Consider the following 54,350-nt stretch of genomic DNA (forward strand, 5'->3'; position numbering starts at 1 on the left):
CCCAACGGAGGACACCGGCCAGCCGAGCGCTGCCGGTACCGCCAGAACGGTCCACCCTATGCCCCGCTCCGCGCTACAAGCATTGTACGGTCGATGAAAGGCATATTCACACGGATATGTTGCACTGTGCTGGCCATGCCGGCGGGGGCGACACCTCGGTGCGATCCGACCGCCTGAGAGTCGACACGGCCGCACTCTGACGGTAATACAAACATGGTCCATACCGGGCCCGAGGGTTGTACAAAACACTCAATCGTTGTATGGATAAATGCTACCAAAATGAACGCCTCTGGGCGCCGGCTCAATGAAGTACACGGGGTGGCGGTGTGACTGCACTGTGCAGCGCTCGCAGGCCGCGAACAAGCTCAAAATCGAACACCCTGATGGCACACTCATAATGCGGAACACTTTATAAGACGAGTCACGACACCTAATGAGAAAATGATGATCTAAACTCCGACATTAAACCCCAACCCACGCAAAAATCACACCGCTTCTATCAGCAGCGGAAGTAGTATCAGCCATGCGAATTACAAATAGTAAAGTAGCTGATCACGTGGCCAAGCCTTAGGTGATTATAGAGAAACATTCAAAAACGGTACACTGATCCATAGAAAGTCCCGAGGCCAGTCATGAATAACAGCAGGGCCCGAGTTCGCCTGGTCACTCCAAGTCACCGCCTGAGCACGGGGCACGGTGGGTAGGTGGTGGGAGCGAACAGCCCACGTGCAGAGGTGAACACTGGTCGGCGGCCGACCGCGAGTATCAGAGAAGCAGCCTAAAATCTCCAGAGTTGCTCTCTGCCGGCATTCATAGCAGTATCGTGAGAGCTGAGTAGACCTGCATTCTTCCTAAAAAGCCCAAAGGCCGCACCGGTGAGCGAGTCGCTTTCAGAGCAGCAGCGATCGTGCGATGGATCGCATCACACCGACCAATCACCAGCGGCCCGGCGTCCTCACCGACCAATCAGCGCCGCGGCCACCACCAGGAGCGCCAATCACCGTCGCTGGTGCTCCAGTTCGGTCGAGCCTCGCTCGTCCACCGTGCCCAGGGCATCCATATGCTCGCGGAAGTGGTCGTCGGCGGCGCGTATCCGCTCGAAGCGCTCCTGCAGCAGCTGGCGCGCGTACTCGTACAGCTCGAGGTCGAGCGCGTTCCTGCGTCGCACCTCCTCCAGCTGCCCAGGCCGCAGGGCGCGCAGCGCGCTCTCCGCGTGCGTGCGGTTGTAGGCGGCAAACGCCGTCTGGAAGCGCAGCCCGAACAGCTGCTCGAACATGTACTGGCTGCGCGGCTGGTCCTCGGTCAGCCCGAAGAAGGCCATCTGGCGCAGGTTGGTCTTGGCGCTGGCCAACATGACCCTGTCGCGCTCGTCCGCCGACATGCCGGTGCCCGTGTAGCAGTTGACCAGGTGCAGGTCGGCCAGCATGCGTGTCTGCCGGTTGGCGGCCAGGTTCGAGTCGCAGCGCAGGAACTCGTTGAGCGAGACGCCGTACCAGTCCTCGCCGTCGTAGCAGTGTGGCAGCTCCGCCTGGGACCGGAGGGGGCACAGACGGTCAGACAAATCACTGTCAGTACTCAGCAAACAGTGCGGCAGCTCCAACTGAGACCGGAGGTGGAATTTCAGACGGTCAGACAAACAGAACGTATGTATATCGTTCCTTCTCAATAACCCAGGAAAGGAGGATATAAGGGAGCAGGCAAGACGAACAGAGTACTGTCCGTTTTTACACACAGACTACATATCTTCGTCATGTTTCGCCTCTGTCCATCACTAGTCTCGGTCCCGTTTCTATTCCTCAGTCCGTGCGTAGCCCGGACGGACGCCATGAGGCCATCTAATTTTCATCCTGTCCGGTCCCATATCTTTCCCAACCTACACCTGACTGACCTCTGTGGCGTCCCATCCCACCACTGACTTGGCGTCTCCCCACTACTGGCCACTCTTTACTAGCATCCCACCCAGTACACTGAACTTCATGGCGTTCCGTTCTCTCCCCACATCCACCACACTGACCTCTGTGGCGTCCCGTCCGCCGCACCAGTGCCGACTGGTGCTCCAGGTGGCGCCCCGCCGCACGTGCTTCCACTCGGACAGGTAGCGCTGCACCGGCTCCCGCAGCAGAGAGATGTAAAAATACCTGACACAAGACGGGGAATTGTAATTGTACGTCCACAAATCGGGATACGGACCGGACAAAGGCAGGCATATTGAAACATAATATTCCGTCACTATCCATTCTCAGAAAAGTCAAATGCTTCTCCTTCACGCCTCAAGCCCCCTGATCCGGCCTGGACGGCCGCATGTATCCCACATGGGTAGCTCCTCAGAAGCAGGCCCATCGCGAGGTGTGGCGACTGTTAGGGGGCTGGGCGGGCTGTCCATGTGACGGTATCAACCCCGGCAGCGCACCACGGTGGCCGGCCGCCGCCCATACCAATATCTGTCTGCCCTTAGAACCTATCATCCTTCCGGCTCTGCGAATAACAACTATTGAACAAATTGAATTAAAAAAAAATCACACAGAAGGCATTTACGAAAACAATGCGACTGAGGAATAATTGATATATGGATGTCGGAATTACCCATATAACCTGAATCAAAACGATTTTACATTTCGTCAAGCAGGTTAAATGAACCAGATCTGAATACCACTTTGTAAGATAATTGATTAGGCGTAATTAAAACCTCAATATGTAATTTAAGGTGGACAAAAAATTATATGAGCTCTTGGTATGAAAACAAACGTTTCAACCAACGTTTCAACACTACTCAGAAAAAACACATTCAAGGCCTGGCTACACTATGCGTTTTCTTCGTGCGTTTTTTGCGTGTTTGCGTGTTTTGCGTGATATCGTTCTAGAAAAAAGAACGATATTACGTTTTTGTGATGTTTTTCACCTTAAATTTTAGTTACATAAGAGTTATATTAGCTTTTGTACATAACCAAAGTAAAAATTATATTGTTTATAACTTTTTTCCTAGAACGATATTACGCAAAACACGCAAACACGCAAAAAACGCACGAAGAAAACGCATAGTGTAGCCAGGCCTCACTCATTTGTTTAACCATTGAACAAATGCCGAACGAGCCCAGGCTATTAGTGTTAATTAAAGTAGTAACATGAAATATCGCCTAGTTAATCTAGGCGATATTTCATGTTACTACTAGGCATCATCGATAGGTGGCGTGATTGTGGCCTAGCTGACAATTTTGTCACCTGACGCCGTAGTTATACGACTCGTGACTCCTTCAGATCCATAAGTGTTTTCATAGACGCAATTGTTCTCGTGCATTCCAATCGCACCCCGCCCCAAGTGCAAGGGATTCAACTTGTCACGGTTCGAGTGGCCTCATGCCGTATGGTGTGACAATGTGCGCACAACGTTAGCCTCGAACATTGGACTCAGCAAGCCATGCATACGACTTCACTAGTCGAGCATCTCATAAAGGGATCATAGACGTCAAACTATGAGATCTTCATCCGGACAGATGGGAGTGGGGAGACATTAAATGACAGCTAGCGTGAGTATCGATTACTATCCTGCCAACAACAGGCTCTTCACCGCTCAAGTGGCTTATCAGGAGCCACACCACCAGACTGATCCGAGGAGGTGCTGGCTTGGAATCTGTCTGTGTCCGACTGTCCTGGCCTTGTCCGGCAGAGGAGGGGCACGCCCCCAGGCTGGTATCGGGCACGGGTGTGTGAGAGCTCACGTGCCAGCACGGCCCAGTAACTGGTCCTATCGTACTCACCCCACATCACCTCAGACAGGTGACTGAGGGACGACCGACACTCACGGGCTAAAAATGGGCGGCATTGTTTGATCAAGTACTTAGCGACCGCGTAAAAGAAAACTGTCATCTCGTACGACAATAGCGCTAATGTGCGAGCTAATTGAACTCTTAAGTGGCAATAGTTGAAGGTAAGCAGTAAGCACTCATTGAAAGCAAATTGAAAGCAATAATCAAGGCGCTAGATACGGTGTCACGCAATCCAGCTTTATATCGTTTGATCTATGTTTCATTCTGTATGGAAAATATCACTTATTCCTTCTATCGACCAACAACAAAACACATATGAGCCGTTGACAACAAGAACACGTCGGAATAAAAACAATGAAGTCGTGGGCACCAACAGCTAAAATCGATAAGTTGGGAAATATTACTAGACTTGCCAGTGGAACAAAGAATAGAACGGCACATTGTCAGTCATTGGTCACCATGATATGACTTTAATTTTGAAAATCACCTCACGTTGATCCCTACGCCCTGTGTGGTCCTTTGAGCTACCCTGCTTTGAGCAGGTCGGAAGTGCTTTGTCATCATTACGTTTTTCGTTTGTTTCGTCATTTCAGTATTCTGAAATTTCACAGTTGTGCCTCCTCGATCTAAGCAAATGCTTTAATGCCTTCGACCATGAGCTTCTACTTCAAAAACTGGCTATGCAAGGGATCAAGACCTCCTGGTTTTCTGCCTTCTTTAGGGGACACACCCAGAGTACGTCGCTGTCCGATGGAGCCAGAGGCAGAGCGCTGTCGCAGCCGCTTCAAAATAACATCGGAGTGTTTCAAGGATCCATCCTGGGACTGTTCCTCTTTAAATTTTTTTTTTTCCAGCAACCTATCACTATCCACAGGGGACGCAACCGTTTTTCATTATGCGCACATTTTCACTCACGTTTTAGTGAGCGGCCGTACCGAAGACCTCAGCCCACTTACCCTCGCATAGAAGCTCTCGCATAGAAGCTTCACTCGCATCAATCAGTGATTGGTTTAGCCTTCACGCCCTCAAGCTGAACGCAAACAAAACACAGGTCATGGTATTTGGCAGTAGACAAAATTTACGGAAAGTACCTAACTTCAACATCTCCCTTCGTGAATCAGTTTTGCTGCAGCCAAGCGAGCAGATGAGGAATCAGGGTGTCGTCTTTGACAGCGCTCTGTCCTGGGAAGCACATGCGTCCGAGCTCAGCCGTCGGTGTACTGTCTTGTTGATTGGACTGTCTCATGCACGAAATTGTCTTCGGACCAGTGTGGCCAAATTGGTGATGTTGCGGGAAAAGTCACCCCCAATGAAAAGTATAATGACATCCTCAGAAATTTTAAAATAACATCATCACGACGTTTTTGTTGTGAAAGCATACCTAGTGTAGGAATACAGATTAAAAATGTTCCAATGTACGATTGGCACCGTCATACTCGTGCTGTCGCGCCTGCAATGTTGTTGTTTTTTTTTTTTTTACATCTTTAATGACAATATTTGGAGTTTCTTTTCTTTCCACCAGAGCTCGACGTCAGGCATAGTTTTCCACTTTACTTGTAAAAACTGCACCTAAAATGAGGCTGAAGACGATTTTTGTTTTGAAAATAGTGACATCCTCATACGACGTTTTTATACATCCCCCCCCCCCCTAACGCTAAACCAATTTGGCCACACTGCTTCGGACGGTGTCATTAACGTTCTCATAACAGCTCTTGTTGTGTCACGGATCAACTATTGTCTTACCGTGTACGGAAACGGGACTCAACTCAGAAAATTGCTATCGACTTCAGAAAATTCTGAACTTTGCCACTAGAGTGATTTTCGGGCGACGTAAATTTGACCACGTCTTGGACAAGCTCGACAAACTTGGTTGGCTGCCCCCAAAATCTGTGTCCGATTACTTGAAACTTACAATCGCCCACAAGGTCATGCATCACGGCGAGACAGAGGACCTCGCTGTCATGTTCGTTCCCAATCAACACTTTCGCGACAGCCCGGCAGGACTATATATCCTTCATCTACCACGACCGATACTTGAAACCGGTAAACGGCGTTTTGAGTACCGAGCTACGGCGCTTTTGAATACCCTCCGACATCAAATAGTGCATATGCCACCTGCCAGCTTCGCCCGGTCTGCCAGGGCTACGCTGAAGAATCACACCCTGTTACGCCGCTGACCAGCTGTACGAGTAGCCGATAGGTCTGTCAGTATGTCAGTTGTGCAGTTTGTTTTGTGCACATGCCTTATGTAGAGATAAGGCATGTGCACTTGCCTTATCTCTTGCAAGTGATAAGGCACTTGCAAGAGTGCACTTGCCATGTGCACTCTTATCCTTATGTAGAGATAAGAGATGTTGATAAGCTTTGTTGCGACCCCATGGATGACTGACGTTAGACGTATGGTGTTGAGTATGGTGTTGACTGTTGAGCGTTTTCCCCCACCTGAATGCTTGTTACCTATGACTCGGGTCTAAACCGTAATCGCTACGCTGTATGTGGAAGATTTGTGATGTCAATACAATTATACCATACAATTCTGCCCGGGACGCTGCCGTCGGGTGGCGGCGCGCACTGACCTGCGCTTGTGTCGGTCTCTCTCCAGCTGGTCCATAGCCTCATCCACACAGGCGGTCAGCTCTGTCCAGTCGGCGTGCAGGCCGCACCGCCAGCCAGTCGAGTAGCGGCTGAACAGCCACCGGCTGTCGCGGCCCGGCCGCAGACACTGGCATCTGGCGGTGACACGGAACACTAGCGTCACCACCGACCGCCGTCGGGCGCTCACCGCAACCACCAATCAGCGAACGGGCAATTGCTGGGACTCGTTAGGTACGTTAAATACTACATCCATTGTTTGTATTTGAACACTGGGAGGTGGATAAATGTTTCAAATAATATCCCTTCCGCTACCACACCTATTGGCACTTAAGTAACAGCACGTTATCATAAAACACGTAATTCAAAAACACGTAAACAACACCTCGAAAATATTTTGACCATTTTTTAAAGCCGAAAGTAATTGGATTTAATCTCGGAACAACGGCTAACTTTCAGTGGGCCACAAAAAAGTATTTTATAAAAGAAGTCTGCTGAATACTGTAAATGATTATACCTAGACCTTGGCAAAAACATTCACACCCCAAACCGTAATTAAAAACATTCGACCTGTCCCATTAGTGTGGAACTGGACATGACCCTCCAGCAAGCCTGACAGCGCCCCCGCTCCACCTCCTTACCGTTTCTTGCGGCGGTAGCAGACGCACGGCCGCTCCAGGTCCAGGTCGTGCACCAGGTGGCGGCCAAACTCAGTGCCACCCGTCTTCTGGATATGCAGGAACACCATGACGTCGTCCCCCGAGACGTCGAAGCGCACTCCCTCGCTGAGCAGCTGGTCGAAGCTGAGAGAGTCGGCAGCGGAGGGCAGCCGCGGACGGCCCTGCCGGTCGGCCAGCGGAGCGCCCGGCGGGCCGCCGGCGCCCAGACCGAGGCCGCCGCCGCCGCCGCCGCACGCGCCCGCCGGACACAGGTAGGCGAAGTAGACGATGGCCAGCGTACTGGCGGCGGCGGTCAGCAGGAGCAGCAGCCGCAGACAGCGCGTCCGCGACATGGGACGGCCCGCCTTCTCGGCGGCGGCGGTGGCGGCGGCGGCGGCGCGGTCGGCGGCGGGTGGCGGCAGCAGCGGCTCGGAATCGGTCTGGATGCCAACCTCAGTCATGCTCGGCGGTCCACGGCGGCTGCGGAGCACGGACAGCGGCCAGTGTCGGAGGGGGCGGAGGGGCGAGGCACAGAGCTGTGCCCGCGGCCAGTCTCGGCGGACGGCGGTCAGCGCGCGGGTCCGCTCCGCACGCTGGATGGTACTGACTCACAGGCTGGCAAGGCCACCGGACAGCTGACACTGCAAAACAAACGGTCTGTGTTTGTGTGTGGTGGAGTAGCCCACCCGACAGCCCGAGCCGACAGCCCTGAAAATTGACACGGAAGTGGCGCGTACTGTAGCCAGGGCGTGTTTAACCAACGCCGTGTTGGTGGTCTGTTTTCCGTGGAGTCCTGGGGGGGGGCACGTTTTTACAACCCCCCCCCCCCCTCCCGTCTAGGCCGGCTCCGGTAAGCGACATTAGAAAGTGTCGTAAAAAAGAGGAAGAAGGTACGTCGGGCATTTTTATGTCAGGTCAAAGGTCAGGTCAGCAGAGGTCATCAAAGGTCAAATTTCATCAAGTTTCGACATTTTCGACACAGTTGGGCATAAGTTAGGAATGAATAGAGATACAGTGCCGCGGAAAAAACGCAATCGATAGCGCTTTTAACGTTCCTTCTGTATTGCGCCCTCTGTTTTGACCTAAGATTAACGGTTTTGCATCCAGACTCCAGAGGGGAAAACAATATAAAAATTGACGCTTTATGGTGCATTTTTTTCTGTCATAGCATTTGACTGAAAAAATGACACGAAATTGAGTTTTTCGGCATCGTGTTCCTCTTGTCGAGACACGTCATATAAACTTTAATTCGAATTCGAAAGTTCGTTTTGAAAATTTGACCACAGGCCAAAGACATGAACTGACTGGAAAGGGGTATGGTGAATATCAGTCGATTCGTATTGTCAAGGTGAACACAAACAAGTTTTTCATCGCTCTTGTATGTCTCTATCAAAAGTTATCGTCAACAAACTGCTGGAGACCTTTCATGTCCTGGGATGACCTTAGGGGCTTATAGAGGGGTCATGGGTGGTAATATTCCGATTCAGTGTATCATGGTTAGGTCTTTCTTATTATTCCCTGAAAGTTTCAAAGCGAACGTTCAGTTAATGTAGTCATGGCGAGCATCGGAACATTTTTTGAGGTAAGATATGGGTCTGAAATTTTCACATGAGTAGAATAGATGCATGAAAAGATGTGCCAAAAATGGTGGCACAGAGGATATTGGCGAAAAATATGTGAAGCAAGAAAACACCCCTAGCATGGCGCAGATTAACCAGGTGAATGAGGACTGAAGGCTGATGCATAGTTTGATTCAAAAATGATCTTAATTTGGTGAAACGATGATCTATTGCAATTTCCATGATGAAAGAAAATAAGCAAATTTCTTTAGAACATTAACTTAATTCCAAAAAGCATCCTATAAGGTTGCTATCCAAATTACACAACTGCCAGTATCCCAAAAAGAATCGCAAGACATTTCATGCAATTATTTGCGGACGAAAATCAACATCACAGTAATATCGAACAATGCAGAGCACGGATATATCAATATAAAACAAAAGCAGGTTAACGTTAATCCGCACCCTATTCTAGGGGAGGGGGGAGAAAACCACCTCTGCCTGCTCTCGATAGCTACAGAAGTGACTAGTGGGTACCTAACGCAGATGTTGCGACCACTTTCCCTTCCCACAACCACTGTAAACATGATGACCAAAACAAATCAGTTCAGAGGTGATCAGAATTATTAAGATCAGCTGAAATCAATTCTGAAAATGAGTAGGTACGTAAAATCATTTTCCGGGATTCAAGGGCACAAAATGTTTTGCAGGAAGAAGTGATGCTTTTGCTAATAATTGTTCTTGGTGTGGAATTTCCATAAAGCACTAAGCAGTGTTGGTCAACTGCAGGCTCATATTGATATTGTGTTCAGTGTTGTATGGCCTTTCCCTGTGCTGGTGCAGGCTGCAGCATCGTCCAAACAAATTTATGCACTAGCCAGGGAAAAAATTACCATTTACTGCCAGTTTATGTTATCATATCACAAAAAAGGATGCTAAACTCTGTTAACAAAAACTCTAGGCCTTGTTCAGTGCTGGCTGGTACATATTTCCTGCCTGGGTGATGCAGGCCCCTAATGTGTTGCATCATCCTAAAAATGTGATCCTTTGCACTTTGCAGCTGAAGTTTTCTTGAAACAAATTAACAAAATTGAGAACAAAAAATCACTTTTATCACCCTGTAGGTCAACCTTCAAATCCAAATCTGCATAGGTATAAAAATACACGAGCTGTTGATCTGTTCAGTCACAGCGTTTTACAGAAAGGCAGGCTTAAGGCTGCCAGCTTGCTTTCTGCTTCTTATTTGGCAAATTCGTATTGTATGTGCAATTCAAGATCAACAATAAGATATCAGAACCACCAGCACTGCAGGCAGAAATGACCTGTCACTGGACACATTTTTAGCTGCAAAAATATGTGTTCATGATATTTTTTCGTAAAACTTCCACATTGGGTCAAACTAAGACTAGCAACTGTAAGGCTTGGCCAGGTTAGGTCAGGTCAGGTTATGCTATGTTGATTTCATTTTTTCAAGGCCCTATTTCATGGCATGATGCTACAACATGATACCCGTATCAGTGTATTGGGTTCTCATGGAAACATTGACATACTCGGACGCTTGCAGCACTGGAGCTACCAAGTTTGTAAATGCGAATTTGTCTAAAATCTGCACCAATGCCTACCATCATATAGCATAGTGCGATGCACTGAAGTGTCGCGCCAGGAAACATGGCCCTAGTTGAAAGCAGGGTAAAAGTATACATCAGGTCCGAGTGCCTGTTAAAAGATAAAGTTTTCACATTCTTACATTATTTGACATCCTGAATCCAAAAATGATACTTACATTTACTGGAAACGTGGAAAAAACACCAAATCACCAACCCATTTCACTACAATACCACCCGGCGGCATTAACACGCGACAAATGAAAAACGTGGGCGTTGTAGCGCTGCCATATGTGGATTGCTGCCAGTTCAGGGGAAATTTTAGGAACAGGGGTTTTGGGTGGGGAAAAGGAAAACGATACGAATGGTGTGATGAAAGTGACGTCATAATTACAAAAAAGGAACCTAACCTAACCTAACCTAACCTAACCTAACCTAACCTAGCCTAGCCTAGCCTAGCCTAACCTAACCTAACCTAACCTAACCTAACCTAACCTAACCTAACCTAACCTAACCTAACCTAACCTAACCTAACCTAACCTAACCTAACCTAACCTAACCTAACCTAACCTAACCTAACCTAACCTAACCTAACCTAACCTAACCTAACCTACTGATGTTTGCCTACCGGGGATAAGGAAAAAGTTACTTGCAGGAATAGATTGCAGGCAAGAGTAAATCAAATATTTTTAGGTTAAGTGGTCATGCATCAGGCTTCAGGCCTTCGGCCTGAAGCCAGATACATGACCACTTAACCTAAAAATATTTGATTTACTCTTGCCTGTAATCTCTCCTAAGGCATTGCCTTCGGCACTGCGCTGCTTCGCCGCGAGAAGTATTATGACGTCATTATTCACAGTTGAATAGCAACTGTTAGATATCATCCTTGATTTACTTGACCTTGGCCAGCTTTGCGCAAGTAATTGCCGCCCGGCACATTGCGATAGTGTGGAGCGTGTGGAGTTGGTGTGGAGTGCGGTAGCGATTTGCGGTAACTGTAAGTATTTCATAGGTGCTTTGATACTTGGTTCCAGAAGGAATAACTATCAGATATGAAATGAGGAGGTCAAAATACATCGTATAGTATGCTTTTCATAATCGGTTCGCCACTCGGACCTTATATATACTAATACCGAAAGCAGCCATAGCCCATAGCCCATACAGACTTGTCCGTTCAAAGATTTGTCCTGGAATGTCAAGGACCTTCTACTTATTACTTTATGAACCTGTGGTACCATGCTCATAGAAACAGATGCCGAACAGGAATACATTACACGAGTTGCAATGAAGCCTAACACCTCCACAATTATCATCATACCTATCTTGAAATCCCACAGCTATTTCAGCCTGGTAAAAAATAAATACGTCATACTTAGATAAAATCCTAATTTTGCCTTGGTGATGGGCGGCCAATGGCAAGACTTGAGACCACTGAACTCTATAATGCTTGAGACGCTGCTCCTAGCAGTTGATCTTCACCATGGAGCTCGCATTTTGCCAAGAGAAATTATAACCAGGCACCAACAAAAAAGCAAAAAAGAAATCGGTCCCACCCATGCCGCCCATGCCATACATACCTTTGAAATCTATTCAGGCATTTTTTGCATATAATTTATCAAAAAACAAAATAAAAAACAACAACTTGCAACAACCACAAATTTACGTGCATTATGTGGCGCACTTCCATATCAACCACCACGAAGCAGCTGCGCCGGATTGTTTTGTGACGCGTGCTGCAATATTGCTTCCATTTCCCCCTGTTTCAGAGGATCCCTTGCTTTTAGATTATTTTATGTCCGTTTTACACAGGCGCCTATGCATATGCATGCTGCATGCATATGCAGAACCATTCAAAGCCTCCAGAAACCTTGTGCAGCCCTTGGAAGCATGGGAATCTCAGACGCCGATGGGACAGTAGCGGCGGAACACCTTCAATTAATTAACCCGCGCCCCGTAGGGGGGGGGGGGGGGAGGCGAAACGCCCCCCCTGTCCTTTTCCGTCGATATCTCCTAAATGGCTAAAGATTTCGCCACCAAACTTTCAGGACCCCTCCGGGCATCAATTTTACATATTGTGACCAAACATTTTTCCAGAGGCTATGATAGGTTGGCCACAAATGACGTCAGAATGACGTCATGTTCTGCCATTTTCGACCGAAAAAAGATCTTCGCGAGAATTGAGCTGTCAGGCCTACAGCTTTGAAGATACAGAAAAATGATCAGACATCGAAGGTGAAGAATTGACAGGGCTACAAAACTGCTATCTCGGATTTTTGCCATTTTTGAGTTTTGACCCCCAAAAATCAAAAAAGCATTTTTTTTATATATTAGCCGAAAAATTCAAAAAGTTTTTTGATTTTTCGAAAAAGGAATATATGTGATAGTACCCACCGTGTTCTATCTACATACCAAATTTCAGATCGATATCTCGTTTTTTGGCCAAGTTATAGCGAAAAACCTGTTCAAAAATGATGACGTCAAATTTTTCAAACTCATTTTTTGGCAATTCTAGACCACGTATGGCAAAACAAAGACCACCATTAAACTCCCCGTGACGAGCTGCATCGAATCGATACCCATTTTATGCAAAAATATCGGCTTTGAAATTTGACTTAATTTGACCTGACCTTGACCTGACCTTAACCAAAACGTGACCTTAACTAGCCCCAAAGGCTGCCTGGCCCACATAATCGCATTTGTCACGTAAAATGGACCATAAAACATGCATCACACGACACTTTCGTATTGTGACCCCCCATGGTGACTTGACCTCTGGGGCATTCCACGATAGATCGTACCAGGCCCGTCACCCTCATCTCTCAGATTTTAATGAAAATCTGTCCTAGGGGTAATCATAGGCCCCAAAGACGCCTGGCAAAATATCAGACTTCTCAGATCAAAACTTTTTGAGTTATATAGCATTACATTTTTTTAACTTCGGTATGTAACGGTGAGTTTGATGGCCTTTAACTCAAGAACGGGTTAGGCAACCAACAAAAAGTAAACAACACTAAGCTTGCGATGAATCAAAAATTAATATTACTATTTAAATATTCCAAAGAAAAAATTTCATTGTTGAGCAAAAACCTTAATCTTTTTTCATTTGCCTCTAATGACTTTTGGGACCAAATTTTTTCACATTTTTATTTTTTCAAAATAATCTTCATGTCATTGCAAATCGACACGCAAAAAATTAGAAAGGTGTTCTTTCTATAAGTTCCTCATTTTCCCGCAAACAAAATGGGTTTCGGAGGGGTTGATAAGACCCCAGCACGCCGTTTCGCTTCTAATAGAGCTAGAGCCTCGCGGAAAAAACGAGCGTGTGTGCCGTTACAAGTCGCAGCGATTGGTACCCGATTTTAAGGTCTCAGGTTAACCGGTAGCGTCTGAGGTCAGGTCACGTGACTGAAGTTACGGGTTCGGTTTTTAGTAAATAACTTCGCAAAAAATGGCCGCAGAGCCGCGATTTTGGCATCATTGTGTTCGCCTAGCTCAGGTGCATCGAATGGTATACTTTTTGCTAGGGTGAGGTCAACTTAAGTAGTTGACCTCGGGTCAAGGTCAGGTCAGAGCCCCTCAGGTCACGAAGCTGGGCAAAGGGTATCATATGGCATATCATTCGATTCGGAAGGTCTTCCCGAGTCCATTGGTGGCTTTCCCGACTCTCTAGCTCAATTTGATCGGGAGTTATTGACGAAAAACTCGTACGACCCTAGTGACGTCATAAATGACGTCACGCAAGGTTAACAATGCAAAAGTAAAGCATTGGACTTTGCAAGGAGTGTATGAAATCAGGTTACCATGACGTTGGATAGTTTTAGATCATTCTCGGCGCCAAAATAACAGTATTTATATTTCCCCATTGATTAATAACAGTGATGTCACGTGACCGACCTGACCTCATGTAACCTTGAAAAATTCCCAGATATACAAGTTGTGAGACCTTTGGAGGACACCATGTATGCGTCCTGTAACTTTCATCTCGGACAGCTATGGTCATTGGCGTCCAAAACAATGTCAGAACCAAACAGCCTTTTTCACCCTCGCGCTTATAGGAAAGAGGGTTGAATGAACCCTCTTTTCACTTTTTTCAGATGACTCAGACTTAAATTGAAATTTCAGTAACCCGCGATGTCACTAGGCAGCTTTACCACGCCATTTGTAAGCTCCCCTCCCGAAATCACTATTCGAAACCGTTATCGTGACGTAAAATAAATACATTTATAGAAAGAACACCTTCCTAATTTTTTACATACTTCTTAACAATGAGCCAAATATTTTTTTGAAGAAATAAAAATTCAAAAAAATTTGGTCCCAAAGTCCAAAAAATACAAATGAAAGAAAACTCGATATGTCATATATCAAAAATAGCGTATTTTTCGAAATTTCAAAAATACATATTAATCTCTGTTTCATTGCAAGTTCAATGTTATATAACATTTGGCATTTGAATAATCCGTCTTAGAGTTACAGCCCGCCAAAACATAGCGCTGCAAAGCAAGATCCAAAAAATATTATACACCATAACTCAAAAAATACTTTGGTATCTGATAAGCCTGAAATTGTTACAGGTGGATTCAGAGCCCCTGATTACCCCTGAGACCAATTCTCGTCAAATTCCGAAAGATGAGGGTGTCAAATTGGAAAAAAGTGGTACGATCTATCGTGGAATGCCCCCTCTGTGACCTGACCTGGTATCAATGACCTCAGATAGCAATGTATGTGTTTGACAAACAATGTACCATACCATCGATGGTTTTCAATAACTTGCCAATTTACTCGATTTCACAACACATTTCTTGAAATGCCTGTGAACGGTGAAAATCCGATCTTTGACCTGACCTGTGACGTCATCGGTTTGACCTAGGTCAATGAAATTTAGTCAAAAGGTAGTTCCCCGGTGGGGCTATCGAACACCGTTTGAATTTTGAAAATCGGCCGGTAAATTTCCGAGATCTTAGGGGGGCGAAACAGCCCCCCCCCCTACGGGTGGTAGGGTCCGCCGATAGCCCTACGGGGCGCGGGTTAAGGGGGGGGGGGCACTGCCGACTTTTGGTCCCATTCTTTCCATGCAACGCTCATAGGGCTTATGTTAAAATGCCAAAATCAAAGGGGGGCACGGTGCCCCGGTGCCCTCCCCGTTCCGCCGCCTATGCTCAACATCACCGTTCTGGGGCCCTCAGAGTCGCCGGTGGGTGGTCGTCAGATGCGTTGATGTGGGGCCCTTAGAGCCTCGGAGGGGTTGGTGTAGGGCCCTCGTAGGGTTGGTGTAGTCCACCGGTGTATGTACGGCTCCTAGAGTTATCGGCGTAAAGCCCCAACAGGCCCTGGTGTCGGACTATGAGTGCACGCATGGGACCATCAGAGGCTGGTTAGTGGTATAGGACCTATTAGAGCTCAGCGAGACTTCTTTAAGAGCTTGTGTGGTGCCTACAGTAGCCTTGTGGAGGCTGGAGCAATTAGACACCAACATAGTCGCAGACGCCACTGAGACCCTCAGAGTCAACGGCGTGAGGCCCTCAGGCCCTCGGCGTGGGGCGTTAACCCTCATAGGCCGGCAGGGACCCTCAGAAGCCGACAAGAAGCCCTCTGAGGCCGGTCAAGGGCCTTCAGAACCCGGCGTGGGGCCCTTATGGAGATCAGCGTGGCTACTTAGGAGCCGATGAGGTCCCCCACGAGCCCTGGGGCCCTTTCGAGACGAAATGCAGCCAGCATGGACCCTCATCGGCCAATTGACGCCGCAGGGCTACGAGCCCGTGTACTCCCTGCACCTGATGGGGTAGCGTTACGTGCCCCTCGGTCCTACTGGCTACGCCACTGCATATTGTATGTATTTAATAAGCTCGATCAGTGGATAATCCACTGCAACAAAACATTACAGAAATGTCGAGTACCCACTCTTGCCGCGAACAGGCAGTCACACATAATGGTAAACCCGCGATTTTTGTTGTTTGAAGAGTCTGATAGAGGGTGATTAGTGGGCCTATCTGGGAAGTGGGAGGGGCGGAGCCTTCAGCCGCCAGGGTCGCGTACCGCCACAACAGCCACAGTTGTTGCTCGGGGAGCGAACGGCTCACTTCATCTCGCACACGAATTGTACGAACAGGTGAGGACCTACCTACAAGTCAACAGTCGCCGCGCTGCAGGCGGAGTCGGTCCGTCCCGTTTAGAATAATATCGGCACATCAACACTGCATTGGTTCATTCGAGGAATGTTATTAATGAAGTGTGAGGGATGTTATAAAAATACTTACATGAAAGTGTCTCTCTCAATTGCTCGGACGTTTCTGAAACATCTATTTACAATTACCTGGATAAACCTTATAACCTACCTCCCTATATACATGCACATTGCACACGCAACTTAGTTCCGAACATTGAAATATTTACCTTCGGATCACGATTCAGGGCTTTATAATAGAAACGTTCCACGGGCGTAGGAACGTCATGAAAAGTGGGTGGGCCACCCTGTCAAGGGGCCTCCTTTTCCAGGGGGCCTCCTATTTTTAGGGGCCTCCAACTTTTGCCTCATCCTGCTGCCTGCTTTCAAGTATGACCTCCAAATCTAGCTTCTGAGATCGGGCAGATGTACCCAGAGGCGTAACCGCTAAAGCGAACAGTGCGGAAAGTCCGCACCATTTTTAAAACTTCTTCCCCCTCCGATTTTTTTTTAGAATCTATTTGCCGCAAACGGCGCATGACCCCTGAAAACCCTTACACAAATGTCTTCCTCGTTTCCCAGGTGCCCCCATTAGCTTCATAGGCGCCCTCTTTGGCATATAAGCGCCCTATGTGCCTATAGTCATCAGAGACATCCCTATATGTCCCACAGTCGCCCCGTTGTCGCATACAATGTGCGCTTATCATAGGCGTCTCTTTTATGGACACTTGAAGGCGCCTCTCTTTGCCATGCCGGCGCCCCTGTTTCTTATGAATGCACCCCCATGGCATTGATCAATTGCAATTTGCAGACCTCTATTGCATGTGGACGCCCATATATGTAGGCTTCAGAGGCGCCCCTCTTTCGCATTGAGGCGCCCCTATGGGCTTCATAGGCGCCCCTCTATTGCACGTAGGTGCCCTACTGTCTCAGAACCGCTCCCCTTTGGCATGCAGACGCCCATCTTTCGTACGGAGGAGCCGCTGTGGTTCTTAGAGACGGCATGGTGCTCCCAGACGCAGATGGGGCTCTCGGAGTCAGTCGACAGTGTGGGACCTTCAGTCGCTGAGGGTGCCCGCCAGATGTGGACCTTCGGAGACGCCGGTATGGGGCCCTCAGAGATGCCGGTATGTGGCCCTTACATAGAGACACCGGTGTGGAACCCTCAGATACTTCAGTGTGAAGCCCTTACAATTGCTGGTGTGGAGCTATGAATGCGCTGGCTTAAATCCCTCCGAGGCCGGTACATGGACATTAGAGCTCAGTGAGAGTTTGTGTGGTGCCTTCAGTGGCCTTGTGGAGCCGTTAGACATCAACATGGTGCTCTCAGGAGCCGGTGAGTCCTCATAGTCACCGGTGTGGGGCCTTCAGAGCTCCGAGATACTGGTGTGGGGCCCTCAGAGGTGTCGGTGTGGGTCCTTCAGATGTACATATAGAGTCTTGAGATGCACAGGTGTGGTGGCCCACAGAGGCGCCGGTGTGGGGCCCCCAGAGCCACCGATATAGGGCCCTAAGAGACACTAGTATGACCCGAGGCGCCGCTGTGTGGCGCTCACTGGTGTGGAGCCATCACAGGCGGGTGGAGCCGTTAGAGGCCGGAAAGGGCCCTTAGATGCCTACAAGGAGCCTTCAGAAGCCGGCGTGGCACCCTTATGGGAATAAGCGTGTCTACTTAGGAGCCCTTGAGGTGCTCCCATGAGCTCTGTGGGGCCCTACCGAGCCGAAATATGGCCACGGCCAGTTGCTGCCGCATGGCTCTTCGGACTATCATTCTCAGGGGCCTCATCTGCCTAGTTTGAATAGAAGGGCCTCTCAGACCATCAGTCTCATGGGCCTCCTCTGGCTAGTATAAATAGAAGGGCCTGTTAGACCATCAATCCTAGGGGCCTCTTCTGGTTAGTATAAATAGAAGAGCCTCTCAGACCATTAATCTCAGGGGGCCCCTGTGGACACTATAAATAAAAGGGCCTCTCAGACCATCAGTCCCGGGGGCCTCCCTAGAAAAGTGTAAATGTGGATAGAGGGCCCCCTCAGATTCATTACAAGTGGACCTCTCTGACTATCAGTCTCAGGGGCCTCTTGTGGCCAATATGCATATAAGAGCCTCTCAGACCATCGGTCTCAGGGGTCTCTTCTGACTAGTGTGGATAGAGGGCCCTCCCAGACCACCGGTTTCAGGGGCCTCCAGTGGCCAGTTATATGAGCAGAAGGGCCTCACAGCCATCAGCCTCGGGGGCCTCTTCTGACTGGTGTGAATATGAGGGCCTCTCATACCATCAGTCTCAGGGGCCTCCTCTGCCTAGTGTGAATATAAGGGCTTCCCAGGCCATCAGTCTCAGGGGACTCTTCTGACTGGTGCCGGATTGAGGGACCTCCCAGACCGAAAGTTTTGGGGGTTTCATGTGGCCAGTATGAATAGAAGGGTCTCTCAGTCCATCAGTATCATGGGCCTCTTCTGCCTGGTGTGATTATAAGGGCCTCTCAGGTCATCAGTCTCAGGGGCCTCCTCTGACTACAGTGTAGGTAGATGGATAGGCCTCCCAGACCATCAGTCTCAGGGGCCTCTTCTGACTATTGAGGATAGAGGGGCCTCCTCTGACTAGTGAGGGTAGGGGGCCTCGGCTAAACCGCCAGTGTCAGGGGCCTATTCTGACTATAGTGTGGATGGAGGGGCCTCTCAGACCAGTGTGGATATTGGGGCCTCCTCAGATCCACTAGGGCCTCTCAGGCCATCAGTCTCAGGGGCTTCGACTGATAAGTATGAACAGAGGGCCTCCTTGGATCCATCACGGCCCCTTGGAGTCCGTGCGTGGGGATTCGTGGAACTTATTTTTACCGAGTTTGCTTATTCTGGAAGGTGACGACGTCCTCTCAAATCGAGACGAGGGGCCTCGAGTAAAAAGTGGGTGGGCCAAAACACATGGTTGGCCCCCCCACCTCGAAAAGTGGGTGGGCACTTGCCCACCTGGCCCCCCCTGTTCCTACGCCTATGAAACGTTCCAAGGACTAGAACTTAGGAGCTGGAGCCTATAATAGGTACCTTTATTTTAGAAAGAACGTTAGATGCGAAGTAATAAAAAATCAACTGTTTGGCTCGCTTCTCTTTATAATTAAAATAGGTACCTATCTATTAGGTACAAGTAATTGCACAATGCACGCACCTTATCACACAACCGATTGTTTCAGAGTGTTAACGATAGAGACTGGAATTCAAAAGTTTTATTTTTGTCTTTTCATCCCAGTTTTTGCTGTCATGCCCTTTTTGTATTAATAAAATCGAAAACTCTGAAAAATGTCGATTCATTCGACTGGTAGCTTGATTTCATTGAGGTAGGTATTAGGAAGTTCAAATAAAAATATGTAAAAAGTAAAACTAAAGTCTAAACTTGAAGTTCATCACATCAATTTCAATTCAACGGCTTCGGTAAGCTCCACTCCAACAAGCTCCACTGAGCCCACACTCCAGTAATTTTGCACGTATGAAGATAAAACATACGATATATCCTCCTAGCGATCCCTTCTGATTTATGAATTTAATTTAACGCATCATTCATTACCGTTCCATATATGTAAGGCCCGGGGCCGCCTTTCACTGTACTAGGCCGCGGCGTTCCTGTCGGATAGGCAACCCGCATCACTGGTATGTGCTGCGGTGCAGTCTAGCCAAGCAGGCAATTCCTAATGCGCGCCACTCCAACTCTCGCACATTACCAAAATCGGATGCCGGTTGAGGTCTAGCGGACGAAAATACACGTAGACGACCGTCGGCGTCACTCCAGCCTTCTATCAGTTCCGACCATGTGTCGATATTACTGTGCAATGTGCATGCCTTATCCCGATTCGTCGCATTTTCTGATGGTGTAGCCTGGGTGAATATCGCAATTATTGCCACTGAGTGCCGGGAGCCTGACGCGGTCTCCACCCGGCCTATCCACGCTTCCGGCAGGGAGCACGATGCGGTGCCACCTCTCTGTGCAGCTGGCAGTGGTCTGCCTGGCCGTGGCCTGGCCGGGGAGCGCCCTCCCTCGGCCCGCCGAGGCCGACTGGGACGAGGGGGTGCCGCACTACCGGCCCGAGGACCTGGTGCGGCCGCCGCGAGGAGTCACCCTGCCGCTGGCGCCGGCCGTCAACTTGACAGAGGGCACCGTCAACGGCCTGGTGTACACCATCGACCACGGGCGCACCTTCCTCGCCTACCAGGGCATCCCGTTCGGCGAGCCGCCCACCGGAGACAACCGGTTCAAGGTAGGAGACGCGCCGGAGATATAGTCGCCCACCGGAGACAACCGGTTCAAGGTAGGAGACGCACCGGAGATATAGGCGTCCACCGGAGACAACCGGTTCAAGGTAGGAGACGCGCCGGAGATATAGTCGCCCACCGGAGCCAGCCGGTTCAAGGTAGGAGACGCGCCGGAGATATAGCCGCCCACCGGAGACAACCGGTGGAGACGCGCCGGAGATATAGTCGCCCACCGGAGACAATCGGTTCAAGGTAGGAGACGCACCGGAGATATAGTCGCCTACCGGTTCAAGGTAGGAGACGCGCCGGAGATATAGTCGCCCACCGGCCACCGGAGACAATCGGTTCAAGGTAGGAGACGCGCCGAGCTACCGACCGATCGGGGAAGCGGGAGCCGCTCACTAGATAACTCTAGTTCAAGGTGGGAAAAACACCGGAGCTAACTATACATACATCTACAAACGTTCAGCGTAACACATACCAAATGCGCCAATCTGAATGAAGTTATCAGACATTGAGAGACCTTTACCTACTAATAAAAACATAACCCGTTGTGTTGTATTTTATTCCATTGGCTAAATTTAGGAATCACAGGAAAGGAATAAGAAATTAGGTACGAACTTATACAAATTACGAACACCTATCCAGGAAGGCTGGTAAAGCCGGACATTACCTGCTGGTATCCAGCCTATTACACGCTACGCCGTTTGCGATCGATACCTACCCGACGACATCAGTAGCGGCGGAACACCTTCAATAAAGGGGGGGGGGCACTGCTGACTTTTGGTCCCATTCTTTCCGTGCAACGCCCATAAGGCTAATGTTAAAATGCCAAAATCAAAGGGGGAGGCACGGTGCCCCGGTGCCCTCCCCGTTCCGCCGCCTATGGACGACACATGCACCCGTGATAACATGTCTCACTTGGTGACCGTCCTCCCTGCCCTGTTCGCCCCCAGGCGCCGGTGAAGAAGGGCTACTACGGCGACCTGAACGCCACCTACCCGTCGTACAACTGTCCCCAGTCGGGCATCCAGGGACCGGGCACCGAGGACTGCCTCTACCTCAACGTCTATACAACCAAGGTCAGTGGGTCAGACGGGCAGGGCTGCAGCCAGGAGTTCGATAAAGAATGTTTCACCGTGGGTCGATATATAGTACATCAACTACAGTCCGTATTGGTTATAAGGGAGACGGAGGTTGGACGGGTTCGGGAAACCGTTGTGGCTACTGACTGCACTGACCAGTGACCACTCTGTCGGTTTTAGCTCTAATCTATCCCGACAGCCCGCTGCTGCTACTCTGAGGTCCCCCACTGACCCCTCTGTACCCTCCCTCCCCAGCTGCCTGAGGACTTGGAGGGTCCGCTGCTGCCAGTCATGGTATTTATCTACGGCGGAGGGTTCACCACCGGCGGCTCCAGCCTCTACTACCCGGACCGGCTGCAGCGAAATAAGGACATCGTAGTGGTGACACCACACTACCGGCTCGGAGTCCTTGGTGAGTGCCCAGAGTGCTCGGTGACTGGCGAGTGCCCTCAGAGTTCAGACTGTCCTGTAAGCGTCCTCAGAGTGTTCAATGAGTGTCCTCAGAGTGCTCGGCGACTGGCAAGTGTCCTCACTATCCTGTAAATGTCATCAAGATGCTCGAAGACTGTTCTCATTGTCCACACTGATAAAACCAATGCTCGCCGGCCGCCGCCGGCGCTAAGCCATCCCGACCCGTGCCGCGCAGGATCGTTCACCACGCTGACGGACGAAGCGCCCGGGAATCTGGGCCTGCTGGACCAGGTGCTGGCTCTGCAGTGGGTGCAGGACAACATTGACGCGTTCGGCGGCGACCCAGACCGGGTGACCATCTTCGGCGAGTCGGCCGGCGGCGCCAGCGTCTCCCTGCTGCTCGTCTCGCCGCTCGCCAAAGGTGAGGCGTGTGAAGGAAAAAGAGCGGAGAGGGAGATGATACTCAGCGGAAAGATGTGGCATTGACGGTTGATTGCTGATTGGTAAGCCCTCAGCAGGACAGATATGAGTTCCACACCAGAGAGGGAAATTCGAGACATTTCAATCTTTCCATAAAACTCGAATAAAACTCAAACGATTTGCTACCCCATGTCGCTGCGTTCGCAACTCAGCGTCTGACGCCGTTCCAACTCCCGCAGGTCTGTTCCACGCGGCGATAGCTGAGTCCGGCTCGGCGGTGGCCGACTGGGCCTACAACAGCGACCCGCTGGTGACGGGCCGCGCGCTGGCCACCAAGGCCGGCTGCCCGCTCGAGCAACCCGCGCTGCTCCGGTGTCTGAGGGACATGACCGCCCAGCAGCTGGTCCGCCTCGGAGACGACTTCTCGGTGAGCGGGGGGGGGGGAGCTGAGCGAAGTGACAGAGTGAGCGGACGAGGAGTGATGAGCTGACATGGTGGGCTTCCAAGGTTCGAATATCTACCCCAACGAGTTGTTTCGATGAGTTGTCTAGATAAGCTGGCTCGGTGGACAATCGTGATGAGCCGCCTCTGTGAGCTTCATTGAGAAGTTATCTCAGTGAACTATCGTGACAAGCTACCGCCGCTGACGCGGCGAGACGCAAGACGATGTGTCTCGGTTCGGAGTGTGGTGAATGCCTCATCAGGTCACTGCGATGCTAATTTAACGTCCTCTCGGCTCTCTCCTAGGCCGAAGAGCGGAAAGCGGCTCGTAACGGATTTGACGGCCTGAACCCCATCATCCAGCCGGACACGATCAGCGAACAAAACCGATTCCTGCCCAAGGACCCTGTCGAACTCATCACGGAGGGGAACTTCAACAAGGTGCCCACCATCCACGGCACCAACAAAAATGAGGGCTCCTTCATTTTCGGACGTAAGTCGGATGTTACCTAGTTACTTGCTAACAACGTCAAGGTGGTCACACCCAAAATGAATAGTCGTCATGTTCAAGCTACCACCTCTTGCAAACCCATAAAGTAAATTTGGACGGTTAGTCAAACATCATTCACCATACAGTTTGAATAATATTTAAATCACAAACATCCATACAAATCATCACTACGTCCTGTTTCAGTGATGTACAATGACTATTTGAAAGAGAACAATCTCATCAACGATACCGACTTCTTGAAGAACGACTGCATCCAGAAAATGCTGTATACTTTTCGTGAGTAAATGAACTAGACACGATCATCCCAGCTGGAGCTGGGAGGGGGGAGGGGGGTCAGGGGGAGGAAGGACGCGCCATAGTTGATGGTCGGGTGGTCAATTCTTTTCATGCAGAACTGACATGAATGCAAAGTTAGCTCGGATTTTAAAAGGCGCACCAATGCGACACTGCAACAGCCTTATTGATCGCCATAAAAAATCATGATCTCTCATTCTCTCGTACAACCAACGTCAGCCAAGTTAGTCTATACAGTGTAGGTATAGTGGTCATGAAGGTGATGTTCGACAGCATCAACCCAGGACGCTCTCTTCTCGCCACAAGATGTTTCTAGTGTGTCAGACTCGCCCTCGTTGCAGACATCAACGACCCAACGGGAGGCGTGAGCCAGTCGATTGCCGACAACTACTTCTACTACGTGGACAGCTGGGACGTGAACACCATGTACCCCGGACTGGAGGACGTAAGGCACACGTGCCCGTCCGTGTGTGTAGGGCTGTGATTGTTTGTCATGTCACTTGTCACTTGTCAGTCTGGTCAGACGGACGGCACAGCGCACCACGCCGCCGTGTCAATTGATACTGATAGCTTGTTATAATCAACAATATTGGGTAGAAGATAGTACAAGCGAAAGCCAAACCAAACAACTTCAAAATGTCCATGAGTCTCTACCCACCAATGCATTCTAACCTAGCTATTCTAGCTCCGGTTAGTAATCCCCGTGACCGGAGAGACCTGCCGCCGCTCTGTCCGCAGCTGACGGGCCTGTTTGGGATGAAAGCTGGCGCCCAGACAATGGCCCAGCTGCTGGCCGAGGCCGGCGTGCCCTCCTGGATGTACTCATTCGAGTACCGCGGCAGAAAGAGGCTCTCCATGGCGCACTTCTTCTTCATGGGCAGGGACCGGCTGCCCTTCGACACTGGTCAGTTGGAGATAATTCCCCATCGGCCGCCATTTGACGCCAGTCAGTTTCATATATGCCTAAATAAACGGAATAACAAACTCTGCCATTCGACGCCGGTCAGTTTAGACACAAACATACCTGCAAACTTCCAAGTTCCAACCAACTGCCCTTCGACGCTGGTCAGCTTCAACTATAGACTAAAACTCTTCATAGGCTTTATCGATTGAAAGCAGTGCAGGAACGACGGATGCTGAAGGGAACGACGCTGCTCACCATACCGCTCACCGCAGCGGGCACATCCTCTTACCCTCCGCCCACCCCATCAGGTGTGACGCACGCCGACGAGCTCATCTACCTGTTCCCGTTCCCGCTGATGACCGGTCTCAACGAGGAGGAAACACAAGTCAGCCACACCATGACAGACATGTGGACCAACTTCGCCATCCACCAGTAGGTACCCCGGCGCTGCAGGGTGACGGGCTGAGCCGAACGCAGCTAAAGAACGACGTGAATCGAAGAATGAGGCGACCGACTAACAGGATAAAAATAATCCTCCAGTAAAAAACATTGAATCTGTATAGAACCACACGCTTTTGCATCCAGCATTCATGCAATTTTAGGGTTTTGTTTTGTGATATCACACAGCCATGTACCGCCTCGTCGATGCTAGTGCGGTGGATGCGCCAGTCCTGCGTCCCGTGACCGCCCTCCCGTCTCCCCAGCGACCCGACGCCGGCCGACTCCGGTCTGACGCGGTGGCCGCAGGTCTCCGAGGGCGGCGCCTACCTGCAGATCGCCGCCACCGTCGCCGTCAAACACGACTACAGCCAGACGTTCGACGTGGCCGTACAGGAACGCGTCAACGGCTCCGTCACCACGCCGGCGCCGACCAGCCCGTCGCCGCCGGCCTCCTCCTCCAGCGAGCCGAGCTGGCAGCACGAGATGGAGCGGCTGACGGACCAGCGGGACACCTACCGGGACACCACCATCGGGCTGGCCGTGCTGGCCGGCGTCGGCGCCGTGCTGCTCATCGTCACCGTCACCAGGCTGCGCCGTGGCTCAGGACGCTCTCCAAAGACCTTCCCGGTTAGCTAAATCCAGCGGGATAGATAGCATAGTTAATGAGGCTATGAGGAGTTTTTTTCTGTGGTTATCTGTTGAGCTGAGTTCAAAGTCATCGTCGTTTCCACGTCAGGTCAGTATGGACTGGATAGTACAATGTTCAAGTCATGACAATGAATCAACATCGAGGAAGAACCAAAGCCATACCGACGAGCACGACGACAGAGACGTCCCAATGCGAAGCCACGTCATTTGGGCGCGTGAATATGTGCAATGCGATTGTGCCAAATGTGTGTCGCGAGCTTTGTATATAACTATATGCATAATTAGTGTTTATTAATTGTATTGCTCGTGTCCTGTATGTACCCAAATACATTTGAAAGAAAGCAATTACAATGAACGTGAATTAACGAGCAGTTCGAAGCATCTGCTCCAAGGACCGTATCCGATTAAAAGTAGCCGGCCTAGCCGAAAAACAAGATTGGTGCCGAAATCTCAGATCCATTATCTCTTTTCAGACCTTCCCCCGATACTACTGTTGCCAAATCATGATCGCCGATATAGAGAAGCGAAATGATTTATTACCAACTAACCGAGACGCATCCCAAATCATCAAACGATTTCAAATCTCTCGGGTGTTGACAATGCTGCTGGAGCGAAATGGCGAAGCGAAGGAAAAAATCACCAGTTCACTCAGTCACGCGACATGTATTCACAATCTCTAGCGATGGGCGAGGTCACAATTCACGCTCTGGGTCTCCGCCGCCGAGCCAATGCCGTAACTGTGGTCAATCGACAGCCACTGAGGCTAGCAGCCGCCGAGTGTCGGGAGATGACCGCTCACCAGTGGACGGGATCAGCCGCGAGCGGTCCATCCACCCGCTGCGGACTGCAGGCCCGTACTGCGGCCAGGTATCCGGGGCGCTGAGTGCTCCTCATGACTTGTGGTATAGGTAGTTATGTGAGATGATCTCCCAATGCCCTGAGCAGCATCACTGCCACAACAGACTGAAAACAAAACAATATAATTTGATAGAGAAATGGTAAAATTGCAATTAACTTTGCGACTTCCGTCATTAAAAGCCAATACGTGTATTTGTAAACATCGCGAAAATATGTTAAAAAAGATGCTTATGATTATATTTTAAGAACAATATAATCATTTCTGAGACTCAAACCCATCATCAATGAAACAGGTAACAGGAAAACTGCTTTTTCGTGTCTTTTTTATCATATCATGAGATGATAAAATGAAAAATATCATAGAGAATATCTACTGTTCATAATCTCAGGTTCAAGGCCTTGCACTCTAAAGAGACCAGAAAGCTGAAAAAAACTTACCTCAATGGTGTGATTGGTGGCATTCCAGCATCTGCACCTTTCTTGAAACCTGTGAAAAACGGCATGAATTATTTTAAGCCAAATTATAGAGGCACTTAGTTCACAACTTCACTTTCACCAGTTCGAACTTTCATCGAGACAACCTCTTATGTTATTCCACTAGGTGTAAGACAACGTGTTTGGACAAAATAAATAAATGAGTAAAGAGTCACTCAATGAGGTAAAAGTCAACACTGGACGCATCCTTTCTTGTATATACCAAGTAAAAGTAGCATTATTTTCAAGTCAAAATGCAATTATTCGTGTAACGATTACGAGTGTCTTACACTAAAAACTGTCAAATGCTTTGTTTTCTCGAGCTAGTAGATTCATCTCGAGCCTTCTCAGACCTTTATCTCGAGTACAGGACCGACCGCACGGAGTTTCAAAGGCAACCTTCTCCCATTCCTTGTCGACTGTCACCCAATCCGGCTTTTAGCAGCAACTTAATTCTAACGTAATCGAAGAAGGTGAAAGCGGCAAGGCCTCTTTTAAAATCCCAAAAGTTGTGGCCAGAGACTTCAGCCGTAGCCCTGGCAAGGCTCTTGTCGCCACAGCCCACAAAACTCTTGGCAAACGCCGGGTAATGCGCTGGGACGGAGGCGGTCAGGGGAGCCCAAACCGGACGGATATGGAGATATCCACGGCGGGTGCGCGAAACGGCTCAGGCCTTCCAGCTTGCGAACTACTGTTGTTAACTCTGCTGAAGTGGTTGAAAACTATTCAGCTGTATTTCTATCAGCCCTGAAAGCCATATTTTCTTTGAATGCTAGCTGTTAAGCGTTGTTTAAGGAGCGTCATGAGCGTGGTTTTTGCCTTCGGTTTTTTTAGGCACGATCGTTTTGGGGGAATTTCTTTTATTTAAGTCGCTCTGTATGACTCGTTTATAATTTTTATGACGATGATTTCGATCATTTCTCGTCCCCATCCTACCAGGCTTTTTGCCATTTACACTCATTAAGTTAGGAAAAAGTAGAATATTATTGGGACTAGGTGTTTTGAGAGTGAGACGTACTCAGCGTCCCATTTTTGGATACTTATTGTGCTCGTCAACTATCAGTGTTAAAAGACAGGTACTTAACATGCCTCCACCCTCGGCGCGGACGGCGGATATAGGTATAGAAGACCTTGTTAAACATCGCTGAGCAGTGAGCGTTGTGAAGTACTTAATCCTGCAGAGGGGGGCGTGCCCACTGCGGGATCGAAGGGAATAAGAGAGCAGAAGACCTGGTGAAACAAGCGGCAGTCCAGCCGGAAATGTCATCTTATGATTGTTGCGTTAACAATAACCACACAATAACTTGAGGCGTCGGACGTGATGCGTGTTGATGAAAAGAGCCCGTGAAAGGTCAGTGAAATCGTTCCCAATTTTGGGAACGCCGTCGGCCGTTTTCATAATAAGGAACGCTGGCAGGCGGCAGCACCAGTGTACGAAAGCGTTCCCAAATTTGGGCATGCGGCCCGCGAGGTGGACTGCTTTAGAAATACGGGAGCGATTTGAAATTATGCTGGGCTTTACAATACCAAACTCTTTCCCAACAATATTGAGACATATATCAAGAGGTTCACGATCGTTTTGTATTTTTCGGATGTCATTTAATGGTTCTTATTCTTGTTTTAAATAATGCCTAGGCTACACAGATTCCCATATTTGGGTTTTTCATTCCCAAATATGGGAACAAAAATGTGGTCCTGAAAATGGGCATGCTTGACCATAGTTCCGTCTACTGATCTATCTCGTCTGGTCTGTCATGTCCGTCGCGAAGCTAATTCTGCACCGCACTACACATCCGCACCACACCAAGCCGAAATCTGCACCGCACTAAATCCTCACCAGCTGAACAAGCCTGCACTGACAAGATCTCGACAAAATTCCCATACTTTGAAGACAAGTAGGTTGTTAGGTTCAAGGTTGTAGTTCAGTACTATAGGTACCGAAGGTAAGGTCAGGTTAGATTGTTTTTCATCTTTACTGTGCTTCATCTACACATTTACTGTTTCTTGCAGTCTGGCTACACAGTTAAAAGGTATTTGCAGTAGGTACTCACCCAGATAAAGAACTGTGGGTACGAATCCCCAATGAAAAATAGTCTTGCTCACATTGATCACCACACTCAACCTGTCCTTAGCTTCGGAGCTCAGCTTTATCATGATTGTTTCTAATTTCACAATATAATTGCAAATGTAAATATAAAGGTGGAACTATTTGTCAAACAGTATCCCAACTATCCCGAACCCTTTTACAATAGATACGGGCGATTAATTTTTCAAATGACCTCGTGGTCACTTCAAGGCGGTCCCTTTTCCATAAGTGTGAGTTGCCATTATTAGTTCAAAGGGTAGACAGTTCAAAAGATCATGCAGTCAACCGGCTTCTACCATTGGACAGATTCGGCTAATGCAGCTTTTAATTTGCTGACAGCTGGCAACGTCATCACATTTAGCAAAACAGAACAGGCAAATAGAAGACGTAAATGACGCATATTTTCATTATGAAAACAGATATATTACGTCACGAGTAAATCATTATTTTTCAGGAGCACGATGCATTATTTTGCTTTTGTTTCCACATAATGCTACAAAAACTCCTTGATTTTTTTCTTCAATAATTGTTTTTATTGAAAACAAACTAATTTGTTGACCTATATTCTCAAAAATACAAAATAAAATTCTTAAAAATGATTTTAGTGTATGATGTCATCAGAGACGAGACGTGACAAAATACCGATTGAACGTTTGCCTTACGTTTCGCCCCTTTTTCCTCCATCCTTTCTCTTTGTGGTCCTGCTGAGTAAGTATGGTTCGTTTCTGTGTGAGATTTCACGTAAATGGTGTATGAATTTATCGCCATCGGTTGCGCCATTGCTCTTACAATTTGTCATTTTTACAGATCTACGGCATCGGTGTATCAACCTTCTTCATTCGCTGCTGAGTGCTGATCTTGAGACGCGTTGCCCGCCCGCTCAAGCTGCGACGACCGCTGTCAAATCGAAACCAAGATCAAGACCAACTGAGACTGCTTCTTATAGAAGCTTGAAACCAAATACCCTTCACTGCTTAGGTAGTTTGACAAATCAATTTTTAACATCAAATCAATGCATTATGTTTCCTTGATACCTACAAAGGCTACCTCATATTAGTTACATTCCATAGTATTTTAGTATTTTTAAGGTAATCTGGTAAGGTTTGTGGCAGGAAAACCCTATGACATGACATGACGTTTATTTGGGTAATGCCTTTGCACCCTATTGCTCACAATGGCTTTGTGGCAATCTACTTTGTGTAGGTACCTATGTGATATTATGAACTGACCTTGTTGTGTTGCATTTCAGGTCTGTTGGGTCAGAACTTGGTTCCTGCAACTAGCAATCTCACAAAGATCAGTCAAGCACTAGATATATAACATAATTTTCCTTTTATTTTTCTGCTATAGCCACTTTTCTGTTCCATTGCCCATGTAGACATGTTATTCATTTTCAGTGTTACCCATTGCTATGGTAAATTATCATAGTTATAACAAAGTGTTTAATTGCTGTAACTTTTTTATTTGTTTCGACTCTTCATAGTAGTCCTACAATAATAAATAGCTCATAAGTTTTAAAATATCCAAGTTATTTTAGTTTGTAACATTTTTATTTTCATAATTTGTTTTATGACAACCTTTTACCTCACATACCTACAAGCTTTTCATTGACATTGACATTTTATGAAAGCTGCTTTTTCAATACCTAGTCTACATAAAAATAAATGTCAAAAGCAGATGTACCTAGATGGTCAGAAGCATATGGAGATGATATAAACTTGCAATGCATTAAATATTGATTGTCCTCTTACCTCATCCTGTTCCTGTGTGTGCTAACAGTAAAATACATTGATGCCTCAGTACTTATCTGATATTTAGTATTCCATACAAAATATTTTTTTTACTATTCTTGATATATTTTTTCTCGAACAAATAGAATACAGTTATTGCAGAAATGCAAGTCACCACCCACCTACCACTGCCAAGTTTGAATAAAAGCATCAATTAGGTTTCCATCATTAGCCTTGAATCAGGGTTTTAAAAGGTCTAAAATGTTTTTTTAGAGTGTGATGCTAAAGACCGGTCGATATTGCCCCTATGGGTTAGTTGCGTTCATGTGTTTGAAATAACAGCGAGGCAAACAGTTCAAATTGTCCCTCGCTTTGCACATGATCGTACATTTTGAATAGGTCAATTATCCGTTAGTCCTTGCCAGGCCAGCGCCTTTTTCATTACGTGAACGGCGGCTGAGGGTTAGTACGGCGATTGGAGCCTATGGCATCTACATATTAGAAACGCTAAATTTGCAGGGTAGGTGGACCCATAGGAAATCTCACTTCTCTACAAAGTTGGTGGCTAGATCAGTTTTGAGTTTTCTGGAGGAGGGTATAAGGTAAGCATTTCGTTAGAAATTTTCAAAAGTTTATCGCTGTAGCTTTTGTTCTAAAACAAATCGAGCGAAATTAAAACCACTAGTGGACTATTAACCCGCGCCTGGATGAGGCTCTCAGCCAATTTCACCATGGTGGGAACTGGGAGGGGACCTTTTTGGCCACACGTTAGTTATCTCGGAAAGTGAGCAAGTTAGAAAAACGCGGCAAAAAGCAATAGCTAGTTCGCTATAAGATCTTTTAAATTCAGACAGGTCATTTTTGATCAGGTCATCGCTGAGATTCTGAAGGTCACCAAAGATAAAATGTTCGCGATTTGTTCCCGATTTTGACAACTTTTCACAAATAGGCGCATAACTCGAGAACCTAATAGAGCAACAGCGTTGCGGAAAAGCGCATTCGATAGGTCTTTCAAAGGTCTTTCTGAGCAGTGTTCTCAGCTTTGCTTTGACCTAATTTCAACGGTTTTGCCTCCAGAGTGCAAAAACTGAAAAGTTGATATTTTTGCGGAAAATCTTTTTGTATAATAACTTTTGACTCCAAGCTTGTATTACGCTAATTTTACCGGCATCGCGTTTATCTCGCCGAGACGCATCGAGTGAACTGTAAGTTGACCTGAATAGGACAACTTTAAATTTTGACCTCACGTCAACGTCACGGAAAAGGTCATGTTGCATGTCATTCGATACTTATTGTCGAATGTTGAGCTGAACACATGCATGGTGTTTTCAGCGCTTTAGCATGTTTCTGTCTAAAGTTATTGCAAAAAAAAAACTGTTACAGACGTTTAATGGCCTAAGATGACTTCAGGGGCATAAAAGTTCGTTGCAATTTTTCGGCTTAGTGTGTCATGTTCACATGTGTCTCGAATCTTGATGTTTGAGGGGTTTTTATGGCCAAAAGAAGAGCATTTAAATTGTATCCTGTTGATGGATAGGTCACGAAATTCACCTGACCTTAGGCCACCGATATCAAAATTCCGAGATATAAAACTTGTTTGTACTGATTCCTTCATGCAATAGGCTGGGTTTAAACTTCTGGGATATAATCTCTAGGAATGACTGAATCACATTTTTTAGAGGCATGGTCACTTAACTTGACCTGGTGACCTGACCTTATGTGACCTGAGGTCAAAAATTTATACACGATGCGGACTTAATGTATCATAAGCTATACAAAGTGTTGCGTCGCGGAAAAAACTGGCAGGTGTGGCCAAAAACGTCCCCCCCCCCCCGCACCCGGGCGAAGGTTAGCCCGCGCCCCGTTGAGGTCTCGCAGGTTCCATGTCCTGTTTTGGAGGGGGGAGGGGTAAAGGGCCCCCGTCGTATCTCCGGAACCAATAGCCGGATCGGAAAAATTCAAACAGCATTCGAAAGAGTTCATCGAGATGCACAAGATAAGATATCGATGACCTTGGTATTTGACCTGTGACGTCACAGGAAGGTCAATCAAGGTCAAATCGTTAAGTTGAATTCTGAAAGTTGCGTTGCGATCGGCCGCTTTTTGCGCGAGTTATTCGCAAAAAAAAAAAAACTAGGGGGATCCATCGGACACCCTTATAAGCGCGAGGGCCAACCCACGAGCCGCTGGGAGGGGGGGGGGCAATAAGTTGCCCCCTCCCCACCCAGCGGCTGACGTTATCCGCAACCACGCCCAGCGGCTGCCGGGTTAACCATCGCCGGGCCCATATCAGTTTTCTACATAGGGGAGAGTGGGGTAATTTGGCCGGTGGTGTAAATTGGCCGCCCCCACCTGTACGAAAGCTGATAAAAGTGAGTGAAATAACTCTAGTCTCTATTCATTTGTCATGGGTAGAAGTAACTGGAGGACAAATGTCAAAACTTTGCCCCTCGTAGTTTTATTCAAAATTAATAAAACGTTAATTTCATTAGAAAATGGTAACTTTTACTTCTGTTTATAAAGTTGTATAACATGTAGTATTTGGTCTAAAAACGAATTCAGACATTATAGCGCCATTCTTGGGGGTGTTCAGCGGTTCCAAGAGCAATTTTATCTAATTCCGTAAAGCCGCAATGACTTCATAGACAAAAAATTTCAGAATGGCAATATGGGGTAATTTGGCCGGGACTAGCGGGGCAACTTGGCCGGTGCGCTCATGGTCACTATGCTGGGACGGCCGAGTTTTCATGGTCAATTGTACCATAAATGACATGATTCATGACCAACTTTGACTACTTTGATGCCTTAATTCCGATTGGTCAACTGTAAGAGCATGTGACGTCATCAAAGGTTACCAAACGTTTTTTGCTAATAAATCCTTGCATAAAAACGGTACAGCCGCACAAATGGTCTCATTCTGTTCAGCTCGCCAAGGCGCATCGAATGATATGCATGATGACCTTGAAACCACGTGACCTTGAGGTCAAGCGACCTGATGCAACGTGACCTGAGGTCAACCTTTGACCTTGACTTCTCAAGGTCAACACATATATCTTTCGATGCGGAATGACGAGAGAATTACGATGGTACTCGAAGTTTTGGCATAGCTTGATTACTTCAAAAGTTATTCGTAAAAAACTGTGATCGCATCTAGAGCCGCTAATTTGGCTATTTTGACCCCTGTGACCCCTGAGCCAACCTCCAAAATGCGGCAAATGCGTCATAGGACACACGTCATTGCTGAATCTGAAGCTGAATCGCAATGTAACAGAAAATCCCGACCGCAAACTAACACAGGCCAAATTGCCCCACACCCCCGGCCAAATAACCCTGCTAGTGGGGCAATTTGGCCGCCTTGCAGACCTTTGTAATACGTCACAATTTCAATATAAGTAAGTACTCTATCATTTCAAGTTCACTGTCCAGTAAAGTAAAATGAATGCGACACCTGCCAGCGTTGAGAAAATGCAGAAATGTGTCGTCAATTTTAAGTTATATCGTTTTCTAAAAAAAGCGGCCAAATTACCCCACTCTCCCCTACCTACGCCTTGGCTGAGAGGTGATGGAACCCCTTCACCGTCTTGACCCTAATTGAGCTAGAGCTTCGCGGAGAAATTTACGTGTGCGCAAAGGCGGCGGAACGGGGGGAGGGGGACACCGGAGCACTGTGCCTCCCACATTGATTTTGGCATTTTAATATTAGCCCTATGGGCGTTGCATGGAAAGAATGGGACCAAAAGTCGGCACTGGCAGTGCCCCCCCCCCCTTAATTGAAGGTGTTCCGCCGCCACTGCGTGTGCGTCATTAGTACGAGACGCAGCGACTGCTACTCAATTTCAAGCTCTTTGTTCAAACGGTGGCTCTGGGACCAGGTTAAGTAACCCAAGTTTGAAGGTAGAGGCTCATTTTTTGGTGAATAACTTCGCCAAAACTGGTCGCAGGGCCGCGTTTTTTTTTTGGCACCATCATGCTTGCCATGATCAGGCGCGTCGAATTATTATTCTTTATGTAGGACCGGTCAACTTGGGGCGTTGACTTCAGGTCAGGGCCAAACATGTCACGGCTCACGTGACATGTTTCATGTTTCACGAAACATGACAGGTCACGGCTTCGGCCTCTTGTAACGAAGCTGGTTGAAAGAGATCATGTCGCATATCTATTTCTATTTGGGTAATCTTCACGAGTCCACTTGTGTCTTGCTCGAAGTCGACTCACTAGCTCAATTTGATAGGGAAATATTGACGAAAACTCCGATGACCGTAGTGGCGTCATATAACATCGCTAATGTCAACATTGCGAATTGTAAAAGCATTGGATTTTCCAAGGAAGGTATGAAATCACGGTTCAATTTTTAGCTAATCTTCGATCATTTTTGTTGCCAAAGTAGCATTTTCCATATTTTTTTCCGATTGGGTTGCTGTAATTTTCATTGCGCTGTGGAAAATCACATGGTAAATGACACTGATAACGGTGCGAATTTGCGACATCTGAGGACCGTGCAGAGGTTCACTTATGACTCCATAGGTCATTGACCTGACCTGACCTAAAAATGCAGTTAATGTGTTAAAATCCAGCTTGAATCGAAGGCCAGCTGTGCGAACTTTCAACGCTCGGTCGCTATTGGGTTCTGAGCAATCGCGAAAAAACTGCGGGGTAGCACCTGCCTCTCCCAAGGGAGGGCCCCTCCTGCCGGCGAGGGTCACCGGTCAGGCCTTGGCTTAATCTTGCTCCACTGAACCATGGGGGTAAGAATCAGCGTTGCCGTGGTATTCCAAGCTCGGTGATCAGTGGACATCGCCAAAAATCCATCCATGTCATCTTTTGTAAGTTGAGAAACAACATGGTCGATTACATGCTGATTGCTGAGTTTGAACCAACGTGCACCTTTATGGAACGTAAATTAACTCATGGGCATGGACGCAATGACGTAACGGCAATGCTTCTGAAGGCGCCCAAGACCCCGGTAGCTTCTGGCTCGCTTCCTTGAATTTACGCTGGAATAACGAAGGTTATCCGCTGAACGGCTTGGGTGCTTGGAATACTGGAAGTGTTCTGCCTACGTATTATCACGTCTCCGTCCTGAGCTCTGAAAAGCCTTGCTTCTCATGGTCTCCGCCAAGGAAGAGCTGAATACTTAACAGTGCCTTTACTTTATCTCCGCTGTGCGGTTTACTGTGTGGTTAACCCGCTTGGTACTGTGAGCGGACCTTTGGCCATTGAAAGGCCTAGCCGAAATCTATCGTTTTGTTTGGTGACAAATCTTTCGATGGTCTTCTCGTTCGTTCTTTGAGACGGAACTGGTGACAACTTCTGCACTTCTTCCTTTCGTCGGCTGGCAGTGGTTCGATACTTGAAATAGTGAGCTCCGTTGTTCGTACTCTTGCTTAGTTCCCTCTACCGTCTTCAAAAACGTCCACGTTTAGTTGTCGCAGCATTTCCCGAAGCGCTCCGTCTCGTAAAAGCTGTGTGCTTCAGAGGGACGATTCCTATGTATCGGGGATGGTGATCGTGGCTCTGCGCACTTTGCGATCTGACCCACTCGATTGTCGGAGTAGATCGTGTTCTAGGTATTTTTAGTTTCATTTTGATTACAGGTCTGTGGCAGGGCTTACCGTTTCGAATTTCAGTGAATAGCTTCTGGACTCAGTAACGTGTGGTCTTGCGTCGTGGTATGACACGCTTTTGTCCTGTATCGATGATACTGGCAGCGTAAGGAAATAGTGTTTGGAATCGTGCTTTGTGAAATCCCGCGTGCCTTGGAGGGCTTCATTGATATCCGCTAAGTACTGTTGGTACTGCTGACTGACTGGGGCTTGTGTTTTGACGAAATTCAGAGGCCGTTTCGGCACTGTGCGGCCAGTGTATCTTACAGCGGCGTATCAGGGCTCTCCTTCCCCGCGGCCGGAGTGTAGGCGAAGCCATACGACCTCTGATCGCCTCGCTCGGTCGGACGAACGACGACCGCGTGACGTCATCACCGTCCAGCTGAGTCGCGTCGTCCAGTCACGTGCCCTGAGGGCTCACCCTGTACACGGGTGAGACAACCGGTAAGAGGGGGCGCGATGGTTTGTGAGATAAGTGGTCGAGACAGAAGGGCATATTCCGGCCGAAAATGTTAGAGGAGGGTGTTATATAGTGAATGTCATTGTTTGCCGATGGCATGGCTCGTCATAAAGTGATGAAGACCTTATAGATTTCTCGAGTTGGTTCGATGTGATCAAGGAAATTTGGCAGAGTTTTGAATTGCGTAGGGTGTAATGGGCCAAAAATTTCCATTTCGAAGGGACCGTAACGAAATCCGTGTAGAAAATTGTTGGATCAGCTCGCTATTTGCTACAGGACGACCTGATATCAAACGGCACCAAATGATTGATCGGTTTAATGATAAACCGTGAGAACGTCGGATATTGTGCCCAAAAAACGTACGGTCTTTCGGTAGTTTGGGTTCATTCCATCGTGAACAAAATTGGGTGTCATGCTCGAGCTCGCGGCTGGCGCCGAGAAAAGAGACAAGAGAGACAAGAGCGAGTTACTGCGCTACTTGAATGAGGAGCTAGGTCCTACATGTTGTGTATCTGTGAGGATAATACTGATATGGGGGGGGGGGGGGTGATGGTAGCATTTTTGTAATTAGCTTTCGTTCTTAGCTTCGATAATCAGTGCTAACATTGACCTTGGCATTTGTCGGCGCCGATGATCTCGGTATGTCATATGACTTGTAGCGTTGTAAAGGTAAATATGAAAGGGTTTATGAGGCAGATCACTTGCTATAGGTATTTAGTAATTCTATTGACATGATTTCCTCAGATTTGCGGAGAGAATCGTGATGTGTCTCACCGGAATGGTCGTTGTCAGGATGGCGTTGATCGCAGCGCCACCTAGGTGGTTCGCGTTTCGGCCGCTAGGGGTAGATGTAGGTGGCGCTGGGAACAGCGCTGTTTCACATATTCCTCGCTTTGTGTGCTGCTCCTAGATTCGCTGTGGGGTGGATCACGCGTTGAAGGAACGCATGCAGAAGTTATCATAGTTGTGTGTGTCCGGAGAGCTCGTTCAATGGTCCTTTCCTAGACTTACCCACCGTTATTTGCGATGCATTGAAACTTGAAAGGTTCAATGTGGGACAAATTACTTTCGTCATAATGAAGCTCTATTCATCACCAGGGCATCATTGATGCTCCGCTGCTACACCTCGTTCGGATGTATTTTCTGTCTTACGTAGACCCTCCTCTATGATATCTCGATGATATGCTGGCCTAGGGATGTCAGAAGTTTCCCGTGGCTCTGCCTCTGGTGCTGAAGTGCCCCGGGCTGGGTGCCACTGATCTCCGCCATGAACGGCTCCAGAACGGGAGAAAACGTCTCTCTGTTGTGCTCAAGCGACCTGTATGTATGAGGTCAGCGAGTTTTTGGAGCGGCTAAGCTTCAACCGCAGCGACCTGAACGGGAAAACGGTTATCAAGTGGCCTCTACCATGACTCAGTCTCAGATGTTTTCCGACATATGGTTGGACCTGAGATGATGAAGGCGGTTTTGGCCTTAATGGAACTGTTTCGCGAGGCCCACTCGACTGTGCTGACCTGGTCTGAAGCTCTGGTGAAAATGTCGTGATAACTTTAAGACTGAGGAGTCCGTGTGACCTGACCACAAGGCTCAAGACGTGATAACGGTATGTGCTGACCTGAAATTGGCGATGAACTGCTCGAGTACTGTGTGGCTTAATATGAGTTTGGCACACGCAGACGAATTAGATTACAGCACCGTAGTGTGCAATAATCAGACCATTGCCTTTAGCTATCCACTGAAGGCCTTTCTCATCGGAGTCGAACGGCATTTGCGGCTTATGCAGACGTGTGTATGACTGGGTCTATGTGATAAGGTGTAGGACGGCCCGATCGAGATGTACTTTTGGTGTTCGACGAGAAGAGACTTGGTCGTTACAGCACTGATCCACTATGTAGCGCTGCAGTCGGCATGCTCTGTGATACTTGTCGGCTTATGGTCGTTGGATTTTTTTAGGGACGGCCTAGGAAACCCTTCCCGGGGCAGTTTTTGTTCCGAGGTCCAAACGATTTTAATAAAGGTTATCATTATGCTTATTATGAGTTGGTGGCTGGTCATCAGACATCAGCGAATTCGAAAGCGCATACAATGTTGTGTGCATTCTGGAATTAATATGCTTAACTACGCATAACTTTCACATACTCTCTTACCATCCTCAGCATTTCCTCGCCCCTCGCTTTTCACCGAAGTCTATCATTCAATTTGACATCCGTCCCTTTTCACAGGCTCGGGCGGTCGGTTCCATGTTTGACGTTCCCCAGACCTCTTTCAGACCCTCCGGACTGCTGACCAGTTTTCCCAGAGTACCCAGTGGGGCCTCTGCGTATTATCCACGACTCACCAGCCTGCAATGACGGCCGGCAACGTGTGACTGTTGCCTCCCTGCCCCCAGGTGTGCCCGGCGCAGCGCCTGAGCTCTGAACACTCGGCGGAGTAGAGTGGCCAGTTTTAAGTCACTAGCGACCCGCCGTCGTCTGTGCAGCCATGCCGCTACGGTTCGCTGTGGTGTGCTCAAGTAACATGAATCGGAGTATGGAGGCGCACGCATTTCTCAGGTTGGCATCGTTCTACATAGATAATTGTTTGGCTGTGATATGATTGTTAATTGTGTGGTTTGCTAGTTAATCACTCACCGATAGTACAACGGCGAAAGTTTATATGAACACGCGTGACACGGTATGGCGTCATTGCGAGTGTTACAGCAATAAACTCTCCGGCCCACCGCCCTCCCAGTGTTCTCAACACGCTCTTCCTTCTCCTTATCCGAAGAAAGCACTTGTCCCGGATCATCAGGACATACTCGACCGAGCTTAGACGACTATTCGTAAGTTAGTCGTTCAAAGCGAATGAATAAAAGTTTATCTCCAGTAAAAGTATTTTGGGCTATAGGTAGGTATGCGTACTATTTGTTCATTCACAGAAGATGAAGGTAGTCTGAAGTCTGAGCAGCCATTTGCGGGTTTCTGTGCGGCAGACGCGCCACAATTATTTTAGAATACGTCATTTTATTTTGGTGAACATCAGCACCACATTTAATCCTATATTTGAGGTTTCATTATGCGGTATCAGACTTTCGAACTACTTCGCTAATTAGCCATTGGACCTCTCCTTCTTCCGAGCACTTAAAACCAATGGTTATACCTGACCGAGAGTGGGTGTAAGCATTCAATAGATTGACAATTAATCGGAGTACCTATCCAGCAGTAGCGGTGGAACACCTTCAATTAAGGGGGGGGGGGGCACTGCCGACTTTTGGTCCCATTCTGTCCATGCAACGCCCATAGGGCTAATATTAAAATGCCAAAATCAAATGGGGGACGGTGCCCCGGTGCCCTCCCCGTTCCGCCGCCTATGGTATCCAGGGGCACAGAACAGCACGTCATAGTGAGGTCGGAGGGGAATGGCTGTGTTCATCCGCGCCATGGCGGTGCGGTAAATGACATCTGAGCGGGGGGGGGGAGGAGTGAACGACCTCCTCGTCTAGCTTGGCTCAGGCCCACCACGAAGTTACAAGCGGTAAGCAGTGTATTTCGGGGTCGTCACATGAAAAAAATGCTGGACGTTTTGTGTGGCAGGTCACCAAAGGTCATTTAACCCGCGCCGGGCCGGGGGCGGGGGTGTTTCAACACGTACCCCTACGGTTTTTCGCAGATATCTCAAAAACAGTGGCGGGAGCGCCGCCGTTTTTGGCACATCTGTTCATGCATCTTTTCTACACATGTTGTGAAAATTTCAGACCCAGGGCTCTCAAGGTCAGGTCACCAGATCACGTCAAGTGACCTCACCTCAGAAAAAGTTGCAATCCTCTTCATAGCTACACCGACTGAACGATCGCCTTGAAACTTTCAGCGATTGATGAGAGTAACAGTATTTACAAAATGTTTATCTCGGAATTTTGATATCAATGACCTAGGGTCAGGTCAATTTTGCGACCTCTCCATTATAAGTCAATGGTAGAAAATTGAAATGCGCCTATTTTGGACGAATGCCGTTCAAAACCTCAAACATCGGTTCATAGGTAAACATGACACACTGAATCGGAAAAATGCACCTTGACCTGTGAACCCTGTGTGTGCCCCTGAGGTCATCTCAGGTCATGAACAGTCACCAGCAGTTTTTTGGCTATGCCTTTTGATAAGGACGTGCTAGAGCGATGAAAACACGTCAGATGTATTCAGCACGACGATACGGATCGACTGATATACAACATGACCCGTTTTCGGTGAGGCCATGACCTTGACCTGAGGTCAAACTTTTAAAATGACCTTTCAAGGTCAACAAATAGCTTTTTCGACGCGTCTCGACGAGAAGGACGCGATGTTGCCAAAAGTAATGTCGTGGCACTCTTGTGTCAAAAGTTATTGCCGAAAAACAGTTTTCGTGAAAACTGCTATTTTTACAGCTTCCGCCCTCTGGAGGCTAAACCGTTGATCTGAGGTCAAATCTGAGAACAATGCTCAGAAAGGTCTATAAAAGGGATATCGAATGCGCTTTTCCGCGGCGCTTTAGTTCTATTGGTTCCCGAGTTAGTCGTTGGCAGTTTTCAAAATTGTTGAAATGGACTACATTTGACCTTTGATGACCTCTGGCGACCTGACCTTTGACCTGACCCAAAAAATTACCGAATTGCTTCCGTCATTATTTTTTGCGCTCTTTCGAATGCCGCTTACCGCATGTCGCTACGTGGCCCAGGAGCTGAGTTAGACGGGGGTATTCAGAACCCCCCCCCCCCCGGTTCGGCGCGGAAGTCGCGGAGCACCGGCCCGGCGCGGGTTAAGATCAAATTTTTCTGGTTTGACGTTCATGAACGAGTTGGCTCATAAGTCTTGAGTCAGGAGAGCTATACCATCGGGGAGGGGGGGGGGAGTATTGAGCATTCGATAGTTCTTATAAAGCACTTTCGCTGTCGTGTCCTCATGTTTCACTAAACATTATGGCCTCAACAGCGCAACAAACGGTCAAAATAGACGCTTGTGTGGAAATAGTGTTATCTGCAATATTTGTATCGCTTTTTCACAATGATTTTAAGACATGGATTTTTCTAGCTTCGTTTCAAGACACTTTGAATGAACTGTAACTTGACCTGGAAGGCCAACTTCTGATCTGATTGAAGGTCAAGGTCATACTCTGCTCGGAGAAGTTCATGCTTCATAATTCGCGTTGTAGAGCTAGACAGACGTATTTTCATCCCTCTAGCATTAACCTATCAACAGTTTTTCATACATCTCAACTATTCTGTTTTCTTATCAATCTCCGAAACGTTCAAACTTCAAAGCAAACGACAAGCCGCGTTAGGGCGAGCGTTTACCTCTCCCCGAGAGCTGGTCACTTGCCATGACCTGGTGACCTGACATCGAATGAGTTGGAGCTGAAGTTTTCTGATTAGCAGGATAGACCATAAAATACACGCCGTTTTTTTAGAAACCTGACGGGTAGGAAGAGGCTGTCAAAACGCTGCTCCTCCGACACTGCACGGTTTAAAAATAACGCCAAATGAAGGCCAGGGAATAGATGACGGGTAAGACATGACGCCTAAGGTTGAAAATGTCTATCTAGGAGAAAGTCAGGCGGTCCAATGGCCGCATTTAGGTTGACATGTTGTCATCGCAAGATCAGGGAGATGCAGTATGGACATTTGACAGTATGCATCGAAAGGGAAATGCGGCAGCAGTCATGAAGGCGCTGCCGTAGGGCGCCAGCAGGGAAGGGAGCGCCGAGGGACCGGGGATCTCGGGTAGTGGGAAGGTTTCTAAGCTCTAATAAGCGCTGCAGAAATATGCGATATTGTTTTGTGAAATGGTGATTTTTCATCAAAATGGCTAGGACATCTGGGCTAATGTTTTCCCAACTGTTCCGGTTCAGGCAAATCAGGGATGCTAACAGCCGGGATGATAGTTGGAACGAGCTACAAAGCACCGCTCGTCCGTCAGAACCCAAGGCTGGTTAACGATGCTGCTAAGAAATTGTATGAACAACACGTTCTGGCCTCGATGACAATGCTTAGCTGTCGGATGGTGACACTGCAATCTCACTCTCACCCCTTCCCCCCTTCGTCTCGTTACCCTCTCGCCGTCTCTCTCTCCGACAGTAAGAAGAGTTTCACGGTGCAGTCGTTTGGCACCGGGGACAAGGTGAAGCTGCCCGGCTCGGCGCCCAACAAGCCGAATATCTACGACTTCGGCACCACCTACGAGCACATCTACCGCGACCTACAGGTCAGACGCCGGTCGTGACTCGGCAATTTCACGGGTAGCTGTAGAAGTTGCATAGCGATGCTAATTTACACTCAACAGACGCACGCATTAGTTCTAAAGTGTTGTGAAATAAAGGGATTTTATGAATGGGCTCGTGATGAAGGTTTTGCTTATTAACGCTCATTTCTACCACTTATCACCAAATTAGATGCCCAGATTTGACAGAAGTCGAAACTATTTTCAGTGTGTCTATTGTTTCTACAAAGAACTTCTGTTCATCCCACCACAGCCCTGGCCCCACAATCTTTAGAAACTGTGACCTGACTCTCTCCCTGCCCTCCCAGGAGAAGGACCGGTCGCTGTACACGCAGAACGGTCTGCTGCACATGCTGGACCGTAACAGACGCATCAAGCCCGGCCCCCAGCGGCTGCAGGAGTGCTCCGACAAGTTCGACGTGGTCATCAGCTGTGAGGAGCGCGTCTATGATCAGATCCTAGAAAGTGAGTCATGGGGAGCGCTGTGGGTGGAGGGAGAGGGAGGTGGTGGAGGGAGCAGGAACTTGCCATGCGGTTGGTAGGCATTAAAGTATGGTAGTTAGATAATTTAAAGGGTAGTGCAGTGTGAAGATATCTAAACGTAATTTATGTGGTCAACCAAAATTTGATAAATCTTTATCCCTGTCCATCGCTGCCTATCTGAGCTCTGAATAGTGAGTCAATGCCTCATTTGTTTGTTGTAGTCACGTGTAATTGAGCCCTCTATTTCATGGTCAGTCACTCGTTACTGCGTCTGTAACAGCCCGCTGCTTTCTGTCTCCTGCAGTGTTCGAGAGCCGGGAGCCGGTGGACAACACGCCCGTGCACGTCATCAACATTGACATCCAGGACAACCACGAGGAGGCCACGATCGGCGCCTTTCTCATCTGCGACCTCTGCACACAGGTAACTGCCGCCTCACCACAGTTCAGACCTGTGGCGTCTCCAAGAAGGTGATACCGTAGTTCAAACCTGCCACCGCTGTGCTCAGCCCATGCCGCATTTTTTGTCAGTTGGTGGGTATCATCTCGGTCACTCTTTTTTCTCCCGATCTCGGGTCGCACGCCACCCGCTCCCTGCCCCGCCTGCTCTGTCCCTCCCGCTGCCCCTTTCCCTGGCCCTCCCCGCTGACCCTCCCTCCCTGTCCCTCCCGATGTTCCAGCTGGAGGATTCACAGGACCTCGAGGACGACATTGACGAGCTACTTCAGGAGTTCGAGTCCAAGGCCAAGCGGCAAGTGTTGCACTGTGTCCAGTTCTATTAGGTCGCTCCCCCGTGCCGCAGACTGGTGCGGAAATCGCGTCACGGCGGCAACTGTACTGATCTGTTGATAATTGTACCGCACGTTGAATCGAGCTCTGGTTACGTTCGAAACGTAAAACCCAGAGACCAATGAATATTTTCCCATAATGCTGCAGCATATACCTCTGTATACCTGAGGTCGGGGTATACAGGGGTCATGACTGCGGTGGTCCGCCGAAGTTGAACCTCCGGTTTCGGCCGATAGATGGCAGCCGTGTTCGTTTAGCGGCTCCGGCGGATTGCGATCGTGTTTTACACTCGCCGTGTATTCGAGAGAGGTGAGATGTGACGATGACGCGACTGACGGTGTGGGGTTAGCTAGCTGTGTAGGGTGACAGGAATATATCGTCGCAACTCTGACCGGCCGTTACTGAGCAGTGAGCACTGGGCAGTCCCTCCATCCGACCGACCGAGGACTGGCAGAGGCACGGTCCGTTACCGCATTGGCGTCTCCGTTGACACACCTCATGACTGGTCCGATATGTATCATACCTACCTAGCAGCATAGTAATACACAGGAGTCAAATAGGCGTCACGATTGTTAGTTGGCTTATTTATGGCCTTGTATTTAAAGATCATTTGCGTCGCGATATTTCATAGGGGACTGTGAATGCATTCAGTATATACTATACACTATATAACTTACCACTTATTTGAAGTAGGTAAGTGATGCTATATTCACATTGACTAAGCCATGTCTACATAGTCCTGACGACTTCTGTCTGTAAGAAATAGGCATCCTACCCAGACCACAGCAACGAGTTGATGAACCCCGTCTGGCCACTCACTCTGCCTCCCTCCTCCGTGTGCCTTTGGCCGCGCCCGCCGCCTTCCAACTAGATAATGAGTGATGCATCCAAATTATTTCAACCATACCTCTAAGCAGGAATGCTAAAGGTCGTGAGATGAGGGACAGGCTGGCATCTCCTTTGACGGTTAACAATGAATCTTGTATGGAAAGCAAGGATGGGCCGTGAAAACCAAAAGCCTTGAAGTTGTATGTGCATAGTTCACATTTCAAATTCGCATGGTCGTAAATGCGTATCAAACAATTGTTTTATTGGCAACTTACTGCCTAACAAATCACTTGTCTAAAGATATAATAGCTAACAGATCTATGCTGAATATTTTCATAACTGAGGACCTTCGTTAGTCATGAAGATTAGAATGGGCCCTCGAATTTCCAATCCAATCAGCGGCACTTGGTATAATTTGACCCGATACAGGTCATCGCAGGCATCATGGGCTCAAGTGGCTTCACCGCTCATCCAACTGAAAGCATAAGCGAGCTGGGAAGCAGGCTCTTCCCGCGCGCGACCGATTTTACCTTAGTGAGCCTTGCGGCACAGCATGCCTGCAGGCGTTGACACACCCTGCCATCTAGCGGCCGGAGTATAAGTTAACGAAAGATTTTCGGAGTTACTTCACGCGGAGGTCGAGGCTGAAAATAAGGAAAAGGTAGACTCGGGAGTCGGTTGGCACCGAGAAGATCTTTTAAATTCATCGTTGATTATGATTTGAGGTTCATCATTGATCATGACCCATCGGCTTTCGTTCTTGATTGGTTCAATAGTTAGGTAGGTAGGTAGGTATGTCATAAGTCGTGACTTGTTGGAATTTTAGCACATCATTCACACAACCGCTGGAACAGCTTCCAGCGATTTATGCAGTTTATTAATGCAAAAAAATAAATTAACACGCTTCAAATATGTCATAGTAATTTCGTTGTACGGAAGTATCCAAAATGCCTACGAGCAGGTACTGAGTAAAATACACGTGAAACATCCGGTGCCTAATTGAAGCAGACCCACCCCCCGATACCTAACCCGTGCACACATGCATCACGTGTTCGTCCGGGTCTCCGCTGCCAGCGTGGCGGCGCGTCTCGGCGTCCCGACAGTTCCGCCGGAGAGGGCAAACACGCGCCCAGATAGCACACGTCCTGGTTGGTATAGCGGAGCGGGGAGGAAAAGTCGTCCGGCCGGGCAGCGCGGCCATGGAGGGCGCCCTATCGCCCGTCGGTGGAGGGGGGGAGGGGGAGAGGGTTGATTCACTTTTTGGTAGTTCATGGATTCGTTACGCTTATTCTCTGCGCTTTCAAATATCCCTGTACTTTAGCTAAGTGATTGGTTCAGTTCATCGCGGTTCGAGGATAAAGCTCACCTCAGGTTTGGCCGTTGGCCTATACCTACCTATACCCCGATTTCCACCCCTTCATCCATGAAAATCTCATATAACTAGGTATAGGTTTAGGTATAGGCATTGGAAACTGCAGGAGGCGTGCTCCCCCAAATTTCCTATAATTTCGCTTACCTTTGCGTTGCGTACAATTTTAAATTAATTTTTTACTTAAGATGCTTTTTTAGCATATGCAAGGAGAAGGAATCCTTATGATTTGGCGACAAATGTATAGCCCTCTTGATTGGCCACCCTGATTCGGGTAAAAAAAAGCCAACAACAAAAGGCTGCTGGACTTCCCGGAAATGATAGCTTGACGACCGACGTAAAAACCATAATCCTCCCATCTCCTCCCCTATGCACATGGTACTGCGGTGGAGGTGAGCGAAGGTGACCCGCGGATCATATCCAAGGTTATCTGTTGCCGGATTACAGGCCAGCTATCTTGCACAGTGTGCCACGCCGGCCAAGTCAGACACTCAACGGCCAGCAAACCACTTACGGCTGTCTGCACACAGGAATTAGCTCAGTGCAAATAGGCTGGACGCATTGCAAATCGCCGTATTTGCATTTCGATAAAACGTTTGGTTGAGTAAACGACGCCGTCTTGCAGAGACATTCTTTTTCCTGATAAGTATTTGATGTTTTATTTTTATGCCCGCAATCCTTCACATTTCAGTTAGCGCTTGGTTGCCTGCCCGGACATCACTAAACGTGAATTTTTGACGCGTTTTTTTTTAGGAAAGCAGAATGACAGCCAAATGCAGATTTTCGTCGTCCCGTCTAAATGACAAAACGCCTTTCAATATGGTTTGTTTTTTTAATCGAATCGAAATGCTGGATTGCATTGCAATACTGCATCAAACATAAGGAAAACATATATCTTGGATTTTCTATATCGGTTTCCTAAGGTCAGTTAATTCCCTTGCCGGCCGAGGGGAGGGGGCCGCGGGTTCGTCCTCCCTCCCCCTATAGAGCTTTTTCGCGATAGCTCGGAACACGTCGGCTAGAGAGCTGAAACTTGGCATAACTGACTTTGATTCAAGCCGAATCTTTTGACACCAATCGCATTTTAGGTCAGGTCATTTCACTGACCTATGACGTCATAAGTGGACCTCTGCACGGTCCTCAAATGTCGCCGCTTCGCAACGCCCTCAGTGCCGGAGGAACTTCACAGGGAGATAGAAACTTACAGGACGTAGTATCATCTAGAGGTGTCACAACTTGTAGGTATACCTCAGATTTTTTTTCGTAGGGTCACATGCGGTCAGGTCGGTCGCGTGGCCTCACCATGATAGGCTGACGAGGGAAATATTAAAACTATTATTTTGTCACCGGGTATGATCTTAAACTATCCTAACCACATTGAATTGTGATCTCATGCACTCCTTGCAAGGCCCGATGCTTCACTTTCGTGTTGTTGACCTTGCGTGACGTCATTTATGACGTCACTAGGGTTATAAAAGTTTTTCGTCAGTAACTCCCGATTAAATTGAGCTATAGAGTCGGAAAAGCCACCAATGGACTCTGAAAGACCTGCCGAATTAAGTGATATGCGACATGACCTCATTCGACCAGCGTGACCTGAGGGACTCTGACCAGAACATGACACGAGGTCAACACCTTAAGGTGTTGACCTCGTGTCAAGTTCACCTCAAGTTGACGTGTTCAAGTTGACCTCACCCGAACAGAAAGTATATCATTCGATGCGCCTGAGCTAGGCGAACACGATGATGCCAAAATCGCGACTCTGCGGCCATATTTTTTGCGAAGTTACTTAAACCAAACCGTGCCTTGGGTCACTTAAACTTATCTCAGAGGTCACCGGTTGACCTGATACCTACCTCGAAATCGGGTACCAATCGCTGCCTCACGTAGCGGCGGCACACGCTCGTTTTTACCGCGAGGCTATAGCTCCATTAGGGGCGAAACTGCGAGGGGGTCGTACCAGCCTTCCCCCTCGGCAGGGGCGTACTCGTATGTAAAAAACGAGTAGGTTCGGCGAGGGCTAAGTGTGTGAGCTCCCAATGATGAGTCAGTGTGAGAAAAATTGAGCTGCGATGTTGTTCGGCGGGAGCCATTCTAAGCACGCTAAATTCTAGAACATCGTATAACAGGTCAATATAACTTATTGAACCAAAGCATTGCATCCATAACCCCACCTGAGACACCTGAGGCCATCTTAGTTAGGTCATGAAAGGTTGTAATTATACAAACTTTTGAAAGAGACATTCTAGAACGATAAAAGTACCTTTAATGAAAAAAGTACCTTCAGCTCGACAATATGGATCGCCTGCAGTATGCTACATGACCTTTCGTTCGTTAATGATTTATTATTCATGATTTAATTCATTCATGATTGATGTACCGATGTTAAGAAGGTATTAAAATAGGCGAAATCGGACCTTTGACCTGACCCCGGAAAATGGGCTGAAACATCTTCATTGTCACGCTCTTTTGAACGCCGTTTACCGCGTGTCTCTACGTGGCCAGGAGCCAAGTTGAGGGGGAAGGGGTTAACGGTATTTGTTTCCCCTGAAAGGTTGATAAAATCTGGTATATGTACAGTACAGCTATGTCATAAATATAGGGCATCTTAGCTACCCTGGGCGTCTTAGACGCTTTCGCCTATCTTTGTTAATTGGGCCTATAACAAAAGTACCGTGAATATGCACAAGGCATAATAGCGTAACTGTTTTATTATGCGACTGTGCAACTAAGTTACCCATTCTTACACAAAGGATGTTCTTACCATGGGCCAACCGAAAGAGCACCCAGGGGGAGCGGGATGCTGTCTTCAGTCCACAAAATACGACTCTCGTTTGATACACAGTTACTATAGTTGAAACTCTGTAGTGTGAGACTGCAGGGTTCCCTTGAGAATTTCCGAGCAAACCATGGCCACTAGCCCCACCGCAGAACTGCACCATCGACCGTCGCTTTTGGCCGTCTTGGGTCCATCTCTGACACATTCCCCATGACTCGCCAACCACTGTCTCTGCCGTTGTCCAGAGGAACACAGTGTTGCCGTGTAATGAATTAATCCCTGGCGTTATTTGAACACTCGGGACTCTGGCCACCGGTCACCACCAAGCCAACATGTCTACCTCTTCAGCGTCCTGCTCTGCTATCGGCTCCTCACTGATATCAGTGGGACCGAGGTCAAAGGACCACCTCTCCCCACCCCACTCCTCCAGACCGGAGGGGGGGGGGGGAGAGACGCAGGACAGACATAAACGGGGCGGGGGGAGGGCTAAGTAACTAGAGATAAATACGTTCAAATTCTAGTGTCGTGAACTGCTATTTGAATTCAAGTGTACTGATAGGAGAGGCTCAGTTGGCGACTAATCCCGGATGTTGCAAAAGAGGGGGTGATGTTACCCTCCGACCCCTCCCCTCTCATGACAACTGTTGGCGAAGCAGGCATCTTATCTTCATACCGGCAGCCTTGTTACAACAAACTGGACAGTGGGCAAATACATGCCGATGCTTGGAATTCCGTAAAAAGACGGGACATTTTTCCACTGTGTGGTTCTCTTACCTATACATTGCCTCATACGAGGTGTTGTTACACCTTCATTTGAAGCTGCAATCTGCATGTGCGCACCCTATTTTCATGCTTAGAGAACGTCTGGATCGATTTATCAAAATCTTGGTATGCAACTGCAGCTGAAAAAAAAAACACTTATACGCCTGTGACCTGACTCCAATCACCTATGAAGCATGTTCCTTTAGAAGTGCTCACGCCCATGAACTGCGACCAAAACTCACGACTTGTGCGTATGCAGTGTGCACTGTGCATTTGCAGCGAAAGCAGTCACAAGGCTACCGACAGGTGAACTTATTTGGCCTAATAATGCGCACCAAATTACACGACATTGTATCAGTAACCGAATAACGAAACAAGCGAAAGAAAACCGAAAATGGTGCCAACCATACCCACCATTTAGGCACTATGTAATTAACGTTTATTGATCGGTGATTGTTGAAACACGCTTGGCTTTTAGCCTGCCTAATTCGATCTAATGTCTTATTGTTTGGCGTTTGCTTAATGCACCTTTCAATAATTCTGCATGAGAAAGAAACTGAGATTTACCCTCTGATCAGTTAACCAAGAGTCACTGTCAACGCTTGCAATGACGTGCATCGCATAGCGAAGGCTGGCAATCAATAGGTCAAAAATTAGCCGCCGTTTCCTCTCTGCTATGTCCTTAAAAACAAGTTAAAAAGAAAGGACTACGATCCTTTTACGATTTCCTAGACTTGAATGTTGTTTGCATTCCGCTACCCTGACTTTCTGCAGAACGATTCGAAATAATTTATTCCAGATTACACACTTAGGATGCCTCAATACATATCCACTATATCGTGCATCGTAAATATACCCATACCGCACGGCTCAACACTGACTTTAGTGCACGTGATCAAGAAGAAGAAGGATTTAGCCCAGGATTTAACATAAAAAACTTTGGGGGTCGGTTGCAACTCTGGGACAAATGTCACCCATTATGAAAAATATTCGATAAAAAACTCACTCAGGACAAAAAGTTTTTGCAATTTTGCGACTCTGGGCGTATGTAATTTCTAGGCTTTAGACAAAATGTAAAACGACCGCCACCTCTCCGCTCGGTTTTCACGCTTATTTTTATATCCATACCTACCCTCTATAAACTAAAGGAAATTTTATTGTTGACAGTAATAATATGCATGTGTTGCTAAATACATTTGACCGTCTAAAAGTGTACGTATTTATACAGGTAATAAGGTGTACGTAAGCCTAACAAAGGGCTCCACTCGCTTGTGTAGTGATTTACGACAATACATGTGTTTCAATTGCAAAGTAGTGTTCAAAACCATCTCACACGATCCTTCATTGTGTGAAACCAAGCGTGTGCGCTGCGTACGATGCTTCAAAACAGCGTCAAAACAGCGGATTCCGTGTTATCTACAGTACGCAGTGCTTCCCGGAACTTTGACCCATGTGAAACACACACACACAGTCGGGTTCCGCGTATATTGGTTTCGTCACCACCACCACAGCTGCTCAGTGCTCAGCCATGACTCTGCTAAACTAGCAGTCGTCGTCACAGGAACAGAGGGACAGATAAGACCGCGTGTCCGGCGCAGAAACACGAGCCAGTGTGCGCAGGGGCCAACCCAAGATGTATGCCGTCATCCACCGATAGTTCGGCGGAGGGGCCACGGTGACGGAACGGAGACTGGAGAGGCAGGCGGTCTGGGACAAGAGTTGGGTTCGGAGACGGACATTATAATGTTCAAATGTTGACAGCGTAATGACGAGAGAAACAACACATTAAAAACAACTGACGGCGAAGCAGCAGACAGCGCGGATTGACACTGTGAGACGACGTTTTACAATGGCGTGGCAGACGGCGGCCGTTATTGGGGCAGACGTGGATAAGGCGCGGCAGGTCAGATGGAGGAGTTGAATCTCACTGGTCGTATTAGAGTGAGAGACGGCCCCTCCACCTGTCTGCGGCGCCGCTGTGTCTGCCTCTCTGTCCTCTGACCTCGGTGACCGCAGTGATGCGCTGGAACGGCCGGCCCTCTCAGCTGGAAGAGTTAGATCTGGCATCGAAACTGCCGAAGACCTCTCGCCTCCAGCTGAGAGGACCGACCGGCGGCTGGTAGAGGACCTGCAGTCGGTGCCGACGGCGCTCCTTGTTCTCAGAAGCCGCGAAGTCTCCTCCTAGCGGCTGCTCTGGCTGGTTCGATGCTGCAGTGGTCGGCCCTGAAGACGGCTGTGGCAGCGGCGCCCCTCGGAGTCCTATCTCACCGGAGGCGTCTGACCTGAAACAAGACGGCGAGTCAGCGGCTGCTGGAGAGAAGAGGAGGCTGCTGGCGGCGGGTTCGGCTCCTGCTGTTCGACTGGTGCCGACGGGGGCCGTCGGCCGCACCTCGTCAGCTCCCTATCGGTCCTCGCGGCAGGCTATCGGCCCCGGCAGCGAGCCGAGCAAACAGATAGCGACGGCGGCCGGCGACGCCGTCCGATAGCGGGTCGACGCGCCGGTCCACACGTGGCCCGGCGACGCCCGGCGCCCCGGAGTGGGGCCCCGTACAACGGACGGGGACCCCGTACACCGGACGTGGAACCCGGACATGGACCCTGTGCTCCGGACATGGGCCTCGAACCCCGGACTTGGGACCCAGACATGGACCCTGTGCTCCGGACACGGTCCCGTGACCCAGACATGGGACCCGTGCCTCGGACCGGGGCCCCGTCCCTGGGGCACCGTGTCCGCTTTTCAGTCGAAGAGTTGGTTCTCTGCTGTCCCTGTGTCAGTGCTTTTCAGCATTGCGTCAACTCTCAGGCGTCGTACGCATGGGATCCATTCTCGACGCAAGTGAGACGTCTCCCTTTAGAGGCAAGACGCTCCGAAGCGACTCGCCTCACATGGGCAAAGTACAAGGCGTGACCTGTGGATTTAGATATCTCGGTGTTCAAACATTTGACCGACCCAGTACACCAGGTCGATTCGAAATGAGTCCAACAGGCTTTCTCGCTGCATTAGATAAGTTCACAGGAATCACACATGGGTCTTTTAGCTATTACCGTCCATACCTTTCCATGAGTTCTGACCAATACTCAATCACATGTGACCGCTAGATGATACATAAGACATTTCAGTAATACTAGCCTAACAGGGACGAAATCATTCTCAAAGAATGTACTGCTGAAGTAGGTATGTCAACCATGGGAATGTAGCTGGCCGCACAGTGGAGCTTCAGGGCTCGCCATCTTAAGTAGAACGACCGACAGTGTGGGCAGCTGAGCGAGACTCATGAGACGTCCCCCCAACATAAGACGTTCCCCCACATAATGCGTTCCGTGACCCTTGCCGCCGTCGGATGGTCTGACCTTGCCATGTCTCTGCAATTCCGCCATATTCGGCAGAGAGAAAGAGAGAGGGAGAGAGAGAGAGAGAGAGAGAGAGAGAGAGAGAGAGAGAGAGAGAGAGAGAGAGAGAGAGAGAGAGAGAGAGAGAGAAGAGAGAGAGAGGAGAGAGAGAGAGAGAGAGAGAGAGAGAGAGAGAGAGAGAGAGAGAGAGAGAGAGAGAGAGAGAGAGAGAGAGAGAGAGAGAGAGAGAGAGAGAGAGAGAGGAGAGAGACGGCTGTGAGGGCTGATGGCTCCGAGCGGATCGTAAACGGAAATGAGAGCTGCCGTGGCTTTATCACCCCAGCTCAACTCGGGCTCAGTGCCGAGTTACGGACTCAGCATTATAAGTGGGCAAACGGTCATAATATCTGACTCAATATCAGTCACCCTGAGTCGACGTCGATCGACTATGTGGCTCAGTGCTAAGCGATTCTGGCATGGTTAGGTAGGTCATGATGAGTCAACTCGACATCGATACGACGGACGACGGTGCTGGCAAACTGTTCTACTTCGAGCGAAAGTGTGAGCTGCCCACTTCCTTTTGCTGTCGTGTTTGCCCCAGCACAGTGTTTGTTTCGTTTTTGCAAACTTTCGGCCTTGCGACGACGAATCGCTGCTGAGTATGAGCAAAGGCAACGGGCTCTTACATTGAAGATATTCTTATAACTATTTGTTTAACTTATTCTGCATTTTAAGAACTCCGACCATGAAGACCATGAAGGTATGAGCATTGATTTATTGGATGATGCAAAAAAATAAAACGCAAATTAAAACGTCTCGCCTTTCCCTTGATGGAGGGAG

At 48.4% G+C, this 54,350-nt stretch overlaps 3 protein-coding genes and 1 long non-coding RNA gene across 8 annotated transcripts; 2 read left to right on the forward strand and 2 right to left on the reverse strand.

The window, feature by feature from the left end:
• Window positions 1-502: 502 nt before the first annotated feature.
• On the reverse strand, window positions 503-11,888 carry LOC122377927 (heparan-sulfate 6-O-sulfotransferase 3-B-like). Of its 3 annotated transcripts, none has more exons than XM_043358538.1 (5): window positions 11,756-11,888; window positions 6,998-7,656; window positions 6,341-6,493; window positions 2,015-2,138; window positions 503-1,528 (listed from the first exon to the last, which is right to left on the reverse strand). In XM_043358538.1, exons 2-5 carry the CDS (start codon window positions 7,474-7,476, stop codon window positions 998-1,000), a joined length of 1,287 nt encoding a protein of 428 aa, XP_043214473.1. In that variant the 5' UTR covers window positions 7,477-7,656; window positions 11,756-11,888; the 3' UTR covers window positions 503-997. The 3 variants fall into 3 exon arrangements, with proteins under 3 accessions (XP_043214473.1, XP_043214475.1, XP_043214474.1); XM_043358540.1 differs by having other exon boundaries at window positions 6,998-7,495; window positions 11,756-11,885; XM_043358539.1 differs by lacking the exon at window positions 11,756-11,888 and adding an exon at window positions 10,358-10,403.
• A 4,333-nt stretch (window positions 11,889-16,221) lies between these two features.
• Window positions 16,222-26,078, forward strand: LOC122377928 (carboxylesterase 1C-like). Its single transcript, XM_043358542.1, has 12 exons — window positions 16,222-16,284; window positions 20,285-20,583; window positions 21,535-21,660; window positions 21,919-22,075; window positions 22,310-22,495; window positions 22,734-22,921; window positions 23,242-23,428; window positions 23,630-23,722; window positions 24,082-24,185; window positions 24,479-24,644; window positions 24,953-25,076; window positions 25,349-26,078. Exons 2-12 carry the CDS (start codon window positions 20,293-20,295, stop codon window positions 25,719-25,721), a joined length of 1,995 nt encoding a protein of 664 aa, XP_043214477.1. The 5' UTR covers window positions 16,222-16,284; window positions 20,285-20,292; the 3' UTR covers window positions 25,722-26,078.
• A 298-nt stretch (window positions 26,079-26,376) lies between these two features.
• LOC122377929 lies at window positions 26,377-29,510 on the reverse strand. Its single transcript, XR_006255937.1, has 3 exons — window positions 29,117-29,510; window positions 27,030-27,078; window positions 26,377-26,696 (listed from the first exon to the last, which is right to left on the reverse strand). It is a non-coding gene; the product is annotated as an uncharacterized LOC122377929 (long non-coding RNA).
• A 252-nt stretch (window positions 29,511-29,762) lies between these two features.
• LOC122377930 (RNA polymerase II subunit A C-terminal domain phosphatase SSU72-like) lies at window positions 29,763-44,833 on the forward strand. 3 transcript variants are annotated; one of them, XM_043358543.1, is made up of 7 exons: window positions 29,763-29,859; window positions 29,959-30,129; window positions 39,334-39,496; window positions 43,030-43,156; window positions 43,480-43,636; window positions 43,959-44,077; window positions 44,334-44,833. In XM_043358543.1, the coding sequence occupies exons 3-7, from the start codon at window positions 39,426-39,428 to the stop codon at window positions 44,433-44,435; spliced, it is 576 nt and encodes a 191-aa protein (XP_043214478.1). In that variant the 5' UTR covers window positions 29,763-29,859; window positions 29,959-30,129; window positions 39,334-39,425; the 3' UTR covers window positions 44,436-44,833. The 3 variants fall into 3 exon arrangements, with proteins under 3 accessions (XP_043214478.1, XP_043214479.1, XP_043214480.1); XM_043358544.1 differs by having other exon boundaries at window positions 29,846-29,868; XM_043358545.1 differs by lacking the exons at window positions 29,763-29,859; window positions 29,959-30,129 and adding an exon at window positions 38,528-38,547.
• Window positions 44,834-54,350: the final 9,517 nt, after the last annotated feature.

Source organism: Amphibalanus amphitrite, unplaced genomic scaffold (assembly GCF_019059575.1).
Source record: "Amphibalanus amphitrite isolate SeventyFive unplaced genomic scaffold, NRLGWU_Aamphi_draft 000053F_arrow, whole genome shotgun sequence".
Lineage (NCBI taxonomy): Eukaryota > Metazoa > Arthropoda > Thecostraca > Balanomorpha > Balanidae > Amphibalanus > Amphibalanus amphitrite.

What these genes read in the sequence shown, in the direction of transcription:
- LOC122377927 (XM_043358538.1), bottom strand. Translation starts at nt 7,476, where the DNA reads ATGACTGAGGTTGGCATCCAGACCGATTCCGAGCCGCTGCTGCCGCCA. An exon ending in AGAGACCGACACAAGCGCAG is followed by an intron (nt 2,139 to 6,340) that starts GTCAGTGCGCGC and finishes GTCTTGTGTCAG; the next exon opens with GTATTTTTACATCTCTCTGC. An exon ending in GCGGACGGGACGCCACAGAG is followed by an intron (nt 1,529 to 2,014) that starts GTCAGTGTGGTG and finishes CTCCGGTCCCAG; the next exon opens with GCGGAGCTGCCACACTGCTA.
- LOC122377928 (XM_043358542.1), top strand. Translation starts at nt 20,293, where the DNA reads ATGCGGTGCCACCTCTCTGTGCAGCTGGCAGTGGTCTGCCTGGCCGTG. An exon ending in CTACCGGCTCGGAGTCCTTG is followed by an intron (nt 22,076 to 22,309) that starts GTGAGTGCCCAG and finishes CGTGCCGCGCAG; the next exon opens with GATCGTTCACCACGCTGACG. An exon ending in ACCAACTTCGCCATCCACCA is followed by an intron (nt 25,077 to 25,348) that starts GTAGGTACCCCG and finishes CCGTCTCCCCAG; the next exon opens with CGACCCGACGCCGGCCGACT.
- LOC122377930 (XM_043358543.1), top strand. Translation starts at nt 39,426, where the DNA reads ATGCCGCTACGGTTCGCTGTGGTGTGCTCAAGTAACATGAATCGGAGT. An exon ending in GAGGCGCACGCATTTCTCAG is followed by an intron (nt 39,497 to 43,029) that starts GTTGGCATCGTT and finishes TCTCTCCGACAG; the next exon opens with TAAGAAGAGTTTCACGGTGC. An exon ending in ACATCTACCGCGACCTACAG is followed by an intron (nt 43,157 to 43,479) that starts GTCAGACGCCGG and finishes CTGCCCTCCCAG; the next exon opens with GAGAAGGACCGGTCGCTGTA.